The 72,089-nt window shown below is 31.9% G+C and overlaps 4 protein-coding genes across 8 annotated transcripts; 3 read left to right on the top strand and 1 right to left on the bottom strand.

Moving 5' to 3' along the window:
• Positions 1–11,582: 11,582 nt before the first annotated feature.
• LOC111718156 (uncharacterized) lies at positions 11,583–23,818 on the top strand. The gene is made up of 15 exons (XM_023493671.1): positions 11,583–11,821; positions 12,322–12,373; positions 13,382–13,441; positions 13,534–13,597; positions 15,047–15,158; positions 15,933–16,035; positions 16,911–16,989; positions 17,261–17,394; positions 17,709–17,828; positions 19,103–19,149; positions 19,373–19,440; positions 20,293–20,339; positions 21,580–21,658; positions 22,200–22,385; positions 22,911–23,818. The coding sequence occupies exons 1-14, from the start codon at positions 11,757–11,759 to the stop codon at positions 22,295–22,297; spliced, it is 1,128 nt and encodes a 375-aa protein (XP_023349439.1). The 5' UTR covers positions 11,583–11,756; the 3' UTR covers positions 22,298–22,385; positions 22,911–23,818.
• Positions 23,819–24,641: 823 nt separating this feature from the next.
• On the top strand, positions 24,642–32,012 carry LOC111718155 (protein atonal homolog 7). Of its 5 annotated transcripts, none has more exons than XM_023493670.1 (7): positions 24,642–24,693; positions 26,051–26,098; positions 27,538–27,602; positions 27,777–27,798; positions 27,858–27,912; positions 28,182–28,204; positions 29,050–29,141. In XM_023493670.1, the coding sequence occupies exons 1-7, from the start codon at positions 24,676–24,678 to the stop codon at positions 29,098–29,100; spliced, it is 282 nt and encodes a 93-aa protein (XP_023349438.1). In that variant the 5' UTR covers positions 24,642–24,675; the 3' UTR covers positions 29,101–29,141. The 5 variants fall into 5 exon arrangements, 4 of the variants coding, with proteins under 4 accessions (XP_023349438.1, XP_023349437.1, XP_023349435.1 ...); XM_023493669.1 differs by lacking the exons at positions 24,642–24,693; positions 29,050–29,141 and adding exons at positions 24,700–25,730; positions 31,923–32,012; XM_023493667.1 differs by lacking the exon at positions 24,642–24,693 and adding an exon at positions 24,700–25,730.
• A 1,244-nt stretch (positions 32,013–33,256) lies between these two features.
• Positions 33,257–44,879, top strand: LOC111718132 (uncharacterized). The gene is made up of 16 exons (XM_023493643.1): positions 33,257–33,346; positions 34,232–34,281; positions 35,185–35,261; positions 36,041–36,102; positions 36,728–36,840; positions 37,328–37,427; positions 37,990–38,098; positions 39,434–39,539; positions 40,410–40,543; positions 40,604–40,710; positions 41,314–41,426; positions 41,565–41,667; positions 42,672–42,787; positions 43,003–43,104; positions 43,693–43,794; positions 44,750–44,879. The coding sequence occupies exons 1-16, from the start codon at positions 33,286–33,288 to the stop codon at positions 44,840–44,842; spliced, it is 1,548 nt and encodes a 515-aa protein (XP_023349411.1). The 5' UTR covers positions 33,257–33,285; the 3' UTR covers positions 44,843–44,879.
• A 7,399-nt stretch (positions 44,880–52,278) lies between these two features.
• On the bottom strand, positions 52,279–55,667 carry LOC111718174 (uncharacterized). The gene is made up of 5 exons (XM_023493695.1): positions 55,614–55,667; positions 54,384–54,452; positions 53,996–54,028; positions 53,090–53,482; positions 52,279–52,900 (listed from the first exon to the last, which is right to left on the bottom strand). Exons 2-5 carry the CDS (start codon positions 54,439–54,441, stop codon positions 52,329–52,331), a joined length of 1,056 nt encoding a protein of 351 aa, XP_023349463.1. The 5' UTR covers positions 54,442–54,452; positions 55,614–55,667; the 3' UTR covers positions 52,279–52,328.
• Between the last annotated feature and the right edge of the window lie 16,422 nt (positions 55,668–72,089).

Genomic DNA, 72,089 nt, shown 5'->3' with positions numbered 1-72,089 from the left:
TTTGTAGTGGCCCCGTGCCCTAAATACTATCCCATACCAGCCTAAATACCTCATCGTTTCAACCTAACTAAACCTCTTCACTTAGGACAATATACTTTGTAGTGGCCCTGTGCCCTAAATACTATCCCATACCAGCCTAAATACCTCATCGTTTCAACCTAACCAACCCACTTCACTTAGGAACAATATCGAAATGTTTATAATAATAAAATGAAAACTTGTAAAACTAAACTTTTCTTTCTAATTGTATTTTCCAAACTAAATATATTTTCTTCCTGCCCCGCAAACTTAATCTTCTTTACCTAAAGTCTGAATTTATAACAAGCAACCTGACAATGTAAACTTTTGATATTTCACAGACTATTTGATATGACAGAATTGATAGTTTGAAATATCTACGATCCACGATATTGGGTTATCAGACCTAGGAATTAGGAAAAGTTTGTGACATGGAATCAATTCCTTAACTTCAAATTATAATTTTCTACAAACCTAATATCTTTCCAGACTGATTTCATATGCCTTAGATAAGTTAAATTATGAATTCTGCTAGATCATATAGCTGACGTTTAAACATCAAATTTCAACGAGATAAAGAATAGAAAACTAGAGTTTGAGGAGAGTAATCAGTTCCTTTCTAACTCTGCATAGTTTATCAAGTTGTGAAAGATGAGTTCCTAAAAGCAATATTACAGGACGGGTCCTAAACTAATATATCTTCTTATTGATTGATGGTCTGTGTACACTCAGGGTTATAAAGTGTGCGATCAGAGAATTCTACCGCGAGAGCCCGGAACAAACTGTTTTTTAAGATTCACCTGTTAAATATTTCATTGACAATTGAATCCTCTGATTTTATTTTAACAAAAAATATTTAAATTATTCAAATGATTATTTAATACTGCAAATACGATGCATCACCTTCAACAAAAAGAAAACAACTTAAAGGGAATATTGATGTAATTTTAATTGACTCTTCATTTATGCATTTCCGATTCACAACAGTACCATTTAAACCTTTTTGTGATCGTGCATAGTTATCAATATTTTGCAACCGTAACCAACTTTGTCATGATTAGTCACATGTTTAACATGTTGTGAATCGTACATACCCTTCCCTCTACAATTACATTTATAGGCTTTACTTTAATATTAAGAAGATTATTTCTATTTTGTCCCGGGCTGTTGCTCTGCTATGGAGTTGAATAAAATTATCACATATTTCCTATATTGTGTTGGAACCCCCGGGTGCGGGTAATGAAATTCATTATCTTCAAACTTTTCCTATTATATATTTATCCAACAGTTTCAGATTTATTTCAAGATTTATTACAACCTTTATCTTATGTTTACATAGAAGAGTCTTCAAGCACAGCTTTTAATAATATGTGAACAGTTTTAGCATTTTCATAGTTCCCTCGGTCTGCCTCCCCCCCCCTCCCTCCACCTCTTTGCTCCGCTCGCTATGTACATTGTACATATACAAATAGTTTCCTACTTGGCCCATATTTTGGAGATGTATCTTGTGATTTCAAACGGATATAACTGAAACTTTGCTACAAATTTCCAGTGTATAGTTAAATTGAAAAATCCGTACAGCTCGACGTGTTTTTAAACTAAAGATTTAATAAAACCAATTTATTCCGATTTTTTGCTTATAATTATGAGTCCATGGAAAATGCAACAAATTTTCAAAGTACGATAATTCAAGAGGCATCGAAATATCTGGTGTCAGATCTAAAAAAACAGTTTCTAGATAAAATAATTTAAAGTAAAAAAAAATGACAGATAAGTTGATGGAGGGATTGGAGTAAACATGTTTACTCTAATTATATTAAAGTTGGCGTGTTTGAAAGGGAAAAAACCGACATGTTAAAAGCACTCAGTTTGAACTGCATAGATTGTAAACATGGTTTAAAATATCAACTGTTCAGCAAAAACAATGGTACAGTTAACTGTACAGCGCAAAAAAATTGTTACAGCTAACTGTACAGCGCAAAACAATGTTACAGTTAACTGTACAACCTAAAACAATGTTACTGTTAGCTGTACAGCGCAAAATAATGTTACAGTTAACTGCACAGCGCAAAACAATTTTACAGTTAACTGTACAACGCAAAACAATGTTACAGTTAACTGTACAACCTAAAACAATGTTACAGTTAGCTGTACAGCGCAAAATAATGTTACAATTAACTGTACAACCTAACACAATGGTAAAATAAACTGTACAGCGCAAAATAATGCTAAAACAAACTGTACAGCGCAAAACAATATTAAAGTTAACTATAACAGCGTAAAATATTGTAAAAAAAAACTGTACAGCGCATACCAATGTTTTTTAAATTGTACCGCCCAAACATTGATAAAAAATTTCTAAGACATTTTTAAAAATTGTCTGTTAATATTATTTGAAATATATACTGAGGAAGTGAGAAAGTTTGAATGGACGAAATTATAGTAAAACTTATTTTCTCCGATTAACCGATCTCTCATTGGTCACGTGGCCGGCACAGGGGTTCCAAAAAACTCAATTTGCGTAAATGTTCAAAAATTCCCGATCGATTTTTAATTTTTCTGTATTTAACAATGTAAAAGAACAACAATGAGAAGTTTATTTTTCTTCGCTATTTTTGTGATTCATATCATTCAAGGTGAGGGGGGTTTAGGATTAGGTAGAGTGTGGATAAGGGTGGTGGGGGTTGGGTTGAAAAGTAGATTTAGAACATGGTTAGGGTAAGTGTGTAAGGGGTTGAAATAGCTTTAAAACAATGTGTGGTCTGAGCTAGACCAGCCATAAAACCAGCATTTTTAACACTTTGCAATAAACTGGCACACTTCAAGTATTCATTTACAAGATTTCAGACGATATCTTTATATTTGGGGTTCTTGAGGAGGGGATAGACAATATCTTTATATTTGGGGTTCTTGAGGGGATATACAATATCTTTATATTTGGGGTTCTTTAGGAATAGACAATATCTTCATATTTGGGGTTCTTGAGGGGATAGACAATATCTTTATATTTGGGGTTCTTGAGGGAATAGACAATATCTTTATATTTGGGGTTCTTGAGGGTAGATAATTTATTTATATTTAAGTTTCTCGATATGTTTAATATACACTGTGTTTATATGTGTAAAGCAGTTCTTAATAATCCAAAATATCATTTTAAACCTATACATTCAAATTGAGACACTCCTACTTCTACTACGACTCCTACTCCTACTCCTACTCCTACTCCTACTCCTACTCCTACTCCTACTCCTGCTCCCCTACTCCTACTCCTACTCCTACTCCTACCTACTCCTACTCCTACTCCAACTCCTACCTACTCCTACTCCTACTCCTACTCCTACTCCTGTATAAAGCTGAAACTATCTCTTCTAATTACGGTGGATTGAAGACTATATGTTCCCCTAAATGTACTTTGAGAATATAAACTATAAGATTTACAGGTTGTATATCTGTATACTGTATATATGTATATACAAACTGTCCTATTATCTCCGTATACCAATGTGTGGTCTAACACCTTTATTCTTTGTTTTACAAGCCTTCCTTTGCATAGTTTACCAGACTTTCTGAGACTTGACGAGGTAAACAAGGAGGGGAGGGTGTTACTGTTCACAACAAGGAGGGTGTTTCTGTGCACTACAAGGAAGGTGTTACTGTGCACTACAAGGAGGGTGTTACTGTGCACTACAAGGAGGGTGTTACTGTGCACTACAAGGAAGGTTTTACTGTGCACTGTACAAAAAAAAGATAAATGGACCACCTGAAGGTAAAAGTTATTTTATTTTGATAATTTTCTAAACTAACAGCAATGGATTAAAAATTTGATTTTTCAATGATGGTATTTTTAATCAAAACCTATAAATTAATTCCAATTTTTAAGCCCAATAACTTGTTTCTATAAAATATAGAAAATATCTAAGTTTGTTTAAACTGAGACTTCAGAGTTAATTTCATATAGTTTTTATATTCCTATTTGCAAAAGTTTATTTTTTTGAATTACCAACCAAACGATGTCATGAATGTTGGCAATGGACAGAAAATCGAGTCTTTGCCACAAATTCTGATTTTCTAATCCCTATATATTTAAATCCCAATGTTGACCTTAGATATTTCAAACTATGAATTCTGTCAGATCAAATATTCTCAGTTTGAAATATCATTGGTTTCCACCACCAGGTTGCAAAAATAAAGGGATTATAAATTACGAGTTTTTGCCAAATACTCAATTGCTTTCCAAGGAAAATTTATAGCTATAAAGGATAAAATGATCGGATTTATTACTAAAACTAAAATCCTTTATATTTAAAGTTAAAACCCCAATGAACGTTAAATCAATCTATTTTACTGATCTAATACTGATGAAGAATAGATATTAATTATATTGTGCTCCCTACTATTAAATATTTAACGAGATCAGACACGAACACTTTTTTAAACTTTATTTTATTGTGTAGGAAGAAACTTATGGACTTTTTCACCAAAAATGTCTTTGCCACAAGCTCAGATTTTCTGATCCCTAAATTTTCAACCTATTGGTGAAAACCTTTGATATTTCAAACTATAGATTATTTGATCTAACAGAATTCATAGTCTAAAATATATCTTAAGGTCTATGACGTTGGGTGTCAAACATATAGGGATTAGAATATTAGAGTTTGTGACAAAAACTCAATTAAAGTGGAAGGGGAAAATGTAAATTAATAACGAATATAAAATTAGGATGGATGATGCATATTATATTTCAAAGATTTTAAAGAAAGTTTAATAGTATAGAGGATAAGTGGTAAAAAATGTCTGAAAGTATAGACAGATGAGAAAGTACATTGAATGAAAAGATAGTTTGCGATGTACTGTGGACAAGCTAAAGATTAAGAAGATGAAGGAATAAAATTAGACGTATAAGAGATAAGAAAACAAAATGAAATGATAAATTCAAAATGGATAAAAAATGAATAAACTGAAGAAAATTTTTGGATGGTTAAGATATGTTAAAGGTCGGAGGAATAGATGGAAGGATGGATACAAAACGGATGAATGGAAAAAAATGTATATGAAAGAATGGGAAAAATGTATATGAAACGAATAAGAAAAAATGTATATGAAACGAATAAAAATGAATAGATAAGAGGTGAGAAAAATGTGGATAAATAGGATGATAATACCCCCCTCTACAATCCACCCATAGATCAAATATTTTAGCCAAATCTGTGCTACGCACCATAGTCTGGAAAATCCTCCAAAAATGTCTGAAATTTTAAAGTATTTGCCGATCTAATTGACCTATAATGAATATCTTGCGGTTGTATGAAGAACGAGGCATGGAATGTGAAGAGCAGAGTATATAATTTATATAATTTTACACAAACTTGGTATAATTGAAATACCATCATCTTCGCATATCATCAAGTATATCTACATAAAACACGGAAACATATTTTTAAGGGCCTTTTCATTTAAACAATAGAACAACCTGGTTCAAAGATTAAATGGATTATTTTTAAGTTTACAATGCTTTATCATATTTAAATCTTGTATAGATGCGCGCATGCAAATGGAAAAAGTGATGTCTTAACTAGCTGTCTTAAAATTAACTTTAAGCGTAATTTTAAGTAAAATAATATCGTTGCTGAATTCTGATTGATTCGTATATGTTTTCCTGCAGTAGAAATGCCCATTGCCCAAAACACTTTTGTATAGAAACCAAAATTATTTATATTCATTTTTAAGATTTAAAAATTTATATACTATAGCAAATTCATACATTAAATAGAGCGCAGTTCTCTTTGATTTTTTTCTAAAATATGACACTGAACAAAAAGGACCTTTATTAAAATAACAATTATAATGGTTAAATTCTGCAAAATAAAACTATCCCTGTTTCAGCCATCAATGACAATTTTATCTTGTACAAAATTAGGAGCAAACAGTGAACACTCCTTGAGCCCTCAAGTACAATTTTATCTTGTACAAAATTAGGAGCAAACAGTGAAGCCCTCAAGTACAATTTTATCTTGTACAAAATTAGGAGCAAACAGTGAACACTCCTTGAGCCCTCAAGTACAATTTTATCTTGTACAAAATTAGGAGCAAACAGTGAACACTCCTTGAGCCCTCAAGTACAATTTTATCTTGAGCAAACAGTGAACAATCCTTCAGCCCTCAAGTACAATTTTATCTTGTACAAAATTAGGAGCAAACAGTGAACACTCCTTCAGCTCTAACTCTGATCAAATCAGAGCTAAAATGCCAGTTGAAAGGAACTGTACACTTGCAATTTGAAGTCTTTGATTTTTCAAAATTTAGATTTGGCTAGATTCAAAAGGTTTAAACCATCAAGTTGCAAAGATTTGGGGATTAAAAGATTAGAGTTTGAAGGTAAGTATTCAGTTTCTTTGGTCTGTTATTTATCATCCATCAAACTAAGCTTGATGAACCTAACTTAACTTCAAGTTCTACCGAAACACTGTAGGATAGAATATTTTTCTGATCAAAGCTTATATAAATGTTGATTTGATGTTGTTAATATTATACAATTCAAATAACCTCAGAATTCAACTGCGCGCTCAAAAAATCTCATTCTTAACAGATTCAATTGATCATCTCTAATATCTATCTATCGTATCTTTTTCTTTTCTTTTGTGTACTATTTTTAGTGACGTAAATGGCTGGAATCTAATAAATTGGCAAAAAATGTTTCTGTATTGTTTCTCAAGTTTTGTAATGACAGGATACTTGATAATGTAATAATAGAGGCGAGGGAGAAAGGTTTACTGAGTTTAACCCCTCCCTAGACTGGAATCCTGGTAAAAACAAATATCTCTACACTTGGCAGAGGTAGTTTTAACCAATTACTTTTCAATCCAGTTCCTTGGGTGCTGTAGACAAACCCCCCCCCCTCTCTGTAGAATGAATGGTTGTAGATTAAGAATGGAAATAAATGAATGCATGAAGGATGGAGGATGAAGTATGAATTGAATGAAGTGCTTGAATGATGAAGGAAGAATGATGAAGGAGGAATGAGGAATGAGGAATGAGGAATAATTAAAAAGGAAGGAGTAAGTAGAACTTGTGAAGAATGAAAGATGCTGAGGATGAAGGATGAAGGATGAAGGATGAAGAATGAAGAATGAAGAATGAAGAATGAAGAATGAAGAATGAAGAATAAAGGATGAAGAATAAAGGATGCAGGAGAAAGGACGAAGAATGAAGGATGAAAGATGAAGGATGAAGTGAATGTCATGTATTCTTGTAATTGGTTTATCTCTTTATAATCTGTGAATAGTATCAGGACTGGATCTGAATGTTAATTCTTCCATGAGTTCAACTAAATAAAACATCAGACTTAAAGGGAACTTTTTAGTGTGGCATATCTGATTAACAATGGTACCTTTAAAGTTTAACATCGACGACGAAGATATTCTTATTTTACTAGCTAAACATTGATCGTTTATAGTTTACAATGTACTTTGTACATTGTACATTGTACATTGAGTTTCCCTGAAGGCATTTTTTTCAAGTTATGCTACGGGGTCATTCTTTCAATATTCAGTAAATATAAAAAAGAAAAATTTGGATGTTTACAATTTTTTGTGTTCGTCATAAATTTAGATGAAATAAACTACATCTTGTAAATTAGGCTGAACGATCTAAATCATGTTAATGTATCGTTAACAAGAGAATATCTTAATTATAGATCTACAATTGACGGAACGCCCTTTTTCGGGGTAGTTTTAGTAATAGAAGTATGAGTAAAAGGGTTTAAATGATTATATCTAGAACTCTAATCATACAATTTTTAATTCTATATACTTGCTCTAAATTTAGGAAGGAAGGCTGGAATATGATAAAAAAAACTGCTTGATACCTTTAAGAACCCGAAATATGGATTGTTTAAAGGAACAGTAAGCTCAATTTCAAGTCACCCTCCAGGCAAAGATGGCAAAGTCCGATTCACTTTTTTTTCTGATAAAGTACTAATTTTATATCAATTTTTATAGATTTTGAATAATGATTATTTTCATCTATGGTTTCTCTTAATAAGTGACATGCGAATTTCTACTGCAGGAAAACATAAAGTATTATATCAGAACTAGAAATTCAAGGCGCTTCGCGCCCTTCTTTCTAGCCTTAGAGGGCGCTTCGCGCCCATCTCCTAAATTAATTGTGAACATGTTCTCTTTGTGTACATCGTAAAACAAAACAAAAATAATTCGCGGATTTTCACAAAAAATTTCGCGGATTTTCAAAATTTTAAAAAATTTAATGACGATCGAATTTTGATGGAGACAAATATTTGAAATTTTGATGATTCATAAACCTTCCCTGGAGTCCCTAGATGTCCCACAAAAAATTTGGGCCCGATCGGTTCAGCCGTTTTGACGTTTATTGGATACAAACAAACAGACAGACAGACAGACAGACAGACAAGCCAAATTTATATATAGATTGAACACGTTTAACCCTGGAAAAACGACATTTTCTCCCACACTATTGATCAGATAAGGGTTTCAAAGATACCGTTTTGAACCGAGTACTGTCATCTTTGCATGGATAGTCACTTGAAGTTACGCGTGAAGTCTCTTTAATGAAGAATATTTGTTAAGGGCGTGTAAACTATTTCTTTGGCAGCATCTGCATTGTTAAAATTTGCAGTAACTCATTTTTATCAGATTTTGGTCGTTATGTCTATCTGTATATAATATAGTTGTTTGATGTTTACGAAGTGAAAATTAGATTGTTCTATATTTTTAAATAAGTATCACACCGTCAAAAGTATCATCATAGCACATTTTATATTTTTAAATGAGTATCACACCGTCAAAAGTATCATCATAGCACATTTCATATTTTGTGGTAATCTTACATATTTGTAATCATAACTCAATCAATCCTTAGTTATGAAAGATGTCACGTACTTCCCAGTGGTATTTTCCCAAGTGGTAACTTCCCAAATGTGCAGTTTTCCAAGCGGAAACTTCCTAAGTCTATCCTAAACGCAGCGCTCGGCCCCCTAATCCGTTCTAGTGGCAGAGCTTGGACCCCTACACCTTCTTAGTCACAGCACTAGGCCCCATTGCAGCCTGTTGAGGCTCAGAACCCAACCTTTGGGAACTTATAGTTTGGAAGTTTCACATTTGGGAAGTTGCCACTTGGGAAATTGTCACTTGACAAAGTTGCCCTTGGGAAAATGCCTTCGGGAAAATTACCTGACACCATTATGAAAAAGCGCTTGAGAATAAACAGTTTTGAATTTGCGTTTCCTATACAAAAAATTAAACTAGAGAAGCTACAAGGCCACCAATTCGTAATAGCCAAGTCACATAAATCTGACCTTTTCCATTTGTCTTTTAGAGAGTGATCATAAGAGTATATCAAAGAACAATTGTTGATTCATAATTTACATATTCTATAGAGATGAGATGACAAATAGACAAAAAGACAAATAGACAAATAGACAGATGTACAAATAGACAGATAGACAGATAGACAGATAGACAGATAGACAGATAGACGGATAGACAGATAGACAGATAGACAGATAGCTTGACAGATAGACAGAAAGACAGATAGCTTGACAGATAGACAAATAGACAGATAGAAAGATAGACAGATAGACAGATAGACGGATAGAAAGATTGACAGATAGACAGATAGACAGATAGACAGATAGACAGATTGACAGATAGACAGATAAACAGATAGACAGATAGACAGCTAGACAGATTGACAGATAGACAGATAGACAGATTGACAGATAGACAGATTGACAGATAGACAGATAGACAGAGAGACAGATAGACAGAGAGACAGATAGACAGATAGACAGATAGACAGATAGACAGATAGGCTTTGCCTTGTTTGTTTAAATATAAAAAAGTATGAAACATATTTAGACCCTTTAGAATGTTACAGCCACTGAACAAAAAGTACTGGGTTGAGTGGCTGTATACTTTTCTGGGCGTTTCTTAGGGAGTTTATTGGTCTTTTTAGACCCATAGATAGGCCTTTAAATAGGTCTCCAAATAGCAGGTAGTGTTGAGAAATGGGCGGGCTGTTTAAAATATAAATAAATTCTAGTTGTAAAAAGTTTGGCTTCATCTAAAATTTTTCACATATATGTTTATGTTTATCATCTTTATTTCCAACAACTTTTTTTATGTGCAGAATTGCAATAAAAAATGGTTAAATAAATTCCATAAAATTTATTAAGCTTTGAACTTAACAATTGTTTAAAGTCATACCAGAATTTAAGCTATAAGATTTTAATTAATTAATTTAAAGTACTTTATATGTATTTGATAATGTATGAGTAAAATATTTCTGTGTAAACATTAAAATTGTTGTGAGTCATGTTCATTGTTCAATCCTCATTGAACTGAAGTAGCTCCACAGAAAAATACTTTAAAATTGTGGGAGTAAAACTCGACAAGTCATTTATTGGGGCTTTCGAATTGATCATGTATAATAAATGTCTGGTGCTCTAGTTCACTAAACATCATACAGAATGGAATTCCATTAAATATACGAAAAATCGTTTAGAATAGTCTTAATTAGTCGCAAATGGAGTATGCAGCTGTTGCATGGGAATGTAGTAATAATAGCAAAATTAAAAAAAAATATGCATTCAGATCCAGTTGTCTTCCTATTCCACAGTTTTAAAGGCCTAGCGTCCTTAAATATATATATATAGCAGTTGTCTTCCTATTCCACAGTTTTATAGGCCTAGCTTCCATAAATATATAGCAGTCATCTTCCTATTACACAGTTTTATAGGCCTAGCGTCCATAAATATATATAGCAGTTGTCTTCCTATTCCACAGTTTTATAGGCCTAGCGTCCTTAAATATATATATATAGCAGTTGTCTTCCTATTCCACAGTTTTATAGGCCTAGCGTCCATAAATATATATAGCAGTTTTCTTCCTATTCCACAGTTTTATAGGCCTAGCTTCCATAAATATATATAGCAGTCATCTTCCTATTACACAGTTTTATAGGCCTAGCGTCCATAAATATATATAGCAATTGTCTTCCTATTCCACAGTTTTAAAGGCCTAGCGTCTATAAATATATATAGCAGTCGTCTTCCTATTCCTCAGTTTTATTGGCCTAGTGTCTATAAATAAATATAGCAGTCGTCTTCCTATTCCTCAGTTTTATTGGCCTAGCGTCCATAAATATATATAGCAGTCGTCTTCCTATTCCTCAGTTTTATTGGCCTAGCGTCTATAAATATATGTAGCAGTCGTCTTCCTATTCCTCAGTTTTATTGGCCTAGCGTCTATAAATATATATTGCAGTCGTCTTCCTATTCCTCAGTTTCATTGGCCTAGCGTCTATAAATATATATAGCAGTCGTCTTTCTATTCCTCAGTTTTTTTGGCCTAGCGTCCATAAATATATATATAGCAGTCGTCTTCCTATTCCACAGTTTTATAGGCCTAGCGTCTATAAATATATTAAGATTTCTATCTCTTTGTCCTAGTGTCTTGTATTCTGACTAATGTCAACAATTTGAAGATAAACTATTTCATATTTTATAATCAAACATATCTGCAGTCTGGGTTTAGAGTTTAAGATAAAGAAAGGAAACAGATTAGTACGGAAGAGATACCAGAAGTATACAGATTAATACGGAAAAGATACCAGAAGGATACAGATTAATACGGAAAAGATACCAGAAGGATACAGATTAGTACGGAAAAGATACCAGAAGGATACAGATTAGTACGGAAAAGATGGCTCTACTTAGTTCTACTCTACTTGGAGGCATCAACCTTAGTACTGCAGAGAAGGCTTTTAGGTTAAAACAGGATATATTGATTCTACAATTTTTCCATTTTTTATTTTGTCCTGGCTAATTATTATATTGTTCCTGCGGATTACGTTTTTGTCCCGGCTGACTATATTTTTTGTCCTGGCTGACCACTATATTTCCCTGGCTGACCACTATATTTCCCTGGCTGACCACTATATATCCCTGGCTGACCACTATATTTCCCTGGCTGACCACTATATTGCCCTGGCTGACCACTATATTGCCCTGGCTGACCACTATATTGTCCTGTCTGACCACTATATTGCCCTGGTTGGCCAAGTCTTTGTCCTGGTTCCGGCTGACTATTTTATTGTCCACAGAAGAAGCTTTTGCATAAACTTAAATGATTTATTATTTTTATCTAAAAAACTAATTAGTATTTTAATTGCAATGTGTTTAAATCAAAATTATGATTAGTTAAGCTTGGAAAAATCTCCGAGTGAAGAGAAGTTTAAAATAGTATTTAGAACAAATCTCTGTTTCAGGCCCTGGTGGGACAATATAGAGGACCATATCGTCTACACTCTCGTCATTTTGGTAAAATTTAAGAAAAAATATCATAAGTTTAAATGTGAAACTTAAGTTTTAGAGAAATATTTGAAAATCTGTTTTAAACTCCTATCTTAACGATTACACATGATTTTTCTAATTCGACTTTCCAGTCAATGCTGATATTTAAATTTGTCATATAATAATTTTACTTTTGTATTCAAACTTTATTGTACACTCAGTCCGACTTTTTCCTTTGCAATATTTGTTTTGTTAAAACAGTCTTTATCAGGGCTTTAATTACGTCATTTTGCATTTATGTTTACTGTATTATTATATTTATCAGGGCTCTAATTACGTCATTTTGCATTTATGTTTACTGTATTATTATATTTATCAGCTGGCTCTTAATACGCCATTTTGAATTTATGTTTAATGTATAATTATATTTATCGGGCTCTAATTACGCCATTTTGAATTTTTGTTTAATGCATGGTTATAATTATCAGCTGGCTCTCATTACGCCATTTTGAATTGTTTATTGTCTGATGTATGGTTATGCTTAGCAGAGCTCTAATCACGCCATTTTGAATTTATGTTTAATTTATGTAATGTATACTTATCAGGGCTATAATTACACCATTTTGAATTTATGTTTAATGTATGATTATATTTTCTTACCCAAGTGATTTGAGATTTTAGTAAAAATATTTAAGATATCTCTGTGATGATAGAAATATTAACCATTGATAAAAAAACTCCAAAAAAAGTCACAGTTAATTTGGGATAAACGTCTTTTTATCATAGTGATAAAAAGATTATCTTTGACTGAGTCGTCTGTCAAGTCAGATCGTATACAGTAGTTTCACGAAAAATTCATTTTGAAAAAGAAATTATGTTACTGAAACTCAATTCTTTTCATTTTTTGTTTTGAAAACAGAAAAAAACACATTTCGACAGTATGCAAGATTGTGCTAAACAGCCCAACTATGCCTACTATCCTATACCATGAAACTACGTCTTCAAAAAACGACAAATAAAATCATCTATTTGCAGAGTATTCTTGTGGCTCCAAACTCATTCATTTCTCCCGTTAGAATAGACTGTACTTGTACGGTAAACATGTGCTTTAATTATTATTATTATTATTATTATTATTATTATTATTATTATTATTAGTATCATTATTATTATTATTATATAATCAGAGTGACTGTGACAAAGCTACTGGTACGAGTTTGTATTTTATCGGACAGTATTGTGCTCAGAATGGTAGGTTCTTATATATTTATCAGATAGTAGGTTCTTATACATTTATTAGATAGTTGGTTCTTATATATTTATTAGATAATAGGTTCTTATATATTTATTAGATAGTTGGTTCTTATATATTTATCAGATAGTAGGTTCTTATACATTTATCCGATAGTAGGTTCTTATATATTTATCAAATAGTAGGTTCTTATATATTTATTAGATAGTAGGTTCTTATATATTTATTAGATAGTAGGTTCTTATACATTTATTAGATAATAGGTTCTTATATATTTATTAGATAGTAGGTTCTTATACATTTATTAGATTTTAGGTTCTTATATATTTACTAGATAGTAGGTTCTTATATATTTATTAGATAGTAGGTTCTTATATATCTATTACATAGTAGGTTCTTATATATTTATTAGATAGTAGGTTCTTATATATTTATCAGATAGTAGGTTATTATATATTTATTAGATAGTAGGTTCTTATACATTTATTAGAATGGTAGGTTCTTATATATTTATTAGATAGTAGGTTCTTATATATTTATCAGAATGACGTAGGTTATTATATATTTATCAGAATGGTAGGTTCTTATATATTTATTTATCAGAATGGTAAGTTATTATATATGTATTTATCAGAATGGTAGGTTCTTATATATTTACAGAATATTTATCAGAATGGTAGGCTCTTGTATATTTATCAGAATATTTATCAGAATGGTAGGTTCTTGTATATTTATCAGAACATTTATCAGAATGCTAGGTTCTTGAATATTTATCAGAATGGTATGCTCTTTGCACTTTTTGACTTATGTCGTTATATTGCAGTGCAGGTCGTTTTACTCTTTGTCGCAATTTTTGCCAGTTTGTCGCTTAGCCCTATGTCGTTTGGCTCTATTGCATTGGACCTTTGATCGTGTGAACCTATGTCTGTAAATCAATTAAAAAGAAAAAGACCGTAGCAGGGTCTTTTCAATAAAAAAATTAGATTTGTTTAAGATCTTTATTCTTAGTAGCGTGTCAGATGAATACTACTGGGATGGATCAATTAATTACATATATATATTTTTAGTAGTGAGTCTAGTAGATGAATACTACTGGATCAATTGATTACATATATATTTTTAGTAGTGAGTCTAGTAGATGGATACTACTGGATCAATTGATTACATATATATATATTTTTAGTAGTGAGTCTAGTAGATGAATACTTCTGGATCAATTGATTACATATATATATTTTTAGTAGTGAGTCTAGTAGATGAATACTACTGGATCAATTGATTACATATATATATTTTTAGTAGTGAGTCTAGTAGATGGATACTACTGGATCAATTGATTACATATATCTATTTTTAGTAGTGAGTCTAGTAGTTGAATAAATATATTAAGTAATGGGTCTAGTAGATTAATACTATATACTGGATTAATGGATTACATATTTATTTAGTAGTGGGATTAGATGAATACTATTGGATGGATGGATTACAGATATCTATATTTGCTGCTTACTTCCCCTACTTCTTACTCCTTCTATCCGCAGCACTGGTCATTATTGACAGGTCAGGATCTTTTGGGAATGGTTATCCTGCCTCTAATTCACTTTTCTCTGATTCACTTTCCTTTAAAAAACTAACCTCAAATTAATTTTTCTCTTCTGGTTCACTTCCCTACAATCCCATTTTTTTCTTAAACCACTATACTCTAATCCATTTTTCTTCTAATCCACTTTCCTCCAGTTCAATTTTCTCTAATCCACTTTAAGCATCTAATCTCTTGTAAATTTTTCTTCTGATCCACTTTTCTCCAATCCCCTTTTCTCTGAAACAATTTCATTTTAACCACTATACTCTAATCCATTTTTCTTCTAATGCACTTTCCTCCAGTTCACTTTTCTCTAATCCACTTTTCTTACAGTAATTAACCTTTTGTCAATTTTTCTTCTAATACACTTTCCTCCAATGCACTTTTCTCCAATTCACTATTCTCTGATCCACTTCCCCTAACAGAATCATCCTCTAATCCATTTTTCTTCTAATCCACTTTCCTACAATACACATTTTGCTGATACAATTTCCTTTAAATCCATATTCCTCCAATATATTTCTTTTAATAAATTTTCTTCAAATCAACTTTCCTTCAATATACTTTCTTCTAATCAATTTTTCTTTAATCTACTTTCCTCTATTAAACTTTTCTCAAATAGATTTTACCAAATATTTTTTTATAATATTCTTATAAAACCTGTACTGACTGAGATATCTTCCTGAAGCGACGATATAGAAATTAAAAACAATTTCAAATCAAAATATTCTAAAAAATTTTACTTCCTTTAGACCGTTTGTGATGATTCTGTTCCAGTCCTACAATATTGAACAAATATACAGCTTGCTCGTCACACACGATCCCTTTACAGATAACTTAGACAGGAAGAAGGAGGTAAATAAATAAATCAAACAGAATTAAGACTAAGAAAAAAGATGGGGAAATTTCACAAAAAATTAAATGAATTAAAAATAAGCAGTCATTAAAAAATACCAAATATTTATTTGCTGTTGATATTCTGATTTAAATATGATAAGTTTAAAATGGACTGGGTACAAAACATGATAAGCTTAAAATAGAGTGGGTACAATTAGACATGATAAGCTTAAAATGGAGTGGGTACAAAGACATGATACGCTTAAAATGGAGTTGGTACAAAGATATGATAAGCTTAAAATGGAGTGGGTACAATTAAACATGAAAAGCTTAAAACGGAGTGGGTACAAAGACATGATAACCTTAAAATGGAGTGGGTACAAAGACATGATAAGCTTATTAACGTGGAGTGGGTACAAAACATGATAAGCTTATTAACGTGGAGTGGGTACAAAACATGATAAGCTAAAGTTTAAAATGGACTGGGTGCAAAACATGATAAGCTTAAAATGGAGTAGGTACAAAATATGATAAGCTTAAAATAGAGTGGGTACAAAACATGATAAGCTTAAAATGGAGTGGGTACAAAACATAATAAGCTTAAAATGGAGTGGGTACAAAACATGATAAACTTAAAATGGAGTTGGTACCTAACATGATAAACTTAAAATGGAGTGGTACAAAACGCCCAATGTTACAAAACACCCAATGAAACAAAATCGCCCAAAATCAAAATAAAATTATTGTTCGTTTTGTTTTCCCACTTCCTTTAGATAATCTGTTTAAATACATAAAGCTGTATTCTTTAAATCAATCTAGGAACATTTAATGTAAAGGTTAAAAAATAAACTTTAATGATTTTGAAAAAAATAAATTGATTTGATGTTGTTTAGACCAATGAACTTCTTTCCTGCCTAGGATCCATATCTAGCTATTTTACCTCGTATCTCATCAGAACTCTATTCTCTATTGGTAAAACAAATATATAGTCGCTTACAGAGAAAATGTTTGAAAAATTAAAAAAGGGTTAGGATAAACCATATTTTAACCATGAAAAAATTGCCTGCATCAATACGAAGTTTCTATGAAAAGAATTTTATATAAAACCCAGCAAAGAATTTTTGAATTCAATCAATTAGTAAATCAAGCTTAAAACTGAAATAAAAGTAATGTAAAAAATTACTATTAAAAAGGTAAGGGGGGGGGGGTTCTTCGGGTATATTTTAAATAATATATTATTAAGTGTTCTCTCTGATTCCCCTGATAATATATATCTGGTACCTGGTGGAAGATTATAGTTTTGATCAAGATTATCACAAGTGTAGATTCAATATAGCAGAATATTCATGTGCTGGATATCCTATGGGTTTATACAAGGTTTAATACTTTTACTATTTCTTTCCTTTCGCCTTCCCCCCCCCCCCTCCCTCTTGATAAGAACCCCTTTTTCCCCGAAAATGGGTTTTTATTTTGAATAAAAAGTGTCGTGCAATACAATTTTACTTTTTTTTCCGAAAATCAAAAATATTTATTCTAAAATAAAAATATGATTATTTATTTTGAAGTAGCGTTCAGTTCAACGCACAATGTAAAAAAGTTTACTTTTTAACTTTAAATTGATTACCATAGAATTTACAATCGCAATTTTTTTGCAAAATAAAGTTGTTAAATAATTAGAATTATACCTTCAGGGTGTTGGATACTTATACGTGTCCCTGCTGAGTATTTACCTGATATTGAACTTGTGGAACTTGATCTGGGTTCTCTTCCCCAGCATCAACTCAATTGACAAGATCATGATAAAGTTCAAGGTAAACTTTATGCTTCTTTTCATTCAAAAGTTTTTACCCTTCCGGCATCATTAAATTTTGGTAAAAAAAGATTCCAATTTTATTCTTGAGATGCTTAAAGACGAATAATGTTCAGAACAGGATGATTGCCAGATTTAGATGTAAGGATAAAAACCTTTTTCAAAATGTTTTGTCCGAATGGTTGAATTTAAATAATGGAATGAGTTTGGATGTTTGAATTAGGTTGCTTGGATTATAGGATACTTGAGTTAGGATGTTTGAATTAGGCTGCTTAGATTATAGGATACTTGTGTTAGGATGTTTGAATTAGGTTGCTTAGGATTATAGGGTACTTGAGTTAGGATGTTTGAATTAGGCTGCTTAGATTATAGGGTACTTGAGTTAGGATGTTTGAGTTAGGCTGCTTGTATTATAGGATACTTGAGTTAGGATGTTTGAATTAGGCTGCTTAGATTATAGGATACTTGAGTTAGGATGTTTGAATTAGGCTGCTTAGATTATAGGGTACTTGAGTTAGGATGTTTGAGTTAGGCTGCTTGTATTATAGGATACTTGAGTTAGGATGTTTGAATTAGGCTGCTTAGATTATAGGATACTTGTGTTAGGATGTTTGAATTAGGTTGCTTGGATTATAGGATACTTGAGATAGGATGTTTGAATTACATTGCTTGGATTTAGGATACTTGGGTTAGGATGTTTGAATTAGGTTGCTTGGATTATAGGATACTTGAGTTAGGATGTTTGAATTAGGTTGCTTGGATTAGGATACTTGAATTTAGATGCTTAAATTAAATTTGACATAAGGTCAAACAATCTAGGGTCAAATGCCAAAGGGTCAAACGAAGCAGGGTAAAATGACCAAGGGTCAAACGGCAAAGGGTCAAAAACGCGACAAAGGGTAAAACGACATAGGGTCAAAAAGTATGATAAACGAGCAAAATTTCATTTAGACAATTTTTGGTTAATTTAAACATTTTTATGTTAAATAGAACTAATAGCCGCAGCACAGAAATTGTCTTAACCCTAAGTCGTTTGACCCAATGGTCTTAGAACCGGATGTTCTTATTAAAGATTTTAGATTCCATTGGTTTACTTTGGAACTTTGGATTAGGATACTTAAATTAGAATGTTTGGTTAAAGAGGAAAGCCTAAATACATAAATTTTATCTGACCATTTAGGACATTTAACATTTCTATATTTTCTAAAGTGGCTAGGCCTGTATGTTTTTGTTTCAGTAATTTTTCTTAAATATTTTCATCTCTCAACTTTTCAGGCGATGCATGTTAGTTCTAATTTGGATAAAATTTATTTTAAAAACAGGTCAGATATTATTAAAATTCTAAATGGATAGCAGTTTTTAGCAAAAGAAATATGCTGACTCTTGACTTAGAACACATTTAATGACATATCTGCAAGTCCTGTAAAAAAAATAAAATATTTAAACAATTCTAAAGAAAAAAAACATCTATTAAAGCTTTTTATTTGCTGACAAATTTTACTGAAAGACACAGAAATGAATATTTTTGTAAAAATATATTTTTAGAAATGTCAAGTTGTTAATGGGTTTACTGTCTTCAACCTCAGGGGTTGGATATTCTCTCAGGAGCATGGGTAAATATAGACCTGTATCATATACCCCTTATTCTTTTTTTTTTTTTTTATCCTGAATCCTGTATCCTTAACCCATTATTCTTTGTTTTCTATCCTGAATCCTGTATCCTATACCCTTTATTCTTTGTTTTTTATCCTGAATCCTGTATCCTATACCCTTTATTCTTTGTTTTCTATCCTGAATCCTGTATCCTTAACCCATTATTCTTTGTTTTCTATCCTGAATCCTGTATCTTACACCCCTTATTCTTTGTTTTTCTATCCTCAATCCTGTATCCTTAACCCATTATTCTTTGTTTTCTATCCTGAATCCTGTATCTTACACCCTTTATATTTTGTGTTTTATCCTGAATCCTATATCCTACACCTTTATTCTTTGTTTTCTATCCTGAATCCTGTATCTTACACCCTTCATTCTTTGTTTTCTATCCTGAATCCTATATCCTACATCCTCTATTTTTTGTTACCTATCCTGAATCCTGTATCCTATACCCTTTATTCTTTGTTTTCTATCCTGAATCCTGTATCCTATACCCTTTATTCTTCGTTTTTAATCCTGAATCCTGTATCCTACACCCTTAATTCTTTGTTTTATATACTGAATCCTGTATCCTTTAACCTTTATTCTTTGTTTTCTCTCTTGTATCTTGTATCCATTATCTTCTGTCCTTTTTCCTAAACTATATTATATTCACCGTATCCTGAATCCTTTATCTAGTATCTGTTATCAGTTACCCTGTATACCATCTCTCATATTCTGTATCCCATATCCTGTATGTATCCTTGTATTCTAAATCCCTTATCTAGTATTAATTATCTTCTGTTCTGTATCCTTGTATCCTTGTATTCTAGGATTGATGGATAAGAGCATGAATGATGCCTTAGTACCAAGTGTACAGGTAACACACAAACAAACCTAAAATATAAAGCTAAAAATGCTGAACACTGATTTCTGGTCAAAATCTTGATTTGATAAACGCGATGATTTCTGATCAAAATCTTGATTTGATAAGCGTGATGGTTTCTGATCAAAATCTTGATTAGATAATTAAGCGTGATGATTTCTGATCAAAATTAAGAGTGATGATTTCTGATCAAAATCTTGATTTGATAAGCGTGATGGTTTCTGATCAAAATCTTGATTAGATAATTAAGCGTGATGATTTCTGATCAAAATCTTAATTTGATAAGAGTGATGATTTCTGATCAAAATCTTGATTAGATAATCGCTGATTACTGAAAGTATCTTGATATCTTTTAAGGTTGCAGGGTTACCCACACAGAATAATCTTAAAAGACGACTGTAAGATATTAATCATCTTTTTGAAGACTAATTATTTCCATTCGTCTACAAAAGTGTCTTGCGATTTTATTTCTTTAGAAGCGATAAAGAAATTGTCAGAATTATACACTTTTCAAGCTAGAAAACGACGTTATCCTAATTGCATTTATTGATTGTATTGCCAATAAATAGAGGTTTACTTTAAGGGACCGTTCACTTATTTGGGTAGTTTCATGATAAACTAAACAGCCTATTAGCTGTTAATTGGTATTTGTCTTACTTTTCAAAGACAACTGTGGCCGTAGAAAAAACCGGTTTTTGGTTCAGAATTCAAGCGCCAAAGTACGGTCCCTTTGTCTGAAACTCACTAGACGTTTTTCAGCAACAAAAGCCCCAAAAAATTAAATTTATCATATTTCAATGCCAGTATGTGTTAGTCATTATATAATAATTTTGATATTTAAGTTAACAAAAAATTTACCTTTTTTTGGATTAAAACGTTTAAAATGTATATGCATTAAATTATGACATTTACAATTAACTATTAGATACTACAGTTTAATTGTATATTCAACATTTTATTTAATCCATTCGACATAGACAAACAACATCAAATAGTGTTCAGACTTTTGCGCTGAAATTCTAAACAAAATTGGTCTTTTTCTCCGGCCATGCATGTATTGGAAAAGTAAGACCAAAACCAATTATAATAGCTAATAAGCTGTTTAGTTTAGCATGAAATTACCCGCATAAGTAAATGGTCTCTTTAAGATTACAATTATGCAGTTTCTTGAATGCAGAAGATGAAATTAAACCTTTATATAGTTCAATAGGTATAGTCAGTATTTGATGATTAGATGTACCCGGTATCTGAGAAGCAAAGTTATGTACCCTCAACAGTTCTTAGGTTCCAAATTGTTCCTAATACTCCTTTAGGTAACATGCTATAAATATTAATATTCGTTGCAAGCTCACTGCACCACAAAAAAAAACACGAAAAAGTTTCTCAAAGGTTTAACGTCATTTCCAGTAATCTCCAATTTTTCTTGCGCAAAATGATAAAAATGTGCACCGCAACATTCCTTAGTTATAACCGCATTTTAGCATTAGAACTTCATCATATAAAAGTTACTAATATTATAAAAATGTGTTCCGCTACAAAAGCAAAAGAAAAATAAATAATTACATTTCTTAAAATCGTGCTTTAATTTCTCACACAAATGAACATAAATTTTAAAAATTATATCTGAGACTATGTTGGAAATACATATGTAACTCTCATGTAAATCATAATTTTTCCTGAGTACTAAGGGAAAAAAGTTAATAAATGAACATCTTAAACGAAATAATATTTGCTAGCCCTATTTACAATCTGTGAGTAACTCACTATCAAATCTACACATCATCCGAAGCGAAAACTAATTTGTATTTAACTATGAATAACAAGTTTAGTAAAACTATCAGGTTAATTGTTTAGATGAAGTTGTAGAATCTACAAGATGTTATGTATCCTATAGCATAGAATACGGAGATAAAAGTGTAAAGTTTAGTAAAACTATCAGGTTAATTGTTTAGATGAAGTTGTAGAATCTACAAGATGTTATGTATCCTATAGCATAGAATACGGAGATAAAAGTGTAAACTTTCCCAGTTTTAAGTCAGGGTAAGCATAACATTGATTAGTGGTGGGGGGGGGGGGATGATATAAAAAACAATGTTTGATAATTCATAACTTTTATACAGTGGTTCTCATAAAAGTGTTAGGCGCAAGTTTTGATTTTGAATAGTGTTATTTTAAAGAAACAAAGATATTGTGCAGATACACAGAGCCATTTCACTTCATAAGATGATTTCCAAGCTTATGTGATTTTTAATTAATTACGTCAAGTACACGTTAGATTGTTTAAATGTCGTCTTTATATTTCAAAGATATATAGGTCTCACTGTATAAATATCTACTCGCTGCAATTGTTTACATTTCATACCCTAGATTTCATACATTAACATAAGCACATCATTTATTAGCTTTATCAAGTATTAATGTAGTCTACTGCATATATTTTGTAAACATTTACATGATTTGTACACTTGGAACTCCCCTTCAGGCTGAAAGGACTGACAAAATACATACCGAGGGATTGTCTAAATTCCACTCTAATATATATTTTATTCTCTTTGCTATTAATAGATATGAGTTAACTATAACAGAAACTGAAGTTAGCCTTCTTCCCTTCAAGTTGAGCACGAGTATAGACGGCAAGATTGTTGCAAGTGTGACCATTAAAGACTTGCAAACTACACTGTATCCTCACTGAGTAAGATGACATTATTCTAAACTTTACAGTTCACACGACTTATATAGTATAATTATTTACCAGACATCTCGACTCTACGAACTCGACCGACTCGGCATTGACAATGACATAATAAAATCAGCTGCGTCATCCTTTCAATGATTGATAATTGTGGATGATTTTTTGTCGCAGATTATAAATCGTTAAATAATGAAATTAATTTTTATCAGTGACAAAAAATCCATTATTTGAGAAAGTAACGGATTTTTAAACACTGACTTTTTGTCGTTAAATTTGATTCTTTTTATACCTTACTAAGAGACAATATTTTCGTCAATTTACGAACTTTTTCTCTTTTAAATTTTCAAATTTTTAATACGTAAGTAAGGGACATTAAGCCTGTAATTAAAAAATTATTTGTCGCAGATAATTAACATTTTGGTCTTAAGGATACAGTGTAGTCTCTGGGTCTTCAGTTAAAACTTTCTTTTATCGATCCTAAAGGGACTGTAATCGTAATTTCAAGTGTCCCGGCACTCAACTTTCAGCTAGAAAATTAAGGATTTCGGCCACATGGCAATTTTTAACTTAAGGGTTACTTGGAATTACGTCTGAAGTACCTTAAAAGAGTGGAATTATTGTTCACTGTTTATTAAATTATTAATAAAAAAATATTATATATATATATTCGTATTGCTTGAAAGTTCCTCAAACGTAATTATTGAGAGGAAAAATATTTTAATTATCAATCTTTGCAGTTCTATAATTTAGTTGCAATATTCAAATAAAAAGTACAAAAATTTGTTTCTTTACAATCTATTTTATATGTGCTGTTTTATGTACGGTTCTGTGCTGTTTTATGTATGATTCTGTGCTGTTTTATGTATGGTTCTGTGATGTTTTTATGTACGGTTCTGTGCTGTTTTATGTACGGTTCTGTGCTGTTTTATGTACGGTTCTGTGCTGTTTTATGTACGGTTCTGTGATGTTTTATGTACGGTTCTGTGCTGTTTTATGTACGGTTCTGTGATGTTTTGTGTACGGTTCTGTGCTTTTTTATGTACGGTTCTGTGCTGTTTTATGTACGGTTCTGTGCTGTTTTATGTACGGTTCTGTGCTGTTTTATGTACGGTTCTGTGCTGTTTTATGTACGGTTCTGTGCTGTTTTATGTACGGTTCTGTGCTGTTTTATGTACGGTTCTGTGCTGCTTTCTGTACGGTTCTGTGATGTTTTAAGTACGGTTCTGTGCTGTTTTATGTACGGTTCTGTGATGTTTTTATGTACGGTTGAAAAGTGGTACTTTGTAACTGAGGAAAACTGATATGTACGCAGTCCGCACTATTCAGTCTTGAACCTAAAGTAACAAAAATCATTTTGAAAAAAAATTCTTTTAAGTTTCGAAATTTCGATTTTCATAAGGTTTACCTGAAATGTTAATTTCGGTGACAAAAAAAAATATTTTGACTACAGAAAACTGATCAAAATTATTTTAATTTAATTGTTAGAATAAAATATATAAGATGCAGAAGAACAACATGTTTTTTGTAATTTTTGTAATTTATTGACAATAAAACATTTTTATTTTATTTCACAATTGTGTGACAGTTTATGATATTGAAATTTAAACATAAAATCTATCGTTATTTTGCCAGTTTAAAATGAACAGTCAAACCTATGTAAGTTATATGAGGTGGAAACCGAAACTCCTGTATTATGGATATCGAGATCAAGCCTTCTTCTACTCAGTTTCTTAATCTCAAGATTAATATTATCTGTATTTGATATCCAGGAAAATATTTAAAATTTAACCAATCAGAGTGCCGAACAGAAACCGAACAGCCAATCAGAAGCTGGAAAATTTTGCGTATTCAATGAGAGAACTCTTATTGGTCGGAACCCAGCAAAGATATCTAAAGATCAAGGTTTTCTAAGCCAAACATTTAAAACTCTGAAGAAACAAATAATACGTTGTTAAAGGGATAGTTCACCTATTTGTAATTAAATATAAAACCATAACTTTTCTTCGTAACATCTAACTGACTAAAAGTATTTTGAAATTAAGTAAATTTTTCTTTTGACTTCGTGCAAGACGTTCTTGCGTAGTGTTAAAAACTTAAAGGGTTAGTTGAACATTTTCTAGTTACTACGAGGTATGTTCAATAAGTTTTGCAAACAAAATTTTAAAGGTATTTCTTGACGTTTTTTTCAAATCTTACTGTATCCATCCTGGTTGTCTTCTTCCAGCGGACTTTATACAATAAACTTTTTATTTTTATCTAATCCGCCTTTTCCCGGAGGTTGTCTAACTCCTTTGTCACAGCACTGGAATGTTTTATATATTATCAACCAGAGAAAGAGGGTACTTGGGATGCCTGATACACAATAAAATCGTGCTTGAAACTTTCCAAAAATAAAGCAGACACCCTTCACATGATCCAAAGTGCATTAGAGGAGAATAATCATGGACACGGCAAGTGGACTAAAAGGGAAAAAGTTTAATGTGAGCAGAACGAGGACATGTCTGAGCAGAAAAAAATCCATAAAAACCCCAGAAACAGTCCTCGACATAATTGAAAGTTTCTCAAACCAAATTCGCAAGGATTCTTTGTTGATGATTTTTGATGAGATTGACATCTACTATGGGGCTCCAAACAAAGTTGAAAAGCAAGATTTGAAAAATGACAAAGATTTGGACAACATTTACTTCAAAGAGGTCCTAGGAAAAGATACTAATTCGTTTGCTGAAATGTAGATTACAACTATCAAACCTTTAAGGACCTTTACTACAATAAAGGCTTACCCTCCTTTGACTTTTTAAGGTTATCCAACCTGTAGAACAAATATAGTGAACTTTAAAGGGGTGAGATGTCTAGAAGTACCTTTACATTATTTTTGATAAACCTATTGTACATCCCACGTATGTTATTATATTTTAATTTAGAAAACCTTATTAAACATCCCACGTATGTAATTATATTTTAATTTAGAAAACCTTATTAAACATCCCTCGTATGTAATTATATTTTAATTTAGAAAAACGGGTTCGAGAAGGAAACAAAACGGAAAATTGCAAATGAAAAGGTTTGAAATACGCTCTTTTTAGAGAAGAATTAGTATTTATTTTTGAACATCGACAGTTCCAAAAATAGTTTAGTAATCCCAAAATTGGGGGGGGGGGGGGTATGTAGGTTTTCTCTCTGAAAGTACTTGAAAATGAAAACAAATACTTGAATACAGGAAGGTGACCAAGACTGCACTTGAACCGTGTACAAATATGTAAGTTTAAGGCATGAATAGAACATACATAAGGAGGCATGTTTGTAGATTTGGCGACTAGAAGGTTAACACAAATAGTACTCATGATAATACTGAAAACAAAACTGTTGACAAAAATTTAAACTACCTGTATTTTTTAAATCAATATACTTTTATGAATTAACGAAAAACAACTTTAAAATGATAGAGTATCATATCGTCTAATCCGGGACGAGCCCTAAAACCAGTTTATGCAGTGCAGACATATTTTTCAATATTCATGTACTAATCCTGTATTCGGGTTGTAACGAAACATTAATGTGACCATTTTTTTATCTTCAAAATTGATTTAGCAAAACATGCATACCATGCAACCCAACCAAAACAAACAAAGGACATTCAAGAGTGATATAAAAGATTCAAATGCATAATTGCATCCTTTGATATTTGTAATAGCAGAGACATTTTTTGACTGAAATAATAAAAAAATAGATTTTTAAATGTTTTGTATTTATTCATGGAGTTATAAGGAGTTTAGAGTTTTGAAGTTTCGAAATTTTGAAGTTTTCCAGTTTTGAAGTTTTGAAGTTTTGAAGTCTTCCAGTTTTGAAGTTTTGAAGCTGTCAAGTTTTGAAGTTTTCAAGTGTTGAAGTGTTGAAGTTTTCAAGTGTTGAAGTTTTCAAGTGTTGAAGTACTGAAGTGTTGAAGTGTTGAAGTGTCGAAGTTTTGAAGTGTTGAAGTGCTTAAGTTTTGGAGTTGACAATAAACTAAGATAAATATTTTTTTATATCTGGTTCAGTAGCTAAAATTTCCAGACATTCATGAAAATTGCACTCGATGTTAAGGACTTCAAAAATCCGATTCGTCCCTAATTCTTGATGCTTACATGGCAATTTAGGTTGCAACCCTAACTGTTTAAATCAAGTGCCACATTTTCTGGAATTCGACGAGATGATAGATCTATCTTTTGGATGAAACCCATTTAATTTTTTAAACATTCTTAAATTTATTTTTGTTTGACTTTGAACTGTTAAATGAAATATATATACATAAAAAATATATCTATAAATATAAAGCAGTAGTTTTGGACGAATGGATTTTTTGGTGTTTGCTTGTTTGTCTGGTTTAAAAATTATAAGTTGAGTTGGTTGATCTTTATATAGAAACCTCCAGGCAATACTGGGTTTCCCAAGCTGGTATAATAAATATTATATAATAGAATATAAACGAGTTTTTATAAAAAACTTTGTTTTCTATATTTTCAGGAGCGACTTCGCATGATCAAAGTGAATGCTGCTTATGATAAATTGAACAATCTCATTTACAAAAGGAAGCTTTATTCAGCCTACCATGGCAGTACCATCTTCATGAGTCAAGACCGATTATTAATCGATGGTATTTTTTTTTAATTTATACCAGACAAGCAGTAATAAAAATAATTAATATATTTCATAGTTAGAATGCTATTAAACCTTTTTTATTTGAATAATGCTAATGATTGCAGGTGTGATAAAAAATATAGTAAGGTATAACTTTTCTAAATACTATACATAAGTTTATACTTAGAAAAAAGAAAATTGTTTAGGTTAAGATTCTTCAAGCTACCATTGCATATATAGCTACACTACAAACTATTTTAGGTAAAAGACAATGTTTTTCTTTAAGATGTTTTTCTTCATTTTTTATCATTTTTTATCTAAAATTTATTTTCTTTTTTGTTTCTTAAAATCAGGAACCTTGAGAACCGACGAAAATAGATCTTCACTAATAAAGTGAAAGAAAAAATTATTTAAGATTAAATTTAAAAATGACCGTTTTTATAATCCATAGTAATTTCTTCATTTTTGTAAATAATAATATTGCACTCATTATAAATTAAATTAAAACAAATATATTTATTATATTTTAGGAACCGATACATTAATGCAAGAGGTAAACGTTCAATATAAAATGTTTTTATCTCATGCCTGAAAGACATTTTCTTGTACCTGCTTTTTGGTTTCCCAATCGTCCGAATAACTGGGATTCTAGCGTTTGTCACAGCGATGATTTCTAGCACTAGATCATTTCAAAACTTAAACGGAATTGAGTCTTTGATACAAACACAAATTTTTCTAATCCCAGTATTTTTGCAACCTGCTGGTGTAAATTTTAACATTTCAAATTTTGATTATATGATCTAACAGAATAAATAGTTTGGAATATATTAAGTCTACGATATTGGGTTGCAAATATATTGGGATTAGAACATCAGAGTTTGTGACAAAGACTTAATTTCGTTTCTAGAGAGACTAGAAAAGGAAATTCCTTTCATGAACCCAGTTTCTATAAATTCTGTTATGTAAAATAGTCTTTAACCTTTAAATATAAAAGGTTTACAATCCCTTTAAGTTTTCAGGTTAGGAATTAGAAAATATATGTTTAAAACAAGTGCTTATATTCTTTAAAGATTCTTTAACTACTGCTTTAAAATCATCTGTTTTAATGAGTTGTATTAAATCAACTTTTTATAAAATGCCTTCAGGCTTTTTCTCAAAGCAGATAAGCATATAAAGACTGCCTTTTAACATAATACCTGGAAGGGAGGGGAGGGGGGGCATGGAAATTTTAAATATATTTAAACTCTTTGTCGAAATACATTTTATTTTTAGTAATAAAAAATATGGAAACATAATTTTGATTGGCCATTATTGGACATTTAATATGTAAGTTATAGACTAGTTCACCAATCTGGCATGATTTATCAAATCTATGTTTTATTCAAAAATATATTTTAGAGAGAAGAGAATAATATCCATGATGAAGATGAAAACATTTTAAATTTATAAATGTAAATAAATAAAACAAAAATAAAATGTTTTGAAAACAGGTGTATTGTTACAGTAGACAGAAAGTAGAAAGCATAAAGGAATTGGAAGAAGGGAGAAGGGAAAAGGATGAAGAGGGAAGAGGAATGGAGAAGGTTGAAGGGAGAAGGTTGAAGGGAGAAGGTGGAAGAGGGAAGAGGAATGGAGAAGGTTGAAGGGAGAATGTGGAAGAGGGAAGAGGAATGGAGAAGGTTGAAGGGAGAAGGTGGAAGAGGGAAGAGGAATGGAGAAGGTTGAAGGGAGAAAGAGGAAGAGGGAAGAGGAATGGAGAAGGTTGAAGGGAGAAGGATGAAAAGGGAAGATAAATGGAGAAGGAAAATGGGAAAGGAGAAGGGAGGACGGCGAGGAGAAAAGGGCAACGGAAAAAGGAACGGGAAGAATAGACAAAAGAGAGGGAGGAAAAAAAGAGAAGGGAAAAAAGAAGCTAGTAAGAAGATAAAAGGGAAAAGGAAGACAAAAGAAAGAAAAAAGACAAAAGGAAGGAAGAGAAGAGTAGAAAGGAAAGGAAAGTAGAATGGTGGAAGGAGATAAGAGAAGGGAGTAAGGAGAAGGATCGTTTTGTCGTGTTCTCTTGAATTAAGATCTTTATCTTGAACAGAATTGATGTGAGAACTAACTCGGACCATAGAAACACACAGACGTGGTTTATACAGACACACTCTTTATACACAGACGTGGTTTATACAGACGCACTCTTAATGCACAGACGTGGTTTATACAGACACACTCTTAATACACAGACGTGGTTTATACAGACACACTCTTTATACACAGACGTGGTTTATACAGACACACTCTTAATGCACAGACGTGGTTTATACAGACACACTCTTAATACACAGACGTGGTTTATACAGACACACTCTTTATACACAGACGTGGTTTATACAGACACACTCTTAATGCACAGACGTGGTTTATACTGACACACTTTTAATACACAGACGTGGTTTATACAGACACACTCTTAATACACAGACGTGGTTTATACAGACACACTCTTTACACACAGACGTGGTTTATACAGACACACTCTTAATGCACAGACGTGGTTTATACAGACACACTCTTAATACACAGACGTGGTTTATACAGACACACACTTAATACACAGACGTCGTTTATACAGACACACTCTTAATACATAGACATGGTTTATACAGACACACCCTTAATACACAGACGTCGTTTATACAGACACACTCTTAATGCACAGACGTGGTTTATACAGACACACTCTTAATACACAGACGTGGTTTATACAGACACACTCTTCATGCACTGATGTGGTTTATACAGACACACTCTTAATACACAGACGTGGTTTACACAGACACACTCTTAATACAAAGACGAATAAATATTGTTTATACAGACACACTCTTAATACACAGACGAATATGTATAAAAATTTAAGCTCATTATAAATAAAATGAATGACAATATTTTTAACAACTTGTGATAGATTTGTCCCCTAGCTGATCGTCAATATACTCCATCATTTCTCCAACTTTTCCCCCCAGTTTTCTCCAACATTTCTCGAACTTTTTGTCTTCTTTTCTTCCCTTTTTCTCCAACATTTCTCCAACATTTCTTCAACATTTCTCCAACATTTCTCCAACTTTTCTCCAACTTTTCTCTAACTTTTCTCCAACATTTCTCCAACATTTCTCCAATATTTCTCCAACTTTTCTCCAACTTTTCTCTAACTTTTCTCCAACATTTCTCCAACATTTCTCCAACATTTNCATTTGATCAGATTCTTGGATACAAGAAGTGTTCTAAAACTATCTCAGGTACATTTTATCAGTATCTTGGATACAAGAAGTGTTCTAAAACTATCTCAGGTACATTTTATCAGTATCTTGGATATCCCGACACACACTAAACAATTTCAGATTGGCAAAGATGCTGGGTGTGTGTGCGCGTTGAGTTTGTAAGTTAAAGAAGATTAGTATGTATATGATGTGTGACTAATTTAAAGTCGTGAACTGGGCGTTGTTCAGATAACATCCTCATCCCTTATCATCCATACTTTTCATTTCTCATCCCTCCCGTCCCTTATCATCCGTTCTTTTTAATTCTCATCCGCCCTGTTCCTCATCATCCATACTTTTCATTTCTCATTCCTCCCGTCCCTTATCATCCCTTCTTTTTAATTCTCATCCGCCCAGTTCCTTATCATCCATACTTTTCATTTCTCATCCCTCCCGTCCCTTATCATCCCTTCTTTTTAATCCTCATCCCCCCTGTTCCTTATCATTCATACTTTTCATTTCTCATCCCGCCCGTCCCTTATCATCCCTTCTTTTTAATTCTCATCCGCCCCGTTCCTTATTATCCCTTTTTTTCATTTCTCATTCCTCCCGTCACTTATTCATCCCTACTTTTCACTTCTCATCCCTCCTGTCCCTTATTCATCTCTATATTTATTCCTCCTCCGTCGCAAAATCTTGTCTTAATCCCTCTCCATTTTTTTACTCTCTGTTCATCCTTAAAATTCATTCAAATCGAAAACAAATTGATTTTTTTTTTTCATCCATAAACACTTCTCTCTTTCATTAGACATACATGATTAAATCCTTTCCAGCCCCTATGTCTGTTTTATTTATACCTACATTTCATTTATCATTCCTCCAATCAACTTCCTATCCCTGTCTTGCACTATCTTTCATTTCTCCTCCCTAGCCCAGATATTTTTCCTAACCTTTAGAATTGTAAACTCTAGTATAACAACAACCTGGAGTTTTGTTCTCCCCTTCAACTGTATTTAATCTGTTTAGGACAAGTAACGAAACCTGGCTGTATAAGGACTGCTGTTAGAATCCGGTCCAAACCATTTAGGATTCATTATTTTTGTCCGGGTAATATCAGTTAAACCANTATTGGCAGTTGAGTACTTTTTGCTTTTATTCTAAGATTAAGCGATTATATGTACTTTTGACTGAATTTGGTTGTCGGAAAATAAAATTGATGATTATTTAAATAAAATAGTTTTCATTTTTAAAAGATTGTTTGCCTTTTAAGAATAACCCAATATTTAGCATATGGGTTACAAACAAACTAAAACTTACCAGTCAAAGATGGCTATTGGACAAAATAATCAATAAAGAAACAATTAAATATTTCCATCTTATTTATAAAATACATAAGGAAACCATGTGTTATGTTAACTTTTTTTAACGGAAAGTACCGATTATTCTGGCCCTCAGGAACACCTCTGAGGGGTAGAAGGTATACTGTGTTCCAATTCCCACAAATTACTTCATGCTCAAATAGACGCAGACTTCCTTTAAATAAATATTATACAGTTGTCAGACCTTTTGAAGGAACTCGTTTTCAATTAACCATTCTACCCCACCCCCCCCTCTGAAATACTGATGCTCACCTGATGAATCCTGCTGATCTGCATTTTATTCGTCTCATTTAATATTTAATAAATTCTCAGGTCAAAATATTCAGGTTTTTTAAAACTCAATTTTACGATATTTGGATCTTTATCAATAGTGGCATTTGGCCAAAGTGTACTGAGGAAAAAGTACACATCCTACTTTTACTAATTAATTATTCTGTAGTGCACTAATGTCGAATATTTTTAATAATTATATAAAAAAATTCAAAAAAGGAATCGTATTTCGGTTCAGTTTAAAGAATTAGAAAGATTTTGTGATCCTAAAACTGACTGCGGGTAGAAATATTCAAATAAATGTAGATTCAAAGAAGATTAATCTAAAAAATGCAGATCTATCTCAGCCTAGTATTTAGAGGACTTTCCTTTGATAAACACACTTTTTATACTATGTATACTACTAGCAATGTGAAAACAATTAGTTCGTTACTTCATATAAAAACTAGGCTGGGAACCCGACTCTGTCTGGAAACTAAACTTTCTATAAAAAAAGTTATTGTACTTAACCTACATAAAACATAGAATGTTAAATCCAAGCTTATAACATTCCCGTTGTTTGCAGAATTCCACAATCAAAATTTGAGGAAAATCGGTTTTTTGTGTTAAATTTGTTACATCAAGTTGAAATGTTTTGCAGAGCTATGAAAAGACAACCCATAAAAAGGACTAACATTTTTCAGAAAATGTGAAAATTACATTAATTTCAGTCGATGGATGAAAATAAACATAAATAAAAAATGTCGAGACTGGATTTTTTAAATTATCTAGATCAACACGGTCTCAACTCTATCATAGAATGTAAGTAAAATTTAATTCCTCATATATTACAAGAATTTTATTTGTCGCTTTTTTTATAAAAAAACAGGTTGACTTTAGATTTTTCTTCAATTTTATTTTTCTTCAATTTAAATTGTATCACCTCTGTTACGATCAAGTATGTATAAAAGGTTACAGACAAACATCTAAGTGTCTTGGGACCGAATTTAATGAATAATGAGAGGTCGCTAGACTACCGCTGCGCCGGTTCAAATCTTGAATCACTAATCAAATCTTGAATCACTGATCAAATCATGAATCACTGATCAAACCTTGAATCACTGGTCAAATCTTGAATAACTGATCAAATCTTGAATCACTGATCAAATCTTGAATCACTGATCAAATCTTGAATCACTGACCAAATCTTGAAAAACTGATCAAATCTTGAATCACTGATCAAATCTTGAATCACTGATCAAATCTTGGATCACTGGGCAAATCTTGAATTACTGATCAAACCTTGAATCACTGGTCAAATCTTGAATAACTGATCAAATCTTGAATCACTGATTAAATCTGGAATCACTGATCAAATCTTGAATCACTGATCAAATCTTGAATCACTGATCAAATCTTGAATCACTGATCAAATCTTAAATCACTGATCAAATCCTGAATCACTGATCAAATCTTTAATAACTGATCAAATCTGGAATCACTGATCAAATCCTGAATCACTGATTAAAGGTTAAAGATTCATGAAAACTTATAATCGGTGATTCAGGATTTGAACCGGCTGTAGGTAGTTCAGCGACCTCTTTAATTCAACGAATTGTGTCCTTGGTTGAATATGGATGCGAAAGCTGACAATCTGTATAAACTTCTTTGAAATGTACATTTGTTCCATTAATTTGATATTTCTAGATTTAGTGATCCGATTCTTGGATACAAGAAGCATTCTAAAATTATCTCAGGTACATTTGATCAGATTCTTGGATACAAGAAGTGTTCTAAAACTATCTCAGGTACATTTTATCAGTATCTTATATACAAGAAGTGTTCTAAAACTATCTCAGGTATATTTTATCAGATTCTTGGATACAAGAAGTGTTCTAGAACTATCTCATGTACATTTGATCAGATTCTTGGATACAAGAAGTGTTCTAAAACTATCTCAGGTACATTTTATCAGTATCTTGGATACAAGAAGTCATCTAAAACTATCTCAGGTACATTTTATCAGTATCTTGGATACAAGAAGTGTTCTAAAACTATCTCAGGTACATTTTATCAGATTCTTGGATAAAAGAAGTGTTCTAAAACTATCTCAGGTACATTTTATCAGTATCTTGGATACAAGAAGTGTTCTAAAACTATCTCAGGTACATTTTATCAGTATCTTGGATACAAGAAGTGCTCTTAAACTATCTCAGGTACATTTTATCAGTATCTTGGATACAAGAAGTGTTCTAAAACTATCTCAGGTACATTTGATCAGATTCTTGGATAAAAGAAGTGTTCTAAAACTATCTCAGGTACAATTTATCAGTATCTTGGATACAAGAAGTGTTCTAAAACTATCTCAGGTACATTTTATCAGTATCTTGGATACAAGAAGTGTTCTAAAACTATCTCAGGTACGTTTGAACAGATTCTTGAAGAAGTAGCATTACTTGTAAAATTATGATTTTTCATATCAAATATTTTGATTAGAAAAATAAAAACATCAGATATAGGTTTCAAATATATATTATTTGATTTGATTAGAATAGGGTAGAAATAAACTCTGCAGAATAGTTTTTTATTACCGCTCTGAAATAGTTTATTTTTAAACAAAAAGGATTTCTTCGAAAAGTATTTAATTGACCTCTCTCTAGGTGTGCAAGGATTGGAGAAGATTACTTGATACTCCTTATATCTGGAGATCACTGGCCCATAGAGAAGGATTTGTTAGGTATAGCCGTCGAAGCTACAAAAATGTATTTCATTTCATGTGGTGAACAATTTTAAAGATATGATCGCGGGTGTCACCCAACGCTGCAACATCTCCATGCTCTGTTCTTTGTTTTAGAAATACGATTTCTAAAGAGTCTTTAGTGCCATATAAACAGTTTTTTTGGCACCCTATAGTAACGTAGAACACCTCTCCAAACGTTTAGAATATATTCCTAAAAAATAATCTTAAAATGAAAACTTAAAAAAAAGTGCTATTGCAATTGCAATCGATGCTTTCAAATGGAAATATTTCATTATCATTTTAATAAAAAGTAAAAGTGACGTCACAAACTTCCAGAAGGCACTTCATGTTCGGCTTAAGTGTGGATATTTTCGTGGTAGATTATCAGACAATGATTTAAATAGTATCGTCGTGAATCAGATATGACACTTAATATAGGTTAAAGTCTCTTTAAGCTAATATTAAATCTAATAATCTCAGAGACACAGCTCAAAACTCAGCTATGTCACTTAATATAGGTTAAAGTCTCTTTAAGCTAATATTAAATCTAATAATCTCAGAGACACAGCTCAAAACTCAGCTGTGTCACTGTAATAGTATCGTCGTGAATCAGATATGACACTTAATATAGGTTAAAGTCTCTTTAAGCTAATATTAAATCTAACAATCTCAGAGACCCAGCTCAAAACTCAGCTATGTCACTGAAATTATCCCTATTGCAATAATTTGTAGTTTATTACAAAAAGAATTCATATTAACAAACATCTTTATTACAGTTGTGATTGTACAGCTGCTCCCGAGGTTCCTGACCTCAGCTGGATATCTACCAAACATGCTGGTCAGTGTACTTAACGGTTCAGAAACCGTAACATTTATGAAATTTCGAAATTAGGAACATTTTGTTTGAAATAATAAAAACCTATTTTAAAGATTTCTAATTAATTTTTATAAACTTATTGGATACAAGATTTCTTTATACTTTGACTTTAAACACAATACAGGATATTTATAGGAGTGGAGATGTATCCTGGTCTGAATATATTGGATATAAGATTTATATATACTTTAACTATAAACACAATAAAGGATATATATTAGAGTTAAGATGTATACTGGTCTGAATATATTGGATACAAGATTTCTTTATACTTTAACTTTAAACACAATACAGGATATATATAGGAGTGGAGATGTATCCTGGTCTGAATATATTGGATATAAGATTTATATATATACTTTAACTATAAACACAATAAAGGATATATATTAGAGTTAAGATGTATCCTGGTCTGAATATATTGGATACAAGGTTTATATATACATTAACTATAAACACAATAAAGGATATATATTAGAGTTGAGATGTATTCTGGTCTGAATATGTTGGATGTAAGATTTATATATACTTTAACTATAAACACAATAAAGGATATAAATTTGAGTTAACTATACACACAATAAAGGATATCTGTTGGAACCGAGATGTACCTGGTCCGAGTATGTTGGATACAGAATAAGATTAAGAAGAAATTATAGAACTGGAAACTACGAAACAAAGATACTAAACCCAACCCAGGTAATGAACCTTTATCAGAACCTGAAAGACATTTTAAGTTAACTGATATCTATTATGTCATTGTAATGCGTATTATTAAGTACGAAAAAGTTTTTGCCGGGATTTTTATTTTGATCGAAAACAAAAATAAAAAATCACAGCAAAAACTTTTTCGCACGTACGCACGATACCCATTTGAATAACATGTATAGTTGTATTCAGTTTTACTCAAATTATTTAAAAGCAGGTCTATAAAGTTACTTAATTAACCTGTTGTAGGGTGATTAAGTAACTTTATCACCCTACAATGAGAAAAATTAGGTATGAAATTTGAAATTTTAATAGCAGAGTGAAAAAGTTACTTTTTCACCCTTTTGTATAGGGCAATAAAGTCACTTAATCACCCTACAACGGGAAATATTAGGTGTGATAAAGTCCATCAAAATTGAATAAAGTATATTGCATGCTTTAGTTAATTTAAATTTAGAATAAAATTTTTAAAGTTTAGGTATTGGAAGATGAACTTGCCTGTAGTTTTGATTGTGATGGAAAACATCTAGTTGTTGGGACTAGTAAAGGACGAATACTGCTTTGGAACCTATCCTCAGGTAAAATATTATACTTAAAGAAAAAATTCAATTATTTATAAATATGTGATCATTTATTTTTTTACTTTTGTTCCTTTTTAAAATAAATTTAATTGTGTTTTTTGATGAATGGTAAATGGATTAGGAACAGAAATTACAAACTCTTCAAGAACTTTTATCAATGATGTACTATGTGTAAAATGTACATGCAAAGAAACTTTACATAAGTTTGTTTTTAATCTTCATGACAGAAACAATCTGAAGAACTGACAGACCAAAATATATTTTCAATAAAATATGAAAATAACACATACTTTTTTTTCTCTACAGAGCACGCACCTTTGATCCTTCTGTAAAAGTGAATTCAACCTAAAGTCTGATCGCGTCAACCTTGTTGCACTGGCTAGTCCTATTAAGTGTCTGCTTTATTTACCCAATGTCCGGGCGATACAGTACAAACTGGGACCGGAAAGGTTGACCCGGCTCGGAAATTTAAATGTACTACGGCTGCCCGTGAGAGGTTTTGTCCATCCCCATCACCGAATTTTAAATTTACATAAGTACACAGAGCTAACATATACAGGAGTTGAAGCTGTACAACAGACGTTTATGTTCTCAGCGAAGATCAATAAAGTTTTTCTTCGTGCGAATTGTATAATTGTTCTTCAACAGGGAATGCTTTTCTATCTCAGGTATTTACTTGAATACTAATATTAATATCTAATATACAGGGTTTTTTATCTCATGTATATACTTTAATACTAAATATTAATATCTAATATACAGGGTTTTCTATCTCATGTATATACTTCAATACTAAATATTAATATCTAATATACAGGGTTTTCTATCTCATGTATATACTTTAATACTAAATATTAATATCTAATATACAGGGTTTTCTATCTCAGGTATTTACTTGAATACTAAATATTAATATCTAATATACAGGGTTTTCTATCTCAGATATATACTTGAATACTGAATATTAATATCTAATATACAGGGTTTTCTATCTCAGGTATACTTGAATACTAAATATTGATATCTAATATACAGGGTTTTCTATCTCAGGTATTTACTTGAATACTAAATATTAATATCTAATATACAGGGTTTTCTATCTCAGGTATTTACTCTAATACTAAATATTAATATCTAATATACAGGGTTTTCTATCTCAGGTTTTCTATCTGAATACCAAGTTCTGCCCAGGTTACTCAAAGTTACTCCCACCTTTGTCCGAAATCATGATTTTAGTTATTTTTCCATTTAAGTGTCAACTTACTCAATTTAGAATTTCAAAACCAAGCTAAGAACATTCCCGTTGTTCTCGGAGTTACAATATAAAAGTGTGAGGCAAATCGGTCCAGGGGTTCCTTAGTTATGATCGGACAAACAAACAGACAATCAAAGATTACAACTTTATATTTATAAAATATATATATGTAGATTTAGATATGGCAAAACGTCGACATACATATTTACGTTTATTATCCATAGCCGGTCAAAACATAATAGTTGATTGAGAGATAAATTTTTTTATTTGTATGATTTTCCCCTTGGACTGAGCCTCATTGGATTGGTAGCTTGGTGTTTATAAAATTTGATAAATTACCACAAAACAAAAGCAAAAAACAAAAGAACCCAGATTCATGTAAATTAAACCAACCTTTCCCTTAATTGTTTCTCTAAAGGTAATGTACTAACACAATGTTGTGAACTTATTAAAAATATAGTTTTAGAATTTTCTTGTCAAACTTTTTTATCACGGGTCTAGTTGAGTGCCTGCCAAATATTATTCATATTAATGATTGACAAACTTGAAACGCTAGTTGATTAATTGATTGATTTAACGAGAATGAATATTGTAGTATATACAATATAAATTTTAACATTAACATTAAACCTTTCACTCAAAATAAAATATTTTTTTTAAAGAATTGATTGAGCTGTTTTGTTTACGACTAAGCCTTTTTTCTATCATCTTATTCTTGTCGTTTTTCTAACAACTTTTTTTTCTTCAGGATTCTTGCAGAGCATTTTGACAGTATTTATACTTTACACCTGGGGGTTACAGGATTAGGTCTCTCAGTTACTTCACAGTTCGGACAAATAGCATATGGTTACAAGGTAATTTATATGACAATTCAGGGCGCATCACACCCGCTTAAAGGGACTGTAAGCGTAATTTCAGTTGACCCTCAATGCAAAGATGGAAAATAATAGATTCTCATCAGATCAATATTGTAGTTTTTCTAGGATAAGTGTTTGATTCTGATAATTCCTTTAAGTTTTCTGCAGCAGAATGCGCTAGTCCCTTTTATCGAGAAATCACAATTGAAATTAAACAGTTTTCAAAATTATAAACATTGATATCTAATTCATACTTTTTTAAGATTTAAGATTTTAAATATATTGTTGTAACTCGGACATTACAACCTTTGCATGAAGGGTTAGTTGAATTTACGCTTACAGTCCTTTTTTATTTCTTAGCTTCAAAGCTAATTGACTAAAACAGAGAAATAAAACTTCTGCGCTTAAAGTCAACGTTTTATGCAATAAAAATTAGCTACTTATATCTTGGCGCTGATTCCTTGAAACACAAAATGTCAGCGATAATTTATCACGAAGAAACTTGGAAAACAACTTTAGAAATTCTCTTAACGTCTGCGTATTAATTATGCAAAAACTGCAGGTCCATTAGTTACACAAATACTGTAAATTCTGGAATGTTTATAAATGTTCACTTACACCTTAAAAAAGATATATCAGTAGAAAACAATTTATTAAAATTTATATGATATTAGATTATAAGGTTTAAAAGATATGAATTATTCAATATAACTTATAACATGTCTTTTTTAATTCTTTTTCTTGTAATTATTGATCCTCTGGGTAATGCATAATGGTCCTAAACGACTTTTTGGGATTACGAATTTTGTGAAGAATTTGTTAAAAATAAAACCTTATCATAATTTTCATTAAATCTTAATATTTTAGGGAGATACATGTGTTCCAGTGTTAGATATTGAGAGTGGAGTTGAAACCCAGTGGATCTTTCTAGAGGACGGATACTTTCTTGAAACTATCCTACTCAGTCATATTCAATCCTCTAAACATACGATTTTTATCAGGTTTAAACAATTTTTAGAATGTTTTAAAAATATTTGATGGTTTGGTAATTCTTTGTTCAGTGCTTACACCACTTCTGGAGAAGGAAATGTTGAATCTCGAGACGGGTTTGTTTATTCTTCCATTTCTGGAGATATTCTTTTTCAGTTCAACATTTCATCTTTAATAGGTAAACAAAATAGAAAGGGTGTCCTCAAAACATGATTTTTTGGAGGGTTCTCAGAAACGTAGACTTATAATAAAAAGATACTCCTTTTCCATCTTATCTCTCATATCTCATCTTGTGTGCGAAAAGTTATCATTTTAAATTGTGGTTTTCTATATAAGTGACTTGCGCATTCCTGTGCGCTGATTAAAATACAAATAGTGCAATGAGGCGTGTTTTCTTTATGTATAATGTTTGGCATTTCCACCGGAAGCAAATTCCGCAAATATAATTGCGAATTCAGCAAGCGCAAACATTTTCATAAATTGCGCGATGTTTGCGCGGAAACCCTGGACTAAAATTGCGCGAACAACTTTTTACTATATAGTGCAAATCTCTGCTATATTTGTTGATGCAAATAATGACTATTGTTGCATGCATTTGACATTTAACATTTGTGGCCAATTGATTCGACAATTTGCATTATTACTTAACATCCCGATTTGTGCGAAATTCGTGAAGTTTTTCTTTCGTGAGAAAGCTTTAAAAATGCGGAATTTGAGCACAACAATTTTTCCATTCCGCAGAAAACCTTGAAAATGTTGCAAATCCTGTATTTGAATTTAGATACTAGATACACGGCTAACCTACTGTTCTATGATGGAGGAATATATCTGGAGGGTCAACTCTATGGTTCAGATTACCCTCTAGAAACTGTATGGCGGGTGTGGGATACCCAGGTGTATGGTATAAACTGTATTATGATCGATAAAACATACATTTTGCAAATCATATCACACATGTGCAAGGTGTAAATTTAAAACAACACATTGCGCACTTAAAATATTTGAGAGATGGTTCATTTTTGTTTCTTTCAGGGAAATCTGCTTCTTGACTATATTTTCCAATCTGATTTTGGAATGGTTTTGACTGGAAACAATTCTGAAAATAATGAGACGAACCTTCATCTAACTGCTTCGGGTAAAATTTTATCATATTTCAAATGGTCGATAAAGAAGAAAACATGATTATCTACAATTTTATAAATCGCTAAAGGAATGGAGTCTTTGTCACAAACATAGGTTTTTGTATCGCTATATCCTTGCTCTCTGATAATGTAATCGTTTGATATTTCAAACTTTGAAAATTCTATCTAACAGGGTTCATAGCTTGAAATATTTAATGTCCACGACATTGGGTTCCAGAGATATAGGAAATTGAAAATCAGAGTTTGTGACAAAGACTCAATTCCTTTATATTTCTACAAACATAGGATGTTCAGTGTACTACTTCTTGACTTATTGTTTCGAGGAATTCCTACCTAACCTACTGTTCAGAGTATTCCTACCTAACCTAATTTTCAGGGTATTCCTACCTAACCTACTGTTCAGGGTATTCCTACCTAACCTACTGTTCAGGGTATTCCTACCTAACCTACTGTTCAGGGTATTCCTACCCAACCTACAGTTCAGGGTATTCTTACCCAACCTACTGTTCAGGGTATTCCTACCTAACCTACTGTTCAGGGTATTCCTACCTAACCTACTGTTCAGGGTATTCCTACCTAATCTACTGCTCAGGGTATTCCTACCTAACCTACTGTTCAGAGTATTCCTACCTAACCTACTGTTCAGAGTATTCCTACCTAACCTAATTTTCAGGGTATTCCTACCTAACCTACTGTTCAGGGTATTCCTACCTAACCTACAGTTCAGGGTATTCCTACCCAACCTACTGTTCAGGGTATTCCTACCTAACCTACTGTTCAGGGTATTCCTACCTAACCTACTGTTCAGAGTATTCCTACCTAACCTAATTTTCAGGGTATTCCTACCTAACCTACTGTTCAGGGTATTCCTACCTAACCTACTGTTCAGGGTATTCCTACCTAACCTACTGTTCAGAGTATTCCTACCTAACCTACTGCTCAGGGTATTCCTACCTAACCTACTGTTCAGGGTATTCCTACCTAACCTACTGTTCAGGGTATTCCTACCTAACCTACTGTTCCCTCCTGAAGAATCATCTTGTTTTCTCACAAAAAGAACATAAAGGAATCTCTCTCAACGTTTATCAGATAAAAGAATCAAAACAACAAGAGGTAGAAATATTAACTTGATGTATTAAGTTTGATTTCTGAAGATTAAAGACCTAGGCTCAGGACAACTTTGAATTTTGATGTCTTTAATTTTCAACCAGCTGGAGATATTTATTAAATAATTCAAATATTTTAGAACATCGATAGACTTGATTTCCTTCTCAATAGAAACTGAAGCAATTGCTTCGCAATTTTTAACTAAATAAACTATTTTCTAGCCAAATCCATCTCCTGGTTGTCTATCTGTATCCAGACTCTGGAGATCTATGCAGTATATAGAGAACTCATCAATATTTGGAGAAAACCTTCCTTGTATCCAGGTATATATATTCATTGGATTCATGTCTAAATAAAATATGATATTTGTATAAATTTGTATAAAATTGTATCCAGGTATTTATGTTCATTAGATATTACAGAGTCAAGATCAACATTTGGGATACATCGGTTAAGGGGTTCATACAAACAAACAGATGACAGACACCCCAATCATACTATTAACAAATATAGATGTATGAATAAAAATTCCTATGATTATGCTTTACAGAAGTAGTGTGAACCCAGCGCTGCCTAGGTTACTATAAATTACTCATGCCGTTTATCGGCACAAAGTCGATTTAGAATCTCAAAATCAAAATAAGAACATTCCCGTGGTTCTCCCGAGTTCCCAAATCAAAATTTAAGGAAAATCGGTCCAGGGGTCCCTGAGTTATGATATGAAACAAACAGACAAACAGAGATTGCAACTTTATATTTATAGAAGAATGTATATTTATATATGCTTAGTAGATTACATACATAGTGCATGGTTCGCATGCAATTCTGCTGGAAACCATGTTTTTAGTTTCAAAAGCTAAAGAAAAAAACTTAGCCTATAATCTTTTAATCTTTCCCCCTGATTTATAAAGGTTCCTGAATCCGATACAGTTCTCTCCATGAGCAGTAACTATAGAGGTCTTGTTATACGTGATCTGTATACCGGAGTAAAGCTTGCTCAGATACCAGCACAGGTTTATATATCATTGGTACCAATTATACATCCTTTATATTCTATGCATCTGGTTCGAATAATTTTTGTTTAAAGAAAAGATCTAAGAATTTATTTTAAAAAAATTCATCAAACATAAACATTGTTATTTATCAATAGTATTGTTGTTGTTGATTTTGAACCTAGTATTTGAAAATGCATGATTATTCTAAGGTACAGGGTGTCGCCTATCATATTATACTATTAACGGGCTTGTTTTTTGGACGACGATATTCTATATAGATGCGCTTCCTAAGTTTTTTAAATATCTATCTATCTCGAGATAGATTTGCTTTGGTACAATCGTACAAAGTCACTGTCAACAACATAGCGGCGGAATTTATATTTACTATTCAACAAAGACTAAAGAGCTTTGATAAACTATATGTTCATTAAATATTCACATGTTAAAGTTAGTGAGAGGGTTCCATTGATCGAGCGACTTTTTGCTAACGAAGTTCCAAGGGTTAAACTCCCCTGTAAGGCAACCATGTTTAACATGAGAAAAAAATATATCTCACATGGATCCTTAGAAAATCGCATTAAAATAGCCTAATATGATAGGGGACACCCTGTATGTATTCTAAAGATACGGGGAATAGGGTTTGTGAATATTGCACTGCGGAGTATTTTGAATGCACTCCATATATTTAACACAATCCCTATCCTCCTTACCTTAAGTATACAGTGGTCGGCGTTTATTTAAATACAATGAAGACGATTTTTAAAAATTAAGTTTTGATTTAAAACAAGCTTTTTTCAAATTCCAAGTTTACTATGTTGTAAACAAAACAGAAGCTAGGTTACTTTACAACTTCTCTTTGTTATCATGTTCATGTGTATCCATGCTGTTTAGCTTCGTAGTAATCAAAATTGAAATCGAAAGTCGTCATCATTGTATTGATATAAACGACTGTACATACATTGATTAATTTCAGGGTAAATATTCCCGTGTTTGGGCCAGAGAAGGGATGGTCCTGCTTCTCAATGGAGGTCCTCTGGGTCCAGCTCAACTTTTATATTTTGGATGAAAGATTATCATTAATCAAATAAATTTTTTTTAATTGCTGTAGAAAAATATAAAACCCTAAATGTTTCAATCCAAAAAATCCATTTTTCTTTGCCTAAATCGTTTGTTTTAAAAGCGTACTATATTAAGTAAAAAATATACACCATTTAAAAAAATTCAAATTTGTCGTATTTTAGAATAGATTAAAAAATCTACATGTTTATTCTGTAAACTCTGAATTTGAGCTTATAAATATTTTTGAAAGCATTTATAACAATGAATTAAAGAGATTTTAAATTTGAAATGTCTTATTTTATGTTCTGTTTCTAGTGTAATATATAAGAGGGTGAATTATTATGTCCTCTGGTTAAATCTGTTAAGATAATAAATGAAATATTGTGCATATGCAGTGTATAGTGTATAGTAAACGTATATGGTTCGCCATTACAGTTTTCTCTTCTACTGATACACGACCTGATAGTATATGTACTACTGGTAAACCAGTAGTACATATACCAGTAGTACATATACTGGGAGTACATATACCAGGAGTACATATACCAGGAGTACATATACCAGGAGTACATATACCAGTAGTACATATACAGGAAGTACATATACTAGGAGTACATATACCAGGAGTATATATACCAGTAGTACATATACCAGGAGTATATATAACAGTAGTACATACACCAGTAGTATATATACCAGTAGTACATATACCAGGAGTATATATGCCAGTAGTACATATACCAGGAGTACATATACCAGGAGTACATATACCAGAAGTACATATACAGGAAGTACATATACTAGGAGTACATATACCAGGAGTACATATACCAGTAGTACATATACCAGGAGTACATATACCAGTAGTACATATACCAGGAGTACATATACCAGGAGTACATATACCAGTAGTACATATACAGGGAGAACATATATCAGGAGTACATATACCAGAAGTACATATACCAGGAGTAAATATACCAGTAGTACATATACAGGGAGTACATGTACAGGGAGTACATATACCAGTAAAACAGGAAGCCCATATACCAGGAGTACAGGAGTACATATACCAGGAGTACATATACAGGGAGTACATATACCAGGAGTACATATACAGGGAGTACATGTACAGGGAGTACATATACCAGTAAAACAGGAAGCCCATATACCAGGAGTACAGGAATACATATACCAGGAGTACAGGGAGTACATATACCAGGAGTACAGGGAGTACATATACAAGGAGTACAGAGAGTACGGTTGTGAGTACCCTTGTTAATCAAACATGGAACACTTTATCTTGAGGATTACTTGAAGTCGACAGTCCCTAATAGAAAGGAACAATTTTCCTTTGATCGAAGGAATCAATTAACTAAAGTTTAATCTAATCAGTTTTCATTCTAATTTTCTGATTTTATGCAGTTAGAGAATTCGGTTTATTTGGTGCTTTGACTATAGATAATAGATATCCCTGATACATAGATAACTTCATAGTTTTTAGACCTCTAGACAAATAGATCGAGGTGAAGGTAATTAATGGATTCAAAATTAAGGATTAGTCAGATAATATTTTAATTAAAACGAACATTAATCTGATAACTAAGTGATTTAGATTTACCCTTTCTGTTCCATTGCTTTTGTTAATGCGGAAAGCAAAGATAAATTATTTTTCAAATTTAGAAATCTAAAACTAGAATTAATTTTACTTCTCTTCGATGCAGTCATTGAAATATCTTTACTGGATTATTCATCAATGTTTCCAGGACCATATCTAAAATATTTACTGGATTAATCATCAATGTTTCCAGGACCATATCTGAAATATTTATTGGATTAATCATCAATGTTTCCAGGACCATATCTGAAATATTTACTGGATTAATCATCAATGTTTCCAGGACCATATCTAAAATATTTACTGGATTAATCATCAATGTTTCCAGGACCATATCTAAAATATTTACTGGATTAATCATCAATGTTTCCAGGAACATACCTAAAATATTTACTGGATTAATCATCAATGTTTCCAGGACCATATCTAAAATATTTACTGGATTAATCATCAATGTTTCCAGGAACATACCTAAAATATTTACTGGATTAATCATTAATGTTTCCAGGACCATATCTAAAATATTTACTCAACATCGAGTACAATGTACTTTGCAGGTCAAACTAAAGTTATTTGCGCGTAAAGATTAAGATCTTGTATATTTTCAATCACAACTTTTCTTAATATTGAATAGCTATCAGCTGTATGAACTAGCTCTAAACTGTATGGACTAGTTCTCCGCTGTATGGAGTGATATGGACTAGCTCTCAGCTGTACAGACTAATTCTCAGCAGCTGATGGACTAGTTTTTAGCTGTTTGACTAATTCTCATCTGTTTGGACTAATTTTAAGCTGTTTGGACTAGTTCTCATCTGTATTGACTAGTTCTCTCTTTATTGACTAGTGTTTACCTGTATGGACTAATTATGGGGATAGTTTTTATTTCTCATTTGGGCTTGTTTTTAGTTCTAGTTTCTAGCTGTATATGGACTAGTTCTTAGTTCTAGTTCTCAGCTGTATATGAGCTAGTTCTTAGCTCTAGTTCATCAGCTGTATGGACTACTTCTTAGTTCTAGTTCTCAGTTGCATATTGTATATGGACTAGTTCTAATTCTTAACTATATATGGAGTAGTTCTAGTTTTAGTTCTTAGTTGTATATGGACTAGTTTTTAGTTCTAGTACTTAGCTGTTTATGAAATAGTTCTTAGTTCTCAAGTGTACTGTCTATGGACTCGTTTTTAGTTCAAGTTCATAGCTCTAGTTCTTAGCTGTTTATGGAATAGTTTTTAGTTCTCAAGTGTACTGTCTATGGACTAGTTTTTTGTTCTAGTTCTCAGCTGTTTATGAAATAGTTCTTAGTTCTCAAGTGTACTGTCTATGGACTCGTTTTTAGTTCAAGTTCTTAGCTCTAGTTCTTAGCTGTTTATGGAATAGTTCTTAGTTCTCAAGTGAACTGTCTATGGACTAGTTTTTAGTTCAAGTTCTTAGCTCTAGTTCTTAGCTGTTTATGGAATAGTTATTAGTTCTCAAGTGTACTGTCTATGGACTAGTTTTTAGTTCAAGTTCTTAGCTCTAGTTCTTAGCTGTTTAAGAAATAGTTCTTAGTTCTCAAGTGTACTGTCTATGGACTAGTTTTAGTTCTAGTTCTTAACTCTAGTTCCTAGCTGTTTATGGAATAGTTCTTAGTTCTCAAGTGTACTGTCTATGGACTAGTTCTAGTTCTCATGTTACTAAAGGCTCGTATTTGTAGGAGAACCTTGTATCTGTGAGATATTGTTGTATAAGGGGTTGGACTAGGGGTGGACGGGGGTCAAAACAAATTACAGGATATCTCTAGACAAACCTCAGGCAAAATTCTCGCAGATTTTCAGGGATACATTTCTCAGGAGGGTTGTATTGAACGCTCTAAGATGGGGCTAAAATCAACCTTTTTGAGGCGCTGTCGCCGCATTTTCAGACGTTATCTACATTATTAAATGGGAAATCGTGAAAAAATTTTTTGTTGGAATTGTATCATATTGTTTCCCCTGAACAGTCCCTTAAACAACCCTGGAGTAATAAAAGATCTCGTAAAGATTGATCTCGATCAATATAAATGTTTAAATATTTGTTTAATTGAATAAAATTACGGTGTGCCTAGCCTCGAGACAATATATATAACTATTTGATGTGTGTTTTTAAGGATGTTTATTTAATATTCCAAAAATTGTAAATAAGTTGAACAAATGAGATTTTACCTTAAAAAACTGCGCATTCTACATAGTAAAAAAGCCATGCTGAATTTTGTGAAGAAAGGTCTTTGCTTGAAAATGCAAATGCAAAAAAAGGATGCATATGAAAACATTTCGGAAATATTAAATACTTCCTGAATGACCACGATCAAATGATATATATTATTTGTAAGGAAACTTTTCTATCCAAATGAGGAAAAAAGATAAAAAATATTAAAAGTACTTGCAGCAAATACCTGATAAAGATGAATTAAGCCGCAATCATTAGTATATCAAAAGGGCGGATTCTTATTAATAAGATTAATGAAGGAACTTTTTGCTATGGGAGGAGCACCCCCCCCCGACCTCTCTTCAATACAGGGCAGAGATTAAATTTTCAACAATGCCACTCATTTGTTATACGCCATCTTTACATTACAGGGTGTCTAGTATCTAGTAGATAGCATTATACATCCAGGGATACATGGCATCTAGTAGTTAGCAGTATATATCCAGGGATACAGGGTATCTAGTAGATAGCAGTATACATCCAGGGATACAGGGTATCTAGTAGATAGCAGTATACATCCAGGGATACAGGGTATACATCCAGGGATACAGGGTATCTAGTAGATAGTGGATAGTAGTATACATCCAGGGACATACAAGGTGTCTAGTAGATAATAGATAGTAGAATACATCCAGGGATACAGGGTGTCTAGTAGATAGCAGTATACATCCAGGGATACAGGGTATCTAGTAGATAGCAGTATACATCCAGGGATACAGGGTATCTAGTAGATTGTGGATAGTAGTATACATCCAGGGACATACAGGGTGTCTAGTAGATAATAGATAGTAGAATACATCCAGGGATACAGGGTGTCTAGTAGACATGCAGTAGATAACAGTGTATATCTATAGATTCAGAGTGTCTAGTGTCTAATAGTAGATTGTAGTTTACATCCAGGGATACAGAGTATTTTGTAGATAGTATACATCCAGGGATACAGAGTATTTTGTAGGTAGTATACATCCAGGGATACAGAGTATTTTGTAGGTAGTATACATCCAGGGATACAGAGTATTTTGTAGGTAGTATACATCCAGGTATACAGAGTATTTTGTAGGTAGTATACATCCAGGTAAACAGAGTATTTTGTAGGTAGTATACAAGGAAAGATATTAAGTAAATTGGAGCAGGGTAAAAGAAGAGAAGGAAAATGGAAGAAATCAGGTCAATACAAGAAGAGAAAGAAAGTGAAACTGGGTAATAACAGAAAAGTCTGGAAGTAGAAGAGAGGAGGTTGATAAAAGAAATGATGGGAAGTAGAAGAGAGCAGGTTAATAAAAGGAAAGATGGGAAGAAATAGGACACAGGTTAATACAAAAAAATCGGAAGTAAAAGGAAGAAGGTTAATAAAAGAAAAGATGGGATGTAAAAGGGAGCAGGATAATAAAAGAAAATATGGGATGTATAGAAGGAATCAGTGTAATACAAGAAAAGATGGAAATTAGAAGAGAGCAGGGTAATAAAAGAAAAGATGGGAATAGGAAGGGGAGAGGGGTAACTAAAGATAAGATGGGAATAGGAAGGGGAGAAGGGTAACTAAAGATAAGATAGGAATAGGAAGGGGAGAGGGGAAACTAAAGATATGATAGGAAAGGGAAGGGGAAAGGGGTAACTAAAGATAAGATGGGAATAGGAAGGAAAGAGAGGTAACTAAAGAATATATGGGAATAGGAAGGGGAGAGGGTTAACTAAAGATAAGATGGGAATAGGAAGGAAAGAGAGGTAACTAAAGAATAGATGGGAATAGGAAGGTATGTGGCGTTTAAGGAATTTGTATGTGCGTATAGCGCATAATTAAGTTTCCTACAGTGTTGCAGAAGCCTGGATGACCTGGAAGATGTTAGGGCGGATCCAATAATTTCTTCAACTTAAATTTTCAGAATTAGAATTTACGATTCAGCAGCTAATGAAATTCCTTAATTTACAATTTTCACATTCTAACGTTTTTGGAATATTCAGCAGAGAAGGGAAGAATTGTAAAGAAACAAGTTCTTTTGTGAGATATTGCTTTTCTTTGGATTCCGCTTAGTTTACATATTTTTAGTTCTTTATAGTTGATTGTTGAAATGTTTTAAATGGTTAAGATGAAGGTATGTTTTATTTATGTTTTATGTGATCTAAATTAACTTTAAACTACATTTAATGGTTTTTAGGGTTACAAAGTTGGTTGGAGACCCAGTTTAACATTCATTGACATTTGAAAAATCGATTTACTAAGTTGAATTTGATTTCGGTGCTTCAACAAAGTTTGTTGGTTGAATATTTGACATTTTTAACTTATCTTTTTTCTAAAATAACAAATCTAAAAAATCCTACGACTGGTCTGTTGTTCACTTGTTGATGAACATTACCTCTGTCATGGGAACAGTTTACTAGAATTTAGAACTAACTGCCTTTAGCAGAGTACTGTCCACCCCGCCCTATTCCCAGTATATACAGGATAATCATATGTAATTATAACAACCCAAGATGGGTGGTTGAAGGGAGGATAGGAATCCACTAATAGCGTAGCAAAGAGAGTAGGGAGATTGAGGAGGATGTGGAGGTGGAGGTGGAGGAGATGGAGATGGAGATTGAGGAGAAGTAGGAGGAGGAGGAGTAAAAGGAGTAGAAGGAGGAGGAAAAGGAGTAGAAGGAGGAGTAGGATGAGAAGGAGCAGGGGAAAAATCAGGGGATGAAAAATTTAGGGGGGGGGGGGTAGAATGGGTTGGAGTAACAGATCAATGAAAAGTTGAGAATTTTTAATCAAAATTGTTAATTTTCAACATTTCCTTTCCTTACACTCACCATGCCAAATTTTGAACTTGAGAAATCATCGCAAAACGAAGCAAAAACGATCAAAAATATTGCAAAGTTTTATAAAGATTTAAAGTAGAATACATACAATTCCAACTATTATATATATTATAAATCATAATATGCAGCTTAGTGCAGTAGTCACGCTATTTAACATTTTACAGCTATGTGAACATTTAGCTGAAATGAAAAAGTAAAATATTATTAACAAGTTTTTTTTTAAAACTTAATATACAAATGTACACTCCATAGAATCAAGTTATATATTGCATGATGGTGAGAATTTGATATTTCAAGATCTTCTGTCGGCAAAAAAAGTTTTTATTTCCCAAAGTTCCATCATAAAGTTCTATTTAACTGAATACTTCATATTTAAATCAAATATTCTTTAAATATGATATGATACTACAGAAACTAGGCAGATGGAGAAGGTAAAAAAAACTTCACTGGTATGATTTTGTGACCTCGTAGCTCCTCTAGTTATGATTTTAAGCACATGTATGAAAAAGGCTAATTTATTAAGATATATTTAATCTGACTGTGATAAAATTAAGATTTTATATTTTTAATCGTTGAATTAAGTCTAGCTGCAAATTAAGATATGATAAAATATATTTAATCGAACTGGGAATTAAGATAGGATATATTAAATCTGTAGCTGCAAATTCATATATGATATTATTTGATATTAAGTCTAATTGTGAATTAAATAAAAAAAGGTTATAGTTAATCAAGTAATGACTTAAGACAGGACATTGTTAATCTGGCTGTGAATTAAGATATGATATATTTAATTTAACTGTGATTTAAGATTTGATATATTTATTTGAATTGTGAATTAATGATTTGATCAATTTAGTCTAGCTGCGAATTAAGATATACAATAGTGCTGCTAAGTCGTTTAATCACAGTGTTTAAGGATTCGACAAGAATATCTGAACTGACACATTCAGGGGTTGTTAAATTCTGTCCTGGGCCTGCTGTTGTAGATAAAGCTGTTGCTGCAGTTGTTGTTAAGATGATCCTAGTGCTTGTAGTTTCTTTTGTAGTTGTAGTTGTAGTTGTAGTCGTAGCTTTTGTTGTTGTGAATGTTGGTTCTAAAACTTTAAAAGGTTTAGGTGGCAATGTATCTTCTGTACTTATAACTTGTTTCAGCCAAAAAATGACTTGAGTAACATCCGCGAATACGGAATATAATTCTTCCGCGCAACAAGAAGATGAACTACATTCCGATATTCCGAGGAGAGTCACAGCTCCATGGTTACTAGGATCATAAACCATGAGAGGGGTTCCAGGGACCCAACCACATCTATGCCGAGATTCTCCTTTAGCACAGATCCTATTCAAGGATTTTCTTCCCCAAAGAGAGCACATATTGTTTTCTCTGATACTTACATCATATCTGATATCAGCAGTTGATACATATCCTAGATTTCAAAAATATTAAATTGAGATTAAACCTTTTGTGTGGGAAAATAATGGATTAATGTTACCGACTTAAATCAAACTATCAAGGATGAAGGAAACTGAGCCAATTTTCAATTTATTTAAAATAAAAGTTTGTTCGCCATTTTCGATTTAAAAATAATTAATTCATTTATGTTTAATATTCTTGCCTTTATCTCCAATGAATGAAAATGAATGTGAGACCCAGGGTAAGCAGACGGGTTTGATGTTCGGAAACGAATATAAATCCAGTTTAGCGTCTAGAACCAGAACTCTGATATTTACAGGAATGAGAAGAGGAGGGATGAGAATATCCCGAACTGTCTCCCAAACTTCTCCGTTTTCTTCATCCCGGAGCCGTCCTGCAAATATCTGCAGCTGGTTTGGAGATAGTCCTGTTGTACACAAGGATTGGGTGATCACGTGTTTAGCGCTAACCAGAACTCCGTAGCAGAAAGGTTTCCATCGTGTGGTCAGGATTCGAAGCAGTATAACGTCCCAGGGATTTTCTTTTAAGTTGCTGCGACCAAGAGAATTGGTTGAATTGTTAGGAACACCACAGTCTATTATGTAACGTACTTTAGTAATCGTTTCGGCTAATACTCAAATTTGTTATTGCCTATATCTTTGCAACCTAATGGTGTAAACATTTTGTACTTCAAACTTTACTTGTCATCAAGCAGAATTCTTAGCTCTAAGCATGGAAAGGTCTGAGGAAGGGTACAAAGATATCAGGATTTCAGTATCAAAATCTTTTCATTTGTAAATGTACAGTGTACGTACACAGTGTTTTATGTACTAGTTTTTTTTTTGACAATTCTATAGTATAAATATTTCTTGAATAAAGTAAAAGTAAAAACGATGGTATAATAAAATATATTTGTGAAAAATACCAAAAATAATAAAAAATCTCCTAACGTGCAAGTACTTCTGTTCAAAGTATACAGTTAATACTCTGTGATTAAAAAGAAAAAGATTTTTGTAAGGTAAAGTAAAACCATGACGTGTCGGATCGACTTATTCCATTGAGTAAAATTAATTCCATCGTTTAAAAAAGAAAAGATATAAAAACTTACAACTATCTTGTCGTCTCACACTCTGCGCAAATCCTGGAAAAAAATGTTAGAATTTTCTAAAATCATAAATGTTTTATTAACAAGAGAATTCATTAATAAAAGGAAATGAAAACCTTCAATTAAAATGAAATATTCAAATCCCTTTTTGAAACCTTTGAAAAAAATTTCAACGTTTTTTTTTTGAAATTATTCATCCTATTGCTAACTTATTTTCATAAATTTATAAAGTTTATGCCAAGGATAGATCTTTTGTTTATTAGAAAAGTGCTTTTATAAACAAAGACACATACAAGTAATTTTTTATACGTTCATAGAAAATCTTAAGGCTACCAAATGTCATATCATTAAAATAATATTTAGATGCTCAAGTTCAATAATATAATCCTACCTACACTACAGTACGCTGTTGTATAAAGGAGAAAGTACAGAAACATAGCTAGATTCATTTTCTGTTGCTCTAAAATCAATTTTTTATTAATATTCGTGGTTTGTGTGATAAAACCAATTGAAAATTTCTCATTTATTGTTTAATTGTATGAAGAAAAAACTATATACTAAATTTCTTGTTGATATGATGAAAGTAATAATTATCATTAATTTTTGTCTGACGGGATTAATAATATAAACAATATTAATTTTGTCGGTTCACCGAATAGGGTCAAACCGTCAAACAACCCAGGGACAAACAAACGACCTAGGGTCAAACGACATAGGGTCAAACGACAAACGGTCAAAAACGCGACAAAGGGTAAAAATGAAGAAAAAAACATATTTCATGTATTATTTCATGGTTAGGTTAGGTTAAGACTATTTTTGGGCCGAGCGCTGCGGCTAGTAATTCAAATGAACAGGTGGGATTAATAAGATCAACAATTTTATTTTTTTCGTCTTGTTGGATTGATAATAAACAATTAAAATTTCTTCTTGCTGCGATCAAAATATTAAAAATTAATGGTTTTCTGTTTGTGTCATAAAAAATTTTAAAATTATCAATTTTTTATTTGTGTAAAAAAATTACATTATTTATCTTTTTGATTGGTGCGATTAAAAATATAAACATTACTCATTTGCTGTTGGTGTATGATCAAAAATATAGAAATTATTCATTTTCTTCTTGTGGGATTAAAACATATAAACAGTATTTATTTTCTCTTGTTTTTTAATACTATAATTATGCCAAGGATGTAATGCAAGAAAAGTTATTTCAGAGGTGTACGCATCTTTTGTACTGCAGTGTACTGTCACTGGGCGGTAATGTAAACACAAGACGGATGTCGAAGCCTGACATGGGATCCATCTTTCACATAAATAATCAATCAAATATTCTTGTCATAGGAAACTATTATGTGAATTATCAAAATTATCAAAATTCAATGCTTTTAACCTCCTCGGATGCTAAACGAACACTGATGCATCTTTTTTTGTTTACAAATTCCGCCCAAAGAGAACTGGTTTCAATATGTACGCAGAGTATACGCAACTGCAATTAACTTTCCTTGCATTGCATTCTTGAATTATACTATGTTTGACTCATTTACTATTGGTGTGATCGATTCATATAAATTCATATAAATTGTCAATTGTCATGATAAAAAATATACATTTTACTTTCTGTCACCTGTTCACAAAGACACTAATCTCACTTTCATCCGAAGTCCCGTTCGGGCTGAAATAAGAATATTAAAGGGTGTTCCACAAAACATTACAATCCAGAGACAACAGAAGATCTATCCAATGACAATATGTGTTTAAAAAGTTCCACGACTTGCAAGTTTTCCACTAATTGCACGTGTACAGTTTACCATCATTAGTGGAACACCCATCTCTATATCTTGTCCTAATAATACATGATTAGTGGGACACCCATCTCTATATCTTGTCCTAATAATACATGATTAGTGGGACACCCATCTCTATACCTTTTCCTAATAATACATGATTAGTGGGACACCCATATCTATTTCTTGTCCTAATAATACATGAATAGTGGGTCACCCATCTCTATACCTTGTCCTAATAATACATGATTAGTGGGTCACCCATATCTATATCTTGTCCTAATAATACATGATTAGTGGGACACCCTTCTCTTTTTCTTGTCCTAATAATACATAATTAGTGGGGCACCCATCTCTATATCTTGTCCTAATAATGTATGTATACAGGGACACCCATCTCTATATCTTGTTCTAATAATGTATGTATACTGGGACACCCATCTCTATATCTTGTCCTAATAATACATGATTAGTGGGGCACCAATATCTATTTCTTGTCCTAATAATAAATGATTAGTGGGACACCCATCTCTATACCTTGTCCTAATAATAAATGATAAGTGGGACACCCATCTCTATATCTTGTCCTAAAAAGTAGGTGATTAGTGGAACACCCATCTCTATATCTTGTCCTAATAATACATGATTAGTGGGACACCCATCTCTATATCTTGTCCTAATAATAAATATTGTATGAAGTAACCCTGGCCCAGCCTTGAGAGCAAAGAGACGAATTTTAGTTTAATTTTAGTTTTTGCAAGTTGACTTCTTTTAAATTAACATATATTTTTACACTGTATTACATTCTTCAAAGATATCTACATACAAGCATAGACGTCCTAAAGATAGTACAAAAAAAAGAATAATAATAAAAAACAGTAATTGAGTGATGAACTATATTACCGCAAAATTCCGCACATTTTCACATTTTATAGAATTTATTTGTGCAAAACTTTTTATTACGCCTTTAAGTTAAAAAAGTTTCGATGTTTTACTAAAAATTGAATTAAAGTCTTTTTTAAGAAAAGATATGGTGTATACTAGAACTATTCCTAATAAATTCAATACCTTAAAGAGACCGAGCCAAACTGCAAATCTGATGAATAATTTTTTAACTAAAAAATGTCAAATAAAGTTTTATATCTTTATATTTTATGAATAAATCTTGTTTTATTACTTTGGCGTTTGAATTGAAATAACATTTAACAAACTTATCTGTAAAAAAGATATATATATGTCATTAATCTTACTCTAACTAAATTCCCGATTGCTGATTTCCATGCCTTCTATAAACTATAAATCATACAGAAAAAGACCGTAAATGGGCCATTTCATTGACCATTTATGGACAAGTATAACAATTCACAAGTTGCTCAGTCTTTATTTGTCGATATCGAAAATTATTTAGTCCATAACCGCTATAAAAACAGTATTTAACAGCGGGGAAAAAATTGACAACTCATGTCATCAAAGGGACTATAAGCGTAATTTAAAGTAGCCTTTCATTTAAAAAAAGAATCCCCGATTCACACTGGTACTCTTTTAACCTTTGACTGAGCAAGGATGTCTGACATATCTCTATTAATCTACTGAAACGTTATATGTTATATGTTATATGTATTTATGAAATACCAATAGTTACTTTCTAAAAGTGGCAGAAAATAAAAAAAATCCGTTGAACGTTTAAAGACGCTGTTAACGGAAAACAGTTGAGCTACTTTCGAGTTATGCAAGTAACAGATCAGCTGTTTGAGTTAAGACTGTAAAAAGGGAACAGTCGCGTTTTAGAGGAATATAAGTGGGCTCTGACATGTTTTAACAGAGAGATCTTTCTACTCAATGAAGCATAAAAGGCTTAAAGAGTATTGCTGTGAATCCGGTATTGCCCTCCTTGCATTGAGGGTCACTTTAAATTACGCTTACAGTCCCTTTAATATTATATTAGTTATAATTCTTCTTTTATTTGTAGTTTGATATTCAACCTCTCCGTATATAATTTATGCTACCATAAAAAAGCTATTATTAATTTATGACACTAAAAAATGAAGAAAAACCTAAAGCGAAAAGGAACTGCTAACTTATTTCTACTTTTATTGTTTGTATATGTTCGTTTTAATATAAGCTGCCAAGATGTTTACAATTTGAATGAAATTATCTTAAATTAGTACTTTTTGCATCCTACAAGCATTTTATATCTTTTATGGTTCACTAAAGGAGTGGCACTGTGTCAGATAAAGATTGGATGCACTTTTGAAATTAAATTCAACCGAAGAAATATAAAACATACATTCTAAACGCTTCTTGATTCTCTTTCTGGTGACACGTTTTTTTTTTTACTCTGTGCTCTATTTTAAAAACTTTTTTATTTTGATAGCATCAAAGTACATTTTTTAAGGTTTCTAAAGTGTACAACTAAGAAGAGATGGGTCGAATGCCCTCCTTAGCTCCTGGTGGAGATGGCATTACTAAACAGTAATTAAGAAAGAAAAAGCACGTTGTGAATATTGCTTTTTTCCAGCAAGATTTAGTTTTCAGGTCGGTCAGAATTACGAAAAGACCATTGTCAAAAAACAACTAAAATCCACATAAACATCCCTGTCAAAATGTAAATTTATATGAGTCCTATTTAGTTCAGTCTTGGTAACGCGTGCTTTCTTGAGCTTAAAAACATTGATAATATTGAATTTTTTCTATTGATTTTTTTTCTTTTTAGTCTTTCTGGATTGATGATAATAATATCTTTCATCAAAACTTGTAATATTTCTTAAATTTACGGTCTCATGTTTCAAAGTTTTGTTGAAAATTCTCTTTGTTACCTTTTTCAATAACTGCATTATATCGTTTTGTTAATAAATTGTTTTAATCACGTTTTTGGTGATTACTTTCCTTGTTGACATAATAATTTCTTTTTCTTTCATGAAATTAACACAAATCCAGACACCCCATACTCCGATTTTCAAAAATAGATTTTCAAAGAAATCCCAAAATAAATCTCGAAACCTCGAAAAAGTTTAAATTCGAAAATTAAACAGTTGGTTTCCTGTGGATATAGAGATCAAGTTTAGAAGGAACCTGTCAACTGGAAATTGTGACGATTTTTCATTAAATATTTAGGTTCCTTATCTAAACCATTTGGGAGAATATCAGATTTAAAAGGACCCAGAAAACCAGTTCCCAACCCTCACCTTCATTTTAGATGTTTTCAGTTTCAAGACAGGCGGGAGGAAGAAAACAAAGAAAAAAGCTTGGAATCTTAAACAAAAATTATATTAATATATAATCAGAATTTCTATTCTTCAAAATAAAATAGTAAACGAGCCGTTTGAAAACGTTAAAAAGCGCTTTCGCATTCCTTTCTCCTAACTTTTAAATCTAGGGATAAAGAAATCGATTGATCTTATTCTTCTCAAACTCTAATATTGTAACCACTTTAACTTTTGTTTAACACTTGGACTATTTGATTAACAGAATTTAAAGTTTTAAATATCAAAGGTCTAGGATACGATGTGAGATCGGAAAAATATAAATAGGTAGGATTAAGGCGACTTCCTTTTGTTATTACAGGGCATTGTCTTGTATAAAAATTGTAGCTAGAAAAAACTCCTTCCAAAAAATGTCTGTTTCTATTTCCGTCATTTAACTTTCGTTACAGTTTTGATTTCTATAATTAAGTTCACATGTTTTTCAAAACATTTTTGTTTTAAACCAAAATGGAAAAATTTGAAATATTCGATGTAGGAAAATATTTGAAATATATATATTAGCATAGAAAGAAGGAATGTTGATTTTAAGGCTGATGGAGTTGAGAGTAAAATTGCTAATTTAATTGTCTATTCATCTCAGGGTTTGCTAGAATAAAGCCTAGAACGCGAAACTGATATTTAGGATAAAATTCCACATTTTTCAAAACTGAAATTCCTACGCGTGTTTTGCCCCTGGCCAGGATCCTAGTCCTTTTCCTGGATAAGGGGGGGGGGGGTATTTTACGTAACTCCATGTGATCCTCCATTTATAAAGGGGAAAACAAAGACACACTTTACACATTAATCTCTCAATAAGTAGATGATTTATATGGTGTACTGTCGTGTTTTTGTCGGTACGGTACTGTAAATAGACTGTACTACATGCTCTAGCTGCCTAAACGTCGGTACGGTACTGTGAATATACTGTACTACATGCTCTAGATGCCTAAAAGTCGGTACGGTACTAAATATACTGCACTACGTGCTCTAGTTGCCTAAAAGTCGGTACGGTACTGTAAATAGACTGTACTACATGCTCTAGCTGCCTAAACGTCGGTACGGTACTGTGAATATACTGTACTACATGCTCTAGCTGCCTAAAAGTCGGTACGGTACTGTAAATATACTGCACTACATGCTCTAGCTGCCTAAAAGTCGGTACGGTACTGTAAATATACTGTACTACATGCTATAGCTGCCTAAAAGTCGGTACGGTACTGTAAATATACTGCACTACATGCTCTAGCTGCCTAAAAGTCGGTACGCTACTAAATATACTGCACTACATGCTCTAGATGCATAAAAGTCGGTACGGTACTAAATATACTGCACTTCATGCTCTAGCTGCCTAAAAGTCGGTACGGTACTGTAAATATACTGCACTACATACTCTAGCTGCCTAAAAGTCGGTACGGTACTTCTAAAATTAACCAGAGTTTTTAGTGTTTAAAGCTTTGTCAGATTAGAAATAATTATTTTTCTTGCTGATTATATCAGGGTTATCTTCAAAACAGACTTAAGGATTTATATTGCAGAAACAGTAAAGAAAATTTTCTGCATTAGAGGGACAGGGTGCATGTATACAAATAGCTGTTGAGAAAAATACATAACTTATATTATTGAAAATAAGTTTTAGAAATTAATTTTAAATCTCACAGGTTTATGCAAAAGTCTTTTAGCTAGGTTCGCTTGTTGGAGGTTTTCATTATTTTAATTGTGAAAACGAAATTATTATTTTGAACACATCTACGAATAAAATCAAAGAAACAGCAAAGGTAATGATGATAATAAAATAATCGATTCTACGGTTCTACTATGGTTCACCGTAAAAATGTCTCATTGGTATCCTAAATGAATTCTAAAGTCTACAAAACTGCACTTACAGCTCAACAGTTATGTCTAGTCGGTCTCTCCCTTTAAACACTATTCAAGATAGAAGAAAACAACTATATCTTTCTCAGATCGGACATGCCATCTAGTTCATTTCTTATTTTATTTTGAAGAATCCGTCGTTTTATAAGTAAACCTGAATAATATAAGATAAATAACGGAGACATTAATAGAGGTTGAGGTTTTGGATAAAGCTTTTCTCGTGTTTCATGTTTACTGATATTCGATTTTAATCTTAGGACTTTTAAGAATCTAGAATTATTCTTAAAATTTCTTGTCCTTAATGTATTATGTCTTAATTCATTTTGAGCGTGAAGTATCCAAGATAGATCAATCTGCCTGATCTATGTTTGCATAACTCCGTGAATATTTGCATAAAAGATCTATTTATATCTCACCTAATACAAGACCTATCTTCATACCTCCGAATATAGACATTATACAAACTATTTATTATCAAGATCTCAGCTCAACTGCTCAAACTTTGGAATTAACATTTAAATAAATTTAAATTCTGATTTTATCTTTTTATCTTGAGCACAAAAGATCTACTTTTCAAGCAAGATAACATAAATACGCCAGAAATATAAAGAAATTAAATAATTAATACTAAATAATTAAGGACAGATGTTCAATAACTTCATTACAATTTTATAACTATGGTCTATTTTTGAATAATCTACAATTGTGTGCATTGTGCTCCGAAATCAGCAAATGGTGTTCATCCTATCAGTACTCTCCATAATTGCTGAATTTGTTCAGTACTCTCCATAATCACTGCATTTGTGTTCAGTACTCTCCATAATCACTGAATTTGTGTTCAGTACTCTCCATAATCTCTAAATTGTGTTCAGTACTTTCCATAATCACTGAATTTGTGTTCAGTACTCTCCATAATCTCTAAATTGTGTTCAGTACTCTAAATAATTGCTGAATTTGTTCAGTACTCTCCATAATCTCTGAGTTGTGTTCAGTACTCTCCATAATCTCTGAGTTGTGTTCAGTACTCTCCATAATCTCTAAATTGTGTTCAGTACTCTCTATAATTGCTGAATTTGTTCACTACTCTCCGTAATCTCTGAACTGCGTTCAGTACTCTCCTTAATCTATTAATAGTGTTCAGTACTTTCCTTAATCTCTGAATAGTGTCCAGTACTCTCCTTAATTCCTGAATAGTTTTCAGTAATCTCCGTAATCTCAGAATTGTGTTCAGTACTCTCCATAATCACTGAATTTGTGTTCAGTACTCTCCATAAACTCTGAATTGTGTTCAGTACTCTCCATAATCACTGAATGTGTGTTCAGTACTCTCCATAATCACTGAATTTGTGTTCAGTACTCTCCAAAATCCCTGAACTGTGTTCAGTACTCTCTATAATTGCTGAATTTGTTCATTACTCTCCATAATCTCTAAATTATGTTCAGTACTCTCCTTAATCTATTAATAGTGTTCAGTACTTTCCTTAATCTCTGAATTATAGTGTTCAGTACTCTCCTTAACTCCTGAATAGTGTTCAGTAATCTCCGTAATCTCTGAATTGTGTTCAGTACTCTCCATAATCACTGAATTTGTGTTCAGTAATCTCCATAATCTCTGAACTGTGTTCAGTACTCTCTATAATTGCTGAATTTGTTCAGTACTCTCCATAATCTCTGAGTTGTGTTCAGTACTCTCCATAATCTCTAAATTGTGTTCAGTACTCTCTATAATTGCTGAATTTGTTCACTACTCTCCATAATCTCTGAACTGTGTTCAGTACTCTCCTTAATCTATTAATAGTGTTCAGTACTTTCCTTTATCTCTGAATTGTGTTCAGTACTCTCCTTAATCTCTGAATAGTGTGCAGTAATCTCCGTAATCTCTGAATTGTTTTCAGCAATCTGTATAGTCTCTGAATTAAGTTCAGCAATCTCCATAATCTCCGTGTTCAGCACTCAATACAGTTTAAAAAATGAAAAAAATTTATTGTTTGAGTTGAAAATACAATTGTTTTGCCGACGGGGCAAACTAAAGAATTTTAATGCTTGGATGAAACACTAATATTTGAAATAATGATTTAATAATTCATTCATCAAGATAATTGATTGATTGAATATATACATACATATATATTCAGCGAATATATATTATGCTAAAGATGAGATAAGCTTGCAAACTAGAAATAACAAATGATTCAATAATTTAAAAAAAGATTTAGATTCTTTAAGATAAAAGATGCTCAAAGTAGATTTTTGACAGCAAATTTAGTTTTTGGACTGGCACGAACAGAGTTAGATAATAAACTTTATGAGACATTTTTTATTTCAAAGGTTTTTCTTTTAATACCGCGTAAGAATTGTTTTTAGAAAAAATGGAATGAACGATGAAATAGTGAACAATTAGTGAACAATAAGAGGAAATTCCATTAAATGCAATTCCTAGGTAGAGGCCGGTGCGGCATGCATATTGCATAAATATACCTATGTTTGCATATCTTGGTTTTAAAATAAATAATGGACTGCATTGTTTATCCAAGTTTACACAATGGATAATTTATAAAATATATTTCTGAATTCAGTATTCAGACCCCCCACCACCATTTTCTTTACACTCCCACCCCACTACCATTTTTTTACACTCCGCCCCACCACCATTTTTTGCACTCCCAACCAACCACCATTTTGTTTACACTCCCACCCCACCACCATTTTATTTGCACTCCCACCCCACCACCATTTTGTTTGCACTCCCACCCCACTACCATTTTATTTTCACGCCCACCCCACCACCATACCTAAAATAATCCCCCTACCTAAAATAATTCCCCTACCTAACATAATTACCCTACCTAAAAGAATACCCCCCGTGTGTAGAATTATGCTGCAGCGTAAATGTGTATAAAAACAGTCCTTTATTCAATTCTCTATTGTTTTGTTAAGTGTGAAACTGAAAAATCTGACCCGGAGTTAACCTCGATTTATTGAGTAAAGTAAAACGAATTATCCTAGACTCAGGATTTAAAAAACTATAATTAATTATCTAAGACTAATGGCGACCAAGAATCCATGCAGATCGATTGTTAAAATTTGCCTAATTCTCCCATGATATTATACCTATACAAGGTTACCCACGAAGGATAAGACTTTAGATACAAAATTCAATAAATAACTATTCAAGGCAGACCAATTATAAAATTTTAAAAGTTTCAGGTCGTTATTTATAGAGTCTTATCCTTTCTCGATAACTCTGTATGATACTAAAAATACATGTTTTACGCCTAAACCTTTCTAGTTCAGTTTATCTACGCTTGCATCTCTTTAATCTTCAAGATCAGTTGATTAATGCAATGCGTACTTTTTATGGTTTCAATTTGACTGGATGGCTTAAAAACGTGATTTATGTTTCAGTGTTTACTTTGCTTGGATGGCTTTAAAAGGGCAACAGTAGCTCAGAATAGCGATATATTTGGGCAGGGGGAGAGGGGGAAATAATGGATGTATTAAATATTTCATCTTAAGATAAATCTCTTTTCCCTCCTTACTTTCTCACTCTCACTCTTAAGTAGATTTTAAACTTTGTTCGTAAATTCTACTTTTTCCTTTTCACTTTGTTACTTTTCGATTATGTACATTATTCTCTAGTTTCTTTTATATTTTCTTTATTTCTCCCTCCCGTTTTTAGATTTTAGTTCTCCCCCCCCCCCTTCTTGAGTTACCATATGTTACGCATTTTATGGAACTCATGAATAAAATTGATTTTCAAAAGTTTTAAAATCAACCTAAAACGCCGGAAGTTATAATTAACATTTTCAGACCCCCTCCCCTCTCCCCTCATTTATCTGAGCTTTCTTGAAATTTCCATGAAAAGAAAATCAATTTGAACATAATTCAGGATAGATTACGACAGTTCTTTAATTAACTGAATAATTATGTGTGGAAGCTTGAAGTTTTCTTGAAGTGTACTGGAGGTGATGGTAGTAAGGATTTATTAGTTGAGGGGGGTCAATATTAGTTTGTTTTGTCGGAAGTCTAGTTAAAGGATACCACCCACCCACCGTAAAGCGCTAGCTATAGAAGAATGTGAGTAGGTGTGTGCATGAAAAGAATGATTTACTGAATCTACAGTTGTATGGTACTCATGGATACAGGTGTAAGAACTGAGAATTATTTGATAATTTCGCGTGTCTAAACACGTTCCTTCAACCTCTAGTATAAAAAGTTGACCCCAACCCTAAACCTAATGGAACGATATTACATGCTATAATTGTACACGGGTGGGAAACTTCCTACGGCTTAAGAATAAAATGTTAAATGTTAAATTAAGTTTTTTGTTCTCCGTGTTTATTCAATTATTTAAAATTATTATAAAACTTGCTTTTTTAATGCGAAAGTTACTTGAAGAGACTTAATTCTTTACAAATATTCCCGATTCTTCTGAGCAAATATTATAAATATCTATATGAACTGTACTTTTTTAAATTTTAGTTATTACTAGGTGAAAATCCAGGTGTTGCCTGTGGAAAAAATTGTATTATATACAGTGAAACCCTTAATAACGAATACATCGGAAGAATTTATCAAATGTCGTCTTGGCAATTTTTCAATGAGTTTTATACTTTATTAAGTAAGTTTCAGTATTTGCGAAAATAAATAAATAGCCATGAATATGCGGGAACAGTTTTAAAGAGTTCCATATAATCATTTAATTAAAAAACTGAATATCTGCAACATTCCATTATCAGAAAGTGAAGAATACGACATTTGATGAGTTCTTTCGATGTATTCGTTATTAAGGGTTTCACTGTAGATAACTGTAAATCATGAAAAATCTAGAAATAATTTAGAAATAAGAGTAATAAATGAAGAATAATATCTTTTAATTATAACTGAAGCGTCTCGATAAAAGTTCTAGCGAACATTTGAAAAAGATTGAATTGGAATTTTAAAAAATTAAATATGAATAAACTGTAAAAAAAAATTACGCATTTAGAAAACATCTGGATGGTTTTGTATTACATCATTAAATTTATTGCTTAAAAGTTTATAAAAATATTTTTATTACGCATTATTTTAAGAAGAAAAAAATCTAATTCAAGAGTAAGCTGAAGACTTTAAACTGAAAATTTTGTATTTATAATTTATGAGTTTACAGTGCAGTGTAAAATTGAAGGGTTAGCTACCTGCTTTATATAGTGTATAGGGATATTTAGGGGCTGTATATAGTTTACAGGAGGATTATCCATTATCCAATCTATATATGGAGATTCATCCTTATATACAATCAAACTAGAACACTGTAAACACATTATATCAGAGAGGGCTAGGAGAGTTAAGAGTTGCAAGAGGATAGGGTTAATTAGGAGAGTCAAGAGTTGCAAGAGGATAGGGTTAATTAGGAGAGTCAAGAGTTGCAAGAGGATAGGGTTAATTAGGAGAGTCAATAGTTGCAAGAGAATATGGTTATAATTAGGAGAGTCAAGAGTTGCAACAGGATAGGATTAATTAGGAGAGTCAAGATTTCCAAGAGGATAGGATTAATAAGGAGAGTCAAGAGTTCCAAGAGGATAGGGTTAATTAGGAGAGTCAAGAGTTGCAAGAGGATAGGATTAATTAGGAGAGTCAAGAGTTCCAAGAGGATAGGATTAATTAGGAGAGTCAAGAGTTCCAAGAGGATAGGGTTAATTAGGAGTATCAATAGTTGCAAGAGGATAGGGTTAATTAGGAGAGTCAAGAGTTCCAAGAGGATAGGATTAATTAGGAGAGTCAATAGTTGCAAGAGGATAGGGTTAATTAGGAGAGTCAAGAGTTGCAAGAGGATAGGATTAATTAGGAGAGTCAAGAGTTGCAAGAGGATATGGTTAATTAGGAGAGTCAAGAGTTGCAAGAGGATAGGGTTAATTAGGAGAGTCAAGAGTAATCAGACGAGAAGGTTAATTAGGATCAAGGGTGCCATAAGGAGAAGGCTTAGAAGTATCAAGGTTGACTAGAGAAGAAGGTTTAAGAGTATCAAGATTGACCAGTAAAGAAGGTTTTGACGGATCAAGGTTGCCCAGAAAAGAAGGTTTAGGATCATCATGGTTGATCAGAGGAGAAGGTTTAGAAGGGTGATTAAATGAGAAGGTTTAGGTGGATCAAGGGGGATTAATCCAAAAGGAATAGAAGGATCACGGATTGTCAGAAACAAATACGTAAAAAGATACAATAGACATAAAAATAAGCACAAAAACTACATAGAAGAGAAGAAATCAAGAGAAACTAGATAGAAAAAATGAAATTAAAAGATCATTAGAAATCTAACTTGTATTGCTTATATTTGCTTCGTAAAAGAAAGTTGAGTTGAGTTTTAGCAGCGAGGCGCAACCTTGGAGGATATTTATTTCAAGGGTTAAAACCAGAAATCTTTTCGCAATTATCACAATATATCAATGAAAGAGTTGAATAATTTTCATTGTATATTGTATTTTTAAACGAACCATCTCGTATTTTTCTAACAGTCGAGAAAAGTTTAGTTAAACCTTAGTTAAAATTTGTGAAAAAAAAACCTAAAAATAATGTTTTACTTCAGCGCGTGCGTAGGAAAATAATAAAAACACAAATCATTGGTGAAAAAGAGATAAATATAAATATATGGGACAAGAACATACACGGAAACTATTCAAGAAAAACAAGAATACACATTATTTAATCTTTATTCTAATCACATTTTATCAGATACGTCTGTGAGGGCACACCCTGCGTGGGTGTCTTGAAACAAAGGTGCAAATGCATTGGGTAGCTGCATCACGCTAGGTTATGCAGATCTAGTCATGTCTTAATATTTAATAGAAAAGCAATTTCTTTCTGATCGCAATATCACATTCCACTTTTCCTTGGTGACATGTAAACAAAAAAATAACTTGGCTTTGATTGCTACTCTTTCTCGGATTTTATTAACATCTAAATGTTTTATTTTTACCGCAAAGCATTTTTCCTATTTAAATCATTGAAAAAGTAACAATATAAAACTTTCGCGCATTTTCTCTTTTTAATGGTGGATTTTCAAATATGTTGACAAATTTTGTTCAGGCAAGATTTTTAAATTTCGGTCTGATAGCTGAAACACATCATGAAGCAGGTTTGATGTTTATTCAAAAGACGAACAGCATAGAAGTTGGGATCGAAAGTGAAACGTTGCTAAAATTCTAATTTGTTTAATCGAAAACACAAAATTAAACGTTTAACATTTGAATCGTTACGTTGGATCAGCGTATAAGATAAAACCAGCACTCTCTCTCCTTTTATTTGTATTTTTTTTATTCTAAAAAAACATTTTCCTTCCATGTCTTACTTCTTGCTGCTAGTGAGTAGTGATGTTTAATTGATAAGACCTAAAGTTGGCAGGCCTGTACTCAATGTTTTGATGTATTCTATACTATTGGTCTAATTGTTATGGATTTCAAGCTCTGTCAGATTTAACAGATTAGAGGTCTCTAGTCTACAGTTTACAGTATATATGGAGGGCAGATCTCTAGCCAGGAATTCTATATCTATCATTCTGTTGACAGATAGATGAGGATAAAACCTTCACATGCACACACACATATATATAGAGAACCATCATATAGTATCTTCATATTTAAAAAAACGGAAATCAAGAATTTCATTTCTGATTCTTTAGCACGTGAGGCCTGAAATATTTTAAGAGCCATAACTTCAAATGATCCTCGATTTGTTTTTGGACATATTACTTTGACAAGGGTACCCTTCAAACTTTTGACTGAGTAAAAATGATTGATTCATCCCTGTTATTTATCTAAAGCATGAGTATATTCAATTGCGGTAGAAAAATAAGGAAAATGAAAAAACACTTTTCCAGATAGAACATTATATTCCTTAGATTTGCTGCGAAAACTAATTAAAATGTACTGTTGTGTATCTGAATTAAAATGTACTGTTGTGTATTGGAATTAAAATGTACTGTTGTGTATCTGAATTAAAATGTACTGTTGTGTATCTGAATTAAAATGTACTGTTGTGTATCTGAATTAAAATGTACTGTTGTGTATCTGAATTAAAATGTACTGTTAAGTATCTAAATTAAAATGTACTGTTGAGTATCTGAATTAAAATGTATATTGTTGTGTATCTAAATTAAAATGTACTGTTGTGTATCTGAATTAAAATGTACTGTTGAGTATCTGAATTAAAATGTACTGTTGTGTATCTGAATTAAAATGTACTGTGGAGTATCTGAATTAAAATGTACTGTTGTGTATCTGAATTGAAATGTACTGTTGAGTATCTGAATTAAAATGTACTGTTGTGTATCTGAATTAAAATGTAATGTTGTGTATCGGAATTAAAATGTACTGTTGTGTATCGGAATTAAAATGTACTGTTGTGTATCGGAATTAAAATGTACTGTTGTGTATCGGAAGTGCCACTCTTTTTTTTAAATCGAATGTCACTTGAGACTATATTTACACCCCCTTTAATGTTGTTAATTTTACAATTATATCATTACCTGAAAGTAAATCTTTTCTAAAAATATAAACACAAATTTCTATACATAGTCGTTATTGAGCAATATTTTAATGAACAAAATTTTAAAATATTTATCAAATCAAAAAATTTTCGATTTAAAAAATTGAAAAAGGGGGTTCTTTACATTTTCTAGAATTATTTATAAACCCTGTTAAAAATGTCGCTGAAGGGTATATAAGAATTATTGATTGTATGATTTATACATAATTTATTAGTTAGTTCTGTATAAATTTGTGAACAAAATATATGTTTCAAATACTCAAAAATATGAAAGGAATAAATAACTGAGATACTGTTTCAGATTGTAATCCTTGGTTCAAAAAAGACATTTAACCACAAGAAAGTGTGGGGAGATAAGTGTATTCTGGGGGTCCCTATCTAGATCCATAAAAAAGAGTTTTGGAGTCAAGATATGGAGGCGCAATTTGCAAATAAGTACCAGAAATATGTAAAAATATTGTTTTCACGAAATCCATTTTTGTATTTTAAAATCTAAAGTTGAGACCCCGTACATAACTATTCTTAAAGTTATTTTAGATTCTTTACTTCTAATTTAGATATCTGACATCAGTTCATGTCCCCAGCATTAAAACATTATTAGAGAGGGAGGAATTGTGCGCAAAAGAATGATAGGCTTTAAATAAAATGTCGAATTAAACGTTTGTAAACTTTAAAACAAAGGATTTATATTGGTTTATAACTAGGGTTTCCAATTTTTTTCAAAAGTCATATCTTCCAAAATTTCGAAAATTCTGTAGAATGTTTTTGATCGCTTAATTTTGATTATTTTTGCGAATTTTAACAAATATTCTCGCAAACAATGAGTTCGCAAATTTCTTTTGTATTTATTATATTTTGTGTATTACTATTTACCCCGGTCGATGAATATTAATGCTATGTATTAGGGCACACTTACACCATTATAATCCGATCAAACTTTCCAGCCCTTTCATCTTGTATACATATATACATATATTATACACGCAAATATTATTATATTCATCACCTTAGGATTCAATATCTTAGTACTCTGTAGAATATATTTAGCTTAAAATTAATAAAATATAGATAAATTTGATTTATTCAGAATAAATAGTAAGATTGAGTTTAAACTACAGTGATAACCAGAAATCTCTGGAATAAAAAGTCGAGTTTTAGACTCAAGATATGACTTTAAATAATCCAATGAACATGAGGCACAGAAATTGTGCAGTGTAAATAGACCTGCATTTCACTTAATAAGTGATTTAATAACTTACTAGTAATTTTTTGTTTTGTAACAACATCAAATACACTTCAGTATTGCATTAATGTCGTCTTTCTATTCTACAGTTTTCTGGTTATCTTTGCAGATGATCCCTGCTTGTACAGTACAGGTTTAGAATAAAAATCTAGTTCACTTTGAGACTTAATCTTGACTAGCTAAATGATATTTAGAATAGATAGCTGCTAAGCTAGGTAGTTTATATTTAGAATAGATAGCTAGTCAGTTTATACCTAGTTCATATATAGAATATTTAGCTAGTAAGCTAGCTAGTTTGAATTTAGCTAGAAAGCTAGTCAGTCAGCTAGTTTATATTTAAAATGGATAGCAAGCAATCTAAAGCAAGTTTGCATTTAGAATAAATAGCATAGTCAGCCAGCGTGTTTATATTTAGAATAGATAGCTAGTAAGCCAGCTAGTTTACATTTAGAATATATATCTAGTAAGCCAGCTAATTTACATTTAGAATAGATAGCTAGTAAGCCACTTAGTTTATATTTAAAAAAGATAGTTAGTAAGCTAGCTAGTTTATATTTAGAATAGATAGCTAATAAGCTAGATAATTTATATTTAGAACAGATAGCTCGTAAGCCATCTAATTCAAATTTAAAATAGATACCTAGTAAGCTAGCTAATTTATAATAAAAATAGATAGATAGTAAACCAGCTAGTTTATCTTTAGAATAGATAGCTCTTAAGCAAGTTAGTTTATTATTAGAATAGATAGCTAGTAAGTCAGCTAATTTATATTTAGAATAGATAACTTGTAAGCTAGCTAGCTTATATTTAGAATAGATAGCTAGTAAGCCAGATAGTTTATATTTAAGATGGATAGCAAGTAATCTAGCTAGCTTATAATAAGAATAGATAACTAGTAAACCAGCTAGTTTATATTTAGAATAGATAGCTAGATAGTAAGCCACCTAGTTTATATATAAAAAAGATATTTAGTAAGCTAGCAAGTTTATATTTAGAATAGATAGCTAGTAAGTAAGACAATTTTTATTTAGAACAGATAGCTCGTAAGCCATCTAATTTTAAATAAGAATAGATAGATAGTAAACCAGCTAGTTTATCTTTAGAATAGATAACTAGAAAGCCAATTAGTTCATATTTAGAATAGATAGCTAGAAAGCCATTTAGTTTATATTTAGAATAGATAGCCAGTAAGCCAGATAGTTTATATTTAGAATAGATAGCTAGAAAGTCAGTTAGTTTATATTAGAAAAGATAGCGAGTAAGTCAGCTAACTTATATTTAGAATAGATAGCTAGTAAGCCAGATAGTTTATATATAGGATAGATGGCTAGAAAGCCAGTTAGTTTATTTCTAGAATAGATAGCTTGTAAGCCAGCTATCTTATATTTAGAATTGATAGCTAGTAAGCTAGCTAATTTAAAATAAGAATGGAAATCTAG

This window comes from Eurytemora carolleeae, unplaced genomic scaffold, assembly GCF_000591075.1.
Source record: "Eurytemora carolleeae unplaced genomic scaffold, Eaff_2.0 scaffold13, whole genome shotgun sequence".
NCBI classification, from domain to species: Eukaryota; Metazoa; Arthropoda; class Copepoda; order Calanoida; family Temoridae; genus Eurytemora; species Eurytemora carolleeae.
This window is presented reverse-complemented; position numbering and strand designations above follow the sequence as displayed.

What these genes read in the sequence shown, in the direction of transcription:
- LOC111718156 (XM_023493671.1), top strand. Translation starts at nt 11,757, where the DNA reads ATGGCTCTACTTAGTTCTACTCTACTTGGAGGCATCAACCTTAGTACT. An exon ending in ATCCTATGGGTTTATACAAG is followed by an intron (nt 17,395 to 17,708) that starts GTTTAATACTTT and finishes TTATACCTTCAG; the next exon opens with GGTGTTGGATACTTATACGT. An exon ending in TGTTCCTAATACTCCTTTAG is followed by an intron (nt 21,659 to 22,199) that starts GTAACATGCTAT and finishes TTAATTGTTTAG; the next exon opens with ATGAAGTTGTAGAATCTACA.
- LOC111718155 (XM_023493667.1), top strand. Translation starts at nt 25,479, where the DNA reads ATGGACACGGCAAGTGGACTAAAAGGGAAAAAGTTTAATGTGAGCAGA. An exon ending in AACAATCTCATTTACAAAAG is followed by an intron (nt 27,603 to 27,776) that starts GAAGCTTTATTC and finishes TAATGATTGCAG; the next exon opens with GTGTGATAAAAAATATAGTA. An exon ending in TACACTACAAACTATTTTAG is followed by an intron (nt 27,913 to 28,181) that starts GTAAAAGACAAT and finishes ATTATATTTTAG; the next exon opens with GAACCGATACATTAATGCAA.
- LOC111718132 (XM_023493643.1), top strand. Translation starts at nt 33,286, where the DNA reads ATGTCGAGACTGGATTTTTTAAATTATCTAGATCAACACGGTCTCAAC. An exon ending in TCTCAACTCTATCATAGAAT is followed by an intron (nt 33,347 to 34,231) that starts GTAAGTAAAATT and finishes TGATATTTCTAG; the next exon opens with ATTTAGTGATCCGATTCTTG. An exon ending in GGAATGCTTTTCTATCTCAG is followed by an intron (nt 38,099 to 39,433) that starts GTATTTACTTGA and finishes TTTTTTCTTCAG; the next exon opens with GATTCTTGCAGAGCATTTTG.
- LOC111718174 (XM_023493695.1), bottom strand. Translation starts at nt 54,441, where the DNA reads ATGAATCTAGCTATGTTTCTGTACTTTCTCCTTTATACAACAGCGTAC. An exon ending in AACAGCGTACTGTAGTGTAG is followed by an intron (nt 54,029 to 54,383) that starts GTAGGATTATAT and finishes ATTTTTTTCCAG; the next exon opens with GATTTGCGCAGAGTGTGAGA. An exon ending in TTCATTCATTGGAGATAAAG is followed by an intron (nt 52,901 to 53,089) that starts GCAAGAATATTA and finishes TTTGAAATCTAG; the next exon opens with GATATGTATCAACTGCTGAT.